The sequence below is a fragment of the Humulus lupulus genome, chromosome 9, assembly GCF_963169125.1.
Source record: "Humulus lupulus chromosome 9, drHumLupu1.1, whole genome shotgun sequence".
NCBI lineage: Eukaryota > Viridiplantae > Streptophyta > Magnoliopsida > Rosales > Cannabaceae > Humulus > Humulus lupulus.
This window is the reverse complement of record NC_084801.1, coordinates 177,221,453-177,293,541: the sequence shown is the minus strand read 5'-3', so window position 1 is coordinate 177,293,541 and position 72,089 is coordinate 177,221,453. Positions and strand designations below refer to the sequence as shown.

Genomic DNA, 72,089 nt, shown 5'->3' with positions numbered 1-72,089 from the left:
TATCTCAACATAAAATATTCTCTAATGATTTCCTAATAATCAGTCGTACATTACTGTAGTGTAGAGTCCAAGAACTTTACTTAGCTAATTGTTAGTAGTATTATAGTATATTTAGTGTTATCCTTGTTACTTTGGATTTTTGGTTCAGACCGGGAGTTATTTGGACACTCATAGTAGTACTTATAGATTTTCTAAGTTTAACCTATAGTTTAAGAATATTAAGTATAACCTAAGGTTTGATTAATGTGACTGATATTAAGGATTATATTATTATATTATAAGGTTTAGACATCAACCAATAGGATTTTAAGCACATGTTTTGAATGGTAATTAAGGATTAAGTATTTTTGAGGATTAAATTAAATAAGGGTAAAGTTTGAATGTTATAGGGTCAGTCAGCAGCTTTGAGTACGTTGAGGGCTTAGTCAAAGCTGTTTACTCCATTCAAACTTAGCTAAAAATGTGTAAATTCGTGTTTAAATATTCAGCGTATGCCGATATATCGCCGCTATAGGGGGCGATATATCGCAGCACGTAGATACGGAAAACACGAATCGATGCACGGTCGCCTCGGGAACAAAGGTCCAGGCGATATATCGCCTATAGGGGGCGATATATCGCCTCCACCAGCATGTTTTCAAATACTTTTGAATTCTTTTCCTTTCAGCCATTCAAACTCCTTCAACAGTCCAGCATCTTTTGAACGAGTCTTCAGCCTCTGCTGAACGATTATTCAAATGATTTTTACCTAAAAAGCCATTATTTTTATTCAAGTAAAATCAAGATATTTTCATTCCCAAACTCTATAAATAGGACCTAGTACCCAGCCATTATTCACCATTTGCTCTAAGTTCAGAAGCTGCTAGTGTTAAGTGAGTGTGAGAGTGTAAACACCTGGTTTGGGGAAAAACTATAAGCTTAAACATCATAAGCTTATCAAACACTTTGGGAAGTGAGTTCTATAGTATTTTGGTGGAGGTTAGATTGATCTTGCAATCTTTGAGGTAAACCCAAAACTCTAGTTCCTTTCTGTATTTTATGTTATTTTCCTTTCTCAAAACCTTCTACTCAGTCCCCTAACCTTATTCTTATTTTGGTTAGGGAATCCAAGCTCTTAAGCATATAAGTCGGTAAGTATGTTTTTATGGTTTAGTCTTTCCATCTCTTTCATTTCATCTCCTTTCTTAGACTCACTCTTTCTTATGGTTTTAGGAGTGTTCCAAAAGTCCCAACTCAGTCCATAATCCCGGTAACTTTGGTAAGGAAAATAGGCTAGAATCTATATGTTTATGTTTATGCTATTTTATGTGTTATGTTTTCATATGTTATGAATATGTTATTGGTGTGTATGTTGTAGGCTTGGGCATATGCCCTATTTGACTAACAAGACCCCAAAAAGATTGTGGGCATAAGCCTATTTAGCTGGTAGGACCCCACTAATCTCATGGGCATAAGCTTGTTTAGTCTATGGGACCCCAAGTAATAATGGCCATTATAATAAGTGTATTATGTGTTATGATATGTCTTTACGTTCATTATGAAATTTATGTGTGTGACTATGTGTTAGATTTTCCTTGCTGGGCATTAGGCTCACTCCTTTCTGTTTATGTGCAGGAAAATAAGCTTTAGAGGCGGTAAGATTCGTGACGCTTGGAGGATGTGTATCGATGATGAATGGAGTCAAGGGGCCGAGCGTTAATCGATTCGAGGATGTAGTTTCGGTTTTATGTCTTTTTATATGTATTTTCCGCACTAATTATGTAATGTTTTATTATTTTAAATTATGTTTTTGTTTTAAAGACAATGGGATCCCATATCCGTTTTGGTATTTACTTTGTAAATAGCTCTTATTTTGCAAGTTATTCAATAAATTAAGGTATTTTCGTAAAAGTGTAAGTTTTATGTATACTTTCGTTAATGGTCCAAATAGTCTAGATTAGTGGGTCATTACATGTAGGGTCAATAGCAGAGTGACTATAGTGTGCATTGAGGTGAATTCATTTTCTTAACCTCCTCTCTCAAACTAAGTGTGGTTGGAACCACACCTAGTTTGTTTATTAGAAAAATAAATTGAGATTGTGACAGGCTTTTGGTAAGGCAATCTAAAATATGATCACTTGAAGGTATATATATGATCTCTAAGGCTTTGTCCAACATCTTATCCCTCGTAAAATGTATGTCTAATTCAATATGCTTAGTTCGAGTGAGATATATTGGATTCGAAGCTAGTGCACTTGCTCCCATGTTGTCACACCAGGTTATTGGTATTGATGGCAGAACAAAACTGAGTTCCTGAAGAAGAGATTGAACTCATGATATCTCAGTTGCTACTTGTGCAAGTGCTTTGTTTTCTAACTCAGTACTTGAGCGTGGAACTATTGGTTTCTTCTTGGATGACCATGACTCTAAGGTGTCACCAAGATACCTCGCAATAACCAGCTATGGATCAGCAATCATCGGGGCAACATGCCCAATCAACATCTGAAAATCATGTTGGAGCAAGCCTATCACAGTGTTTGGTATGTAGTCCATGGTGTGGTGTGCCTTTGAGATATCTCAGTACCCTTTTTTCTGCACTCCAATGTATCGTGGTTGGTGCCTTGAGGAATTGACTCAATTTGTTTACAATAAAACTTATATCAGGTCTGGTATGTGTCAAGTATTGCAGGCCCCCTATGATGCTTCTGTAGTCGGTTGGAATTGATAAGGCTTCACCATCAGCTATTAATATAATTTTCCCCATTGTCATGGGAGTTGGACATGATTTCAAGTGTAACATACCTATTTTCTTCAGTAACTCTTCAACCTATTTGGGTTGACTTAAATACATGCCAGTCTCATCTTGATGTACTTCCATACCTAGAAAATAATACAAAGGACCAAGATCTTTTAGTGCAAAAATTAGATTTAACTTGGTTGTGAATTACTTCAGTTTCTCAGTGTTGTTCCCTGTCACAATAATATCATCAACATAGATGAGCACCAAGATTATTTGTAATGCCCCGAATTCTCCGATGTATTTTAACGGTGTGAACAGTAGGCCGGGAGGGCCGTACTTGTTTAATTATGTTATTAGTTGATAAAATGCATGTATGTATTGATTATATTATGATATGATGTGAAATGCATGCATGTGAGTCCATATTTCTTTATACAGGGGTGTGATAGTAATTTGGCCCGTTGAGGGTAAATTGATTATTTATTCACATGTTGGTGATATAATTTGAGACCACATTATGATGTGGGTTTGTTCGAGCCATTTGGCATGAGACGATCAAGGAAATGTTAAATATCGGTTTGGTCATAACGGGCTTAAGCTCGGGGCTCGGGGTGAGTCTCAGGGTGTTTTTAATGATTAGAGTGTTACCGGGCATTAAGGGGTAACGGGATGTGAAATATTGGTGTTTGAGAATTTTGAGATTAGCGGGAATTGGGAAGCGTTAATTATCATTAACGGTGTAGGTGGAAAATGTCAAAATTGCCCTTGAGAGGTTTTAGAAGCTTTATTATACCTAGGGGTATAATGGTCATTTGTGTTGAGGATATATATGATGTATGGATGGCTGGGAAAACAGAGTTTTGCTTCTTCTCCTTCCCGTAGGTTCATTTCTCTCTTCTTCTTCTTTGGAATTTTGAGCTTAAGTGTGGAGCTAAGCTAGGAAATCAAGGGGCTAAGGTTGTGGTTTTGGTTCAGCCATTGGAGAGGGTTCAATACCAAGCTTGAGGTAAGCTTTGATCTTTATTTTTACTGGTTTTGCTCTGTTTTCAATCATGGTTTTCAGCTCTTGAGTTAGGTGTGGAAAATTGGAATTAAAGGGAGTTCTTGAGGTGTTTTACTTGGGTTATGATGAGGGAGAGTTTTGAGTGTTGTTTAGGGGTTTTAATGGGTGTTTGAGAGAGGTTTGGATGGTGTTTAATTTGGGTTTGAAAGGTTGGTTTCAAAGGAAAACGTAGAGGAAGAAAAACAGGGGTTTTGGCTGAAATGGGCGTTGCGCCGCGGCATGGCCAGGGTGTGCCGCGACCCTTGGGAGCTGTTGGGTTTAGCCGCCTCTGTTTGAGGGGCGGGCCGCGGCATGGCCAAGGAGGGCCGCGGCCCTTAAGGCATTTTTGGCCAAAGAGAGCTTTTTGGCTCGGGGATGCAAGCCTTAGGCCTTGGGATTGAACCTACTACCCGGTTGAGTGGTGTTTGAGGTCCCGGAGGTTAGGTTTTGGTTTGAGAACCTTTTATTATTTATTTTATTGATGGAATCCCATGATTTGGTTATGACCAGGTAACCGCTAAAGGACCAAAAGGTCGATCATTCTCAGGGTCATTCTTTTATCTGTTCTAGCTCGGACCAGAGGTAAGAAAACTGCACCCCAAGTGTGACATGCGTGGATATTCCTGAGGCATGTTGAATGTGAGAATATGGACATGGATTATATATGGAATGCTTAGCATATGTTGCTCATTTGTGCATGGCACTGACTTATTAGTCAGGTTTGACAAGAGTGCTAGTATCACTGTGAAGCTGTGACTTATTAGTCAGGTTCGGCAGTGGTATTGGGCATTGGTCACGATGAGCTGACTTATTAGTCAGGACGGCTTTGGCGTGTGTCACGCAAGTCAGTAAGATTGGATCTAATCGATTATTTGCATTGAATGACTTAAGGAGCATTAATGCCTGACCGACCCTGAGGGTCGATGAACAACCAGAGCTTGGAGGCTAGTGGCTTACTCAGCAGTCACTCTCCCGCTAAAATCATGTGATGATTCATTTGCTTGTTGAAAGCTTTATGCTCAGTGTGATTATAACGATAATCATTTGATAATGTTTATATTAAGTGTTATGTTTTCTTGCTGGGCTTTGGCTCATGGGTGCTATGTGGTGCAGGTAAAGGGAAAGAAAAGCTCACCTAGCCTTGAGTGGAGAGCTGATGTGGTGGTGTGTACATATGCAGCCGCTTGACTGCCACGGTCAGGGTGTTCTCAGAGGAACTAGGGGGTTTACCCTATTTTTGCCGCTTAGGTCGGCGGGTTTGTAAATTTAAAACTGTAATGACCATTTTGTACTGAGAACCACTTGTAAATGTTTTGTTTAGCTCTGCAGAGCAGTTTGTAATAAAATCTCCATTTCCTTTTCATTGGTTTTATGCCTTAACCCGTTAATTACACTTAGAGCACGTTTTTGACCAAAGGACTCAGGCAATGAGTCAAATTTCCGGTCCATCGTTCACCGTAACTGTTCTGGGGTAGCCAGGACGTTACATTATTTGTGTTGATGATTTATAGAAAAATAAAGATGAATATGCCTTCAAATTCTTGAAATTCCAACCAAGTAAGGATTCTTTCGGTCGTTCAAACCAGGCTCTAGGTGTCGCAATCCATAGAGTGACTTAGTGAGCTTACACACAAACTAAGATTTGCTTCTGTCCTCAAAGCCTTGAGGTTGACACATGAATACATCCTCCTCAAGATGCCCATTCAGAAAGGCATTATTTACAATAAGTTGCCTCACTTCCCACAACTTTGCCACTGCAATTGTAAGAACAATTCAAGTTGTTGAGGCCTTGATTATAAAGCTAAACGTTTCACCAAAATCGACACCTGGTCTTTGATTGAAGCCTTTAGCAACGAGTTATGCCTTACATCTTTGAAAAGTTCCATCTAAGTCCCTTTTCACTTTGAAAACCCATTTGCTTCCAACTATATTCATCTGGGGTGATTTTGGGACCAATTGCCAAGTTTTTTTTTTTTACAAGTGCCTTATATTCCTCCATCATTGCTTCTTTCCAACTACTGTGAAGTAAGGCTTCTTCTACTGAATGTGGTTCTTCACTAATTGGTTCCCAACTTGATTGTCCCATGTAAACTTTGGGCTTGAAAATTCCTGCCTTGGATCATGTGATCATAGGGTGAATAGGCTGAGATGGATCACTGCCACTTCCATCTGTACTTGTCACTTCAGTATCTATTTCAGGCTCAAGAGATAATTCTGCTTGGGCACTACGAGATGTTGATACACCATGAGACACATTAGACATTTCAAAACCAAAAACAACATGTGTATCTTCATTTACGTAACTTGTGTTGGGAATTGAAGAAGTCAAGTCTGGTGAGGCTTTAGTAGAATCCCCCTGATAAACACCATCAACTTAAGTACTTGTAGTAGATGTTAAGGAATAAGCGCATATTGGGGTTAGAAGGATGCAGAACAAAGGGAAATAGAGAAAGAAAAAAAAAGAGACTCAAGTTGATGTGTGTTTAAGAAACCAAATTTGAAGGGAAACTGATTTTCATTAAAGATAACATTTCTAGAAATGTATAGCCGAACAGTACAACTCAAACACTTTTAACCCATGTGATTATCACCGTAACCAAGATTAACACATTTGGTGGAGTGAAATTGGAATTTATGGGACTAATATGGGTGAAAACAAGGGAAGCATGCTAACCTAAAGACTTTAAGAAATTTGTAACCAGGTTGTTTGGAGTAGATAAGTGTTGGGATTAGTGCCCTTTAAAACATATGTTTTTAAAAAGGTTTTATGAAATAAATTTTTGCATATATTGTTTGTTTATTATTATAATTAGAATATAAGTACGGTTCACTAGTATTATGAATACATGCAATCTAGATCATAATTACTGATGTAGTAGGAAATCTTAGAGGAAGTACTTTGTATAAAGTGGTTATACATGAACACAAGTCTATAACGTTCATGCATCAATTAATAGGCCTCGCTCCCACAAAATATATATGTCATGCTCTCTATTCTAGCATACAGGTAAGGCACATATGTTCAATTAAACAATGAAGCCCAAAATCACGTTATTGGATGCCAAACTGTGAGTCAAGCTTATCTTTATCGGCGAGTGTAGACCGCTCTAATACCAAGTTGTAACACCCTGGTTAGCCAAGACTGTTGCACTGTGTGTTTAAAATGGGATTGAACTTGCTAAACGAGTCATTTGGACTTAAATGTGTAATTCAAAACTAAACCAAGGTTAGGTATTAAAAATCTTGGTTAATGAAGTAATCATTTTTCATTAAAAGTGTTTAGTTTATACACGGGATCCCAAAAAGTGGTTACAGACTGATAAAAGACAAATAAAATACACACTAGCCGCCCTAAGCGGCAAAATAAGGTTCAACCCTAGTTCCTCCTAAGCAATTCCGACCGTGGCGGTTGAGCAGGCTGAATATGTATATACCGGCCCAGACACTCTCCAACTCATGGTTGGTCCAGCTTACTCTTTCCCTTATCTACATCATAGAGCACCCGTGAGACGAGGCTCAACAAGAAAATAATCGTACAAAGTATAACAAAAATACAAATATTCAAAGCGGTAATCACATGATTCACAAATAACGGATGGAATCATTCCAATCATATAACTCGTAAACATATTCTAAATTAATCAATATCAAGAAATTTGCATCATCGGCACCATATGTACGGCCGATGCCTAATATAGTGTGCCTCCCGACACTAAGGTCATAATAATGGTTGCATACTCTCAACCAATCAAGATATGTAATAACCGTACATCATCTAGCTCATTTAGTTAATGCAATCATAACATACATTCATAGGTAGTTTCAAGAATAATAAGCATACCAACCAATAGCTCTATGTGCATATACCAATTTTTCTTACCTTGAGTCCCAAGCAGATAGCGTATGGCGACCCTGAGCACGATCCTTACTCCTGAGCCTAATGGTATAACTTAGTCACAATATAATAACAGATAATCATCAAGAACTAAACTAATTAAAAGCTTCATGATTAATTCCTCACTGTCAGGACCTCGAATTCTACAAAACCAGGTAGTTGAAGCCTTCCCAAGCCTTTAGGTATGAGTTCCCGTGCTTAAAAACCTCATTTGGCCAAAAAACCAAATATAAGCTGCGACGCCCCCTCATAAGCGTCACGACTCTCTACAAGTCAGGGAGCCACTTCCCTTGTTTCCCTAGACACGCGCCGTGGTGCAGCCCACCAAGCGCTGCAGCTAAGGCGATTTAGAGAACCACCCTAGCTCTTAAGTTCATGCGGCCGTGATGCTCCAAGAACAGCACCGCGACGCAACCCTGCGAACCCAGAAATTCTGTGTTTTTCCTCAAGCCAAAGCTCCCAAATTCACCCCAAAGCAAAACTAAACCCAAAATTGAGTCCCAAAACCTCAGTAATATACTTAAGATAACACAAATACAGAAAGAGCTAAGCCAAAACTCAACTCCAAATCATAACCCAATCACAAGCCTAAAAACTCAAGAAAAGCTTAACTCATCAGAAATCCAGCAAAACAGAGGAAGTAAATCTTACCTCAACTGGATAAATTCGAACCCCTAGCTGTACTCCTTTACTTCCATGTTCTACGATCATTTCCAAGCCCCCAACTTCATGAATTCTTCTCCAAAATTCAAAGAACCCAACTATGAGAGTGAGAGAGAGAAAAATAGAGAGAGAAAGAGAGACTGAGTGATGAGTTTTTCTGGTTTCTGAAGGCTTCCATTATCCTAAGTCTATCCAGGGTTAGGGAAAAGACCAAAATGCCCCTAGCCCTCACCTTAGTTCTATAATATCCTCAAGAGAAAAATCGTCCTTTGCCATCATTTCCCACCAAACCTCAAATTACACTACAAATTCCTAATTAACCTCGACATACCCAAACAATCACCAAATAAATTCCCAATCCCCGACAAACCCTGGTAATGTACTAAATTACTAAAATACCCCTAGGCTCACCCCAAGCCGAGTTTTAGACCCCGTTGTGACTTTTCCACTAAATTTCTCACTAGGATCGCCTCGAACCACACATCTCAAATATATCCACATATTAATGTGATCTCCCTCATAAAGCATGCATAATACAAATATACCCTCAATAGTCAAAAATTACTAAAATGCCATTTTTAACAGAATCGGGCCTGCAAGCACATTTAATACACTTAAACATGCATAAGGAGTCATATCATAATATAATACATATAATTCACATAATCACACATGTATAATCACAATTAGAACATAAAAATCCAATTATGCCCTCCTGGCACAGTAATCAAAGCATTAAGCCTTATTAGCGAATTTGGGACGTTACAAGACATTTTCTGGGCCACCTACTTGCGGCGACCGCGACCATTAGTCTCTGACTCCCAGGTCGCGACCAGTGATTCCTGGTGGTCATGACCACAACCCAAAATCAAGTTCAGGGACTTCTAAAACACTTCTAACTCGTCCCAAACTTCATTTTCTCGAGTCCTATCATTGCACATAAATTTCTAACCACAAAAATACATCAAATTCATCAATAATACCTTATAAACTATTTTATGGCTTAAAAATCAAAGACTCGTAAAACAAAGCTAAGAACACCTAAAAATACTTGAAATTAACATTATCTAAATGCGAAAGGATAACAAATATAATATCCAAAATTCTCTTATCAACTATCTGCATACCAGGCATTGTTGGGAATATATGTCTTTACTCTTTGCAAATAAACAACGAATAATGATAATAATTCAATATTCCAAACCCTAGATGTTCAAGATTCAAATTTAAAGTATGAGTGTAATTCTTGATAATCAAAGAAACATGTTCATGATATGAATGTTAATCTTGATTATAAGAAACTAAATGCTTAAATGATGATAAGATGAACTTAGATACATTTAATCATCTATTCCAACAATGAAAAACATTATAGAATGACAAAATACAAGATTAGGGTTAGAGATATACAACCTTGTATTGAGCAACTTGAATCTTAAAACTTAGAGAACTTCTAAGACATATACACAATATGAATATTGTTGTCCAAAATCTCTATTCCAAGTCTTCCCAATAGCTTGAAGCTTCAACTGAGTAGAATGAGATTTGGGATTGAACAAACCTTGAAACTCATGCAAGTCAAGCAAGTTTAATGAACTTCTTGGAGAAAACTTTGATCTTAGAAAGCTAGAGAGAGAATTGGAAAGTGTGATCAATGCTTTTCAACTCTAATAACCCATATATATAGTGTAGGCATCATCATTAGTCTAACCAATAGGATTAGAGCATTTAAAATACATTATTTGGAGCATTTTATGTAAACTGTACGACCCTAAAAGATCGCCCAGGCGATGCATCACTTGCATTCCGTGATGTATTGCCTGACAAGCAATACATCACCTACAAGCAGGTGATGCATCGCCTACTAGGGTTTTTGAAGCCCTTCGCATTTTAGCGATGCTACGCAACTTAGGGGGCGATGTATCGCCACCCTCTCTGACTTTGGACCCCTCCAATGGTCCTAAAATTGCTCCAAATGCTACCAAACTTGTTGGGAATGTTTGGATACCTTATTGTATCACTTTAGACCCATAAAAGTCACTTTTAGATTCCTTCTACACAATCTCACGTTTTCACTTCTCTTTAAGTGAAAGTCGTTAAGTGTTTTGCACCTCAACCTGTAAACATCTTAACCATTATATTTAACCAATCTCAACATTCCCCCACTTGGTTTAGTATAATTCTATCTTCTTAGCTTAACAGTTTTGGTGCATAAAATAAAGTATTTTTCGATTTGAACTTTATCTTAGTGAAAGTATTACAAAGCCTTATCGAAGTCATTGGTGTCTTAAAGATTGAACCAAGTACTCCTTAATGATAAAATAGGTAACACCTCACACACCTCCTTTTGACTATTAATTTTCCCACTTTTCTCACTTAGCACTCAAATGGCCATGTGCATATCCATTTCATAAACTTTCCGGGGAGAAAATCCAATTCCCATGAGAGGCGGCACCACCTCTAAGTTCACATAGGTGAAGTTCTTACAACATCTTTGCTACCTTTAGAGATGTTTGTTGCACACAGCTGAACTTCATTAAAAGTCTTAGGCTTAACCCTCACTCAGTAGCAACCAACACTAACCATCCTTAGATGGAACTCGTGACTTTGTTAGTATTGAAACTATTCACCCAATAACTTTTTCTTACCCATTGAACTCTTGCCCTTGATGTTCACAAGTTTGGAGTTGGGTTGCCATCATTGATGAATATATTATTATAGGAGTTTTACTCTCATCCCTTTTGAAGTAGAACTTAATAACCTCTTCGCAAGGGGTTTTGTAAATGAATCCACTAAGTTCTCACCTGTCTCTATATATGAGATCGATATGCTTCCTCCTCGAATCATTTGTCTCACATACTTATGTCTTAGACTTATATGTCTACACTTCTCATGCCATTATAAGCTCTAGCTAATGCGGCTTGTTTATCACCATTGGGATATTCCTCATGAAATCCCTAAGCCACTTGGCCTCTTTGTCATTTGTCGCTAGAGTTATAAACTCATTCTCCATGGTTGAGTGAAATATATGTTTGTTTCTTTAGGCCCCAAGAAACCACTCATCTTTTGAGCATAAACACCCACCCACTTGTGGATAGATTATCTCCTACACTTGATATCCAACTCGCATTGGAATTTCCTTCAAGTATCTTTGGGAACTTTGAATATAAGAGGCCTAGCTGCTTGGTCCTTTTAAGGTACCCTAGAACTCTCTCAATCGTTTTCAATGTTCCATACTTTAATTGTTTGTAAAACTACTTAGTTTACTAACCGCATATGCAATATCTTCCCTTGTACAATGAGCGGCATACATTAGACTCCCTAATGCAATTGAATACTCAAGTTGAGCCACTGCTACACCATTATTCTTTTCAAGCTTTATGCTTGAATCAAATGGTGTATTCACCTCTTCGATTTCGAGATTACTAAACTTGTCAAGCAGTTTCTCAACAAAGTGAGCTTGACTTAAGGCATAACTCCCACTATTTATTCTCACTTTTATACCAAAGAAGGTATCGACCTCTCAAAGGTCCTTCATTTAGAAAGTAGACCTTGGTAGGGAAATTAATGTTTTGCCTACCAATATTTATTGGTAGTTAATATTAGTAGGTAATGGCTCGCCCATTATATTATATTTCAGAACATAGCTTTACCTACCAATAATATCAGTAGGTAATGGTCTTTACCTATGTATATTATGGAGCAAATTTTTTTAACCATTCTCGCTCAATTTTCCCCCTGTTTTTTATTTTCATTATATTATTTTATTATTATAAATGCTTATTTGGAAGCTTATGTGAAGTAAATAGTATGATGTGTACACATTGTATAACATGTGGCATGCCACGAATGTACATAGTTGGAAAAAATATAAATAAAATATATTTATAATACATTTTAATTATATTATATATAAAAAAACATTTTTATTAAAATTTTATCAGCCGCCCCCTAAATTTTCTTCCCTTTGTCATTCTCTCCAATCCATCCCTTCCCACCATTGTCGTCCTTTCTCCCTCCCTTTGCTTTGCTTTTACCTTGAGTGGCTGCCTAATTCTCTTTCATGATGAGTCATTGCCTTCTTCGCTTGCACTGTGAGCCATCATCTGGTCCACTTTCACCTTGATTTGCCGCCTGGTTCACTTTCACCTTAAGCCGCTGCCTGGTTCACTTTCACCTTGAGCTGTCGCTTGGTTCCCTTTCACCTTGAGCCACCACCTGGTTCACTTTCACCATGAGTCACTGTCTGGTTTTCTTTCATCGTGAGTCTCTGCCTTGTTTGCTTTCACGGTGAGTCGCTGCCTTGTTCGCTTTCACCATAGTCGCCGCCTTGTTCACTTTCACTGTGAGTCTCTGCCTTGTTTTCTATCCCTCATCCGATTGTTCCATGGGTATTTTCTTTTCTATTTATTGGAAAATACTGTAGTTTGTGCTATTGTGAATGTTGATATTAATTTCTATATTGTTTTGTAGGTTTGATTTGTTTGGATGGTTATTTGGTTTCAGATTTTGCTTGGTGGCTTTCAGATTGATAAGCACTTGGCTTGGTGGCTCTCAGAATGTTGAATTATTGGCCTGGTGGCTTTGAGGTATATTTTCAGCATCTTGGTTGATGAAAATCCCTAATTCTGAAGGATTGATGATGAATTTTAATTGTTGAGGCATATTTTGTTTGAATATATTTTGGAGATTTGATTTATGATGCTATTTTGTGATTGTGTTTTGAGTATGATTTGAATTTGATTAGTTATTTTATTGTTTCTAATTATTTTTTGGACCTGATATTTGATCCTATTATATGATTTTTTTTGTGCAAGTGTTTGAGCTAATGTAACAATTAGTTTGAGTGGTTCTGTTTGAATCTTGCTATGCTGTTGGTTTTGGGCATTTTGCTTCTGACAGTGGCATGCTTTGCAGCTTGGTTCTTTTTTCTAGTGAAGCAATACTTCTTTCTCCTTAAATGTCTACTAGCTCGATTTTGTATATATGTGTGTCTATTAGCAATGCTTTGCTGCTTGTGTCTTAGTATATTTCAGATCTGGTCTTTGATCTCTTTATGAGATTAAATTTTCAGTGTTTGAGTATTTTTGGATATGATCTATCTTTTCTTGTGTGTGTTCCTGATTTTTAAATTTATATGGGTTTTTTCAAGAACATATTACCTTAATGTCTCATGTTTTTAAGAACATATTACCAATGAAGTCTAAGCAATATAATTAAAAGGGAACAACAAAAATTGAAACTAAGGAACATGTTTAAGTGATTTTCGTGGCCTAACATACCATCTTTTTTGTTTGTTTGTATTCTTTTGAATCATTGTTTCCTAATTTAAAAGTGACCTAATCTATGCTTTTATTAAGTGCTATAGACTTTTCTAAATTTATTTATGATTACACACACTAACTGCAATGGATTGTGTAGTTTCAAGAGCCATACTAATATAGAGTTTGTTTTGGACTTAATAATATGCATACTGAGCATGTTTTAATTTCTTTTATTAAAGTACATTTTTTATTTGGACAAATGCTTGCATTCCATTTTCTGATTCTATTTGACATTTAATTTGGGGATTTATATGGTATTGTTCTTATATATTAGTTTCTGATTATGAGATTTATGTATTTGATTTTGGGATTTATATTTGTGTTAGTGTAAGATTTTGGTATTTTTGTGATGTTTGTTTCTGATTGATTGATTTTAGGATGTATTTGTTGGTTAGGTTTTTAAGGTTTTTGTTTTATGTAGGCACTAATAAGTTGGTGATTGATTTACTAAGTTTGTTAAAATGATTGTCTATTGATGGTGTTTGAACTTTTAGTTTCTGCATTATCTGTATAACATACCATAAAGTCCTTCACTTGCTCAAAATTTTTTATACATGACTTATAGAACTGAGCCCTTAGATATTTTCTTACTATGCTACTTTGATTTTTTTTTTTGCCTGTGATGTTGATAAATGATTTTATTTTATGTTGGTGATTATGGGACTTGATGTGCTCAAATATTTGTTTTTTAATATATGCTGGTATATCAAGTGTCATAAATGCACATAATAATAAGTCATATTTTCTGAGATCCTTATGATGATTAAATTGAGGATAATTATTATGTTGAGATTAATTATATTTTCCCATTGTTGCCAACCCGAACCCCACCTCCAACCATCGTCGGTGTCCACCTCACCAAGCCATCATCGACATTCACAAGTTCGAGAAAAAAGATGCTCTCTAGTAATAATCTCAAAGTGAAGAATAGACTTGTAATGGACTTGTTGATATTTTTTTATGAAATGTAATTAGTTTAACACTCATCTTTAATAAGCAATGAATATTTTATAATATATGTTTGTTTATTTTATTATTAATGTTAAATAATTTATTTGAGTTCGGTTCGGAAGTCACAAGATGATTCTTAGTTTATAGAACATTTACCAAAATATAGAACATTTTATTATTAATTTTATTATTGTATGGTTTTTTTCTAGTTTATTTCTAATATAGAACATTTATAAATAACTGTTATTATCTTTTACCTACAAATAACCATTAAATTTGACCAAAATATAAATTGTGTAACAGACCAATAAAATCATAAAATCATGCTATGTGGGCTAATAAAATGACCCCACGTGGTCCAAAAATATTGTGCCATGTAGACCGATAAAATGCTGCCACGTGGAGTAATAAAATAATGACACGTGGTCTATATCAAATGATGACATATGTACTAATTATCAACCGACACGTGGACAAATTATTGTTTGACACGTGGAGCAACCACAAGATGCCAAGTGGCGATATTGATGTATGCCACATGTATGCTACTATGGAAACCATGTCAGCAAACACGTAGGATGACAAGTCATCAAACACGTCATCTGATGACTCTTCAATTGATTTATAACTTATTGGGGTCCACTGATTCTTTTACCTACTAGTATTAATAAGTGTAGGTAAAGACTCTTTCCCCACTAACCTTTACCTACCAGTCTCTACCAATTCAATATTGGTAGGTAAATCATATTACCCACCATTAGGCTAGTTTTACCTACACTTACAATTGGTAGGTAAAGACCCCATTTTCTTGTAGTGCAACAATAATTAATATGACATAGCCATCACAAGTCATAGAGTATAAGCACTTGTCCATTATTGTGTCTACACTCATCCGAAACAATAGCTTTATCAAACTTCTCATGTCATTGTTTCAATGCTTGTTTTAAACCATATAGTGATTTAACAAGCCTACACATTTTATTTTCATTTCTCCTCAGAACAAAACTCTTCGGTTTTTCCATATAAATCTCCTCATCGAGATCTCCACTTAGGAATGTCGTTTTGACATCCATTTGATGAACATAAATGTTATATATTGATGATAAGGAAAATAAAACTCTTTTTGTGGTTGTCCTAGCAATCGGTGCATACATGTCAAAGTAATCAATTATTCCTTTTGTTTAACCCTTTAGCTCCTCATCTAGCTTTGAAGGATTGTATGTGCCATCGATGTGATATTTCCTCCGAAATACCCACTTGCACCCAATTGGTTTTGAACCTTGTGAAAGGTCTACCAATTCCCATGTGTGGTTTTACATAATTAAATTCATCTCATCATTTATTTCCTCCTTCCAAAAAACAAAGTCTCACGAAGACATTGCTTCTTGGTAGGTTTTGGGATCATCCTCAACTTGAAGAATCATAGGAAATTTCCATGTGACTTCTTCAAGTCTACTGTAAAGTATCTCTACTTGAGAATATTTCTCAATTGATCCCAACTCTTTAAGCCTTTGGATTCTCCGAGGCAATATAGGTAGTTCATCAACCTTTGGATCTTTCTCTTTAAGAGATTCTCCAACACTTGTGGGTTCTTGACAATTGCTATCACAATATAACATATTCTCAAAGAACTCCACTTTTCTTGATTCAATTATCACATTAGACTCCAAGTCTAATAGCTTATAGGCCTTGCTATTTGAGGCATAGCCAACAAATGTACACTTTACGACCCTTAGACCCAACTTGGTCCTTTTAGGCTCCGTGCTCTTGCAATAAGCAAGAGAACCCTACACTTTAAGATAGTCTAGGTTACACTTCTTTCCTCTCCATAACTCATATGGAGACACATTGTTCTTTTTCATAGGAATTCGATTCAATATATGAAACGCAGCAAGCAAGGTTTCACCTCCCAAATTATAACACAATTTAGCATGTAAAAGCATAGAGTTAATCATCTCAAGATAAGTCATATTCTTTCTTTCAGCTATTCCATTTTGTTGTGGAGTGTATGGTGCAATGCATTCATGTATAATGTCATGTTGTTCACAAAACACATTGAAATCATTTGAAAAATATTCACCACCTCTATCACTTCTAAGAGTCTTTATTTTCCTTTCCAAATGATTTTCTACTTCAACTTTATAGATTTTAAATGCATTAATTACCTCATCCTTACTCTTAAGTATATACACATAAGTATACCTAGAGCAATCATCTCTAAAATCCATGAAGTATCTATTTCCTCCTCTAGTCAACATGCCATTCAATTCACATAAATCACTATGTATTAAATCTAGCAAGTTTGAACATCTATCACCACTTGAAAAAAAAAATTACCATTTTAGATTTAACATATAATTCACATTTATCATGCTCTTTCACATCACAATTAATCAATCCACATTTAACAACTCTTTTAATTGTGCTATAACCTATATTAGCAAGTCTATTATGCCACAAAGTAATAGAATTAGAATTAATCACATTGCAAGATTTAGATGCCATATCATTATTGTCACTATCAAGAACACAAAGTTTGATCATTCCATCACATGTATAACCCTTTCCCACAAAAGTGCCTAATTTAGTCAAAGTGAGTTTACGAAATTCAAACTCTATTTTGATACTAGATTCACTCAATAGACTTCCATTCATAATGTTTCTAGTCATATCAGGAACATAGAAAACATTAATTAGGGCCACTTTCTTTCTATTAGTGAAGAACACATCAATCCAGCCCCTTCCAAGTACCTTGGATCTCTTTTCATTTTTCATTTGGACTTCAAGTCCCACCTTTGCACTTTCAAAGGTTTTGAAAAGATTTTTATTATAGGTTGCATGAATGGTGGCACAAGTATCATACCACCATCCTAGCACCTTTCCTTGGGTTGCATTAACTTCACTCAAGGATGCAATTATCTCAACTTCAAATGCATTGACCTTAGTATCTTCACTTTCTTTTGCAATGATCGCATCATCAATTGCATTGACATGTTCACCTTCTCTTAAGGTTGCATTAGTCTCATCACTACATGCATGAACATTGTCAATTCTCTTTAGGGTTATCATACATTCCTCATCGAATGCATTAAAATCGATTAAGGTCACAAAGATCTCATCATCAACTGTATTGACCCCAATCTCATTATGGTTAATTTTACAATTACCATATCTCACATGATGATCAATAACCTTACAAACAAAACAAGTACAACAATAACCCTTGAATTTTTTATTAACATTCACCATTGTACTCTTAATATAAACAATGATCTCAAACTCATAAAAATATGGTAGCAAACACATTTCATTCAAATTTTTGAAATCTACACATTTAGAAATAAGGAATTTGATGATACCAATCTCCTTAAGCATGTAATCCCATTGAGTTATCTCATCCTTTGTTGATGAAGACGTTGTATCCATATCCACTTTCATGTAGAGCATTTACAAATAGAACTTTATTTGATCTTTCATGGTTATGTGTCCAACACAAACCAAATCTTGAAACAAGGATTTGAAGGTTGTAGAAGATGAACCAATTTCCCTCATCGTTGATTATGCAAAACACAAAATGAAAGTAATTAGGGATAGATATTTTGATTGTTGGGAATATATGACTTTACTCTTTGCAAATCAACAATGAATAATGATAATAATGCAATATTCTGAACCCTAGATGTTGATCAAGATTCAAATTTAAAGTATAAGTGCAATTCATGATAATCAAATAAACATGTTCATGATATGAATGTTAATCTTGATTATAAGAGACTAAATGGTTAAATAATGATAAGATGAACTTAAATACATTTAATCATCTATTCCAACAATGAAAAACATAATAGAATGGCAAAATACAAGATTAGGATTAGAGAGATACAACCTTTGTATTGAACAACTTGAATCTTCAAACTTGGAGAACTTCTAAGGCTTATACCCAATATGAATATTGTTGTCCAAAATCTTTATTCCAAGCCTTCCTAATTGCTTGAAGCTTCAACTAAGTAGAATAAAATTTGGGATTGAACAAGCCTTGAAACTAATGCAAGTCAAGCAAGCTTGATGAGTTTCTTGGAGAAAACTTTGATCCTAGAAAGCTAGAGAGAGAATGAGTTTTAGAAAGAGAGTTGGAAAGTTTGATCAAGGCTTTTCAACTCTAATAACCCACATATATAGTGTAGGCATCATCATTAGTCTAACCAATAGGATTAGAGCATTTAAAACACATCATTTGGAGCATTATATGTAAACTGTACGACCCTAAAAGACCGCCTAGGCGATGCAGCCTGCATTTAGGCGATGTATCGCCTGACGGCAAGGGATGCATACCCTGCTAGAGTTTTTGAGCCCTTCACATTTTTCCGATGCTACGCCACTTAGGGGGCGATGTATCACCACCCTTTCTGACTTTGGACCCCTCCAATGGTCCAAAAATTGCTCCAAATGCTACCAAACTTTCTGGGAATGTTTGGATTCCTCATTGCATCACTTTAGACACATAAAAATCACTTTTAGAAGCATTCTACACAATCTGATGTTTTCACTTCTCTTTAAGTGAAAATCATTAAGTGTTTTGTACCTCAAATTGTAAACATCTTAACCATTATATTTAACCAATCTCAATATGCATCATGGTCCAGTATATCTGGTGAGGCAATAGAGGTTGAGACTCCTGAAGAACCTATATTTTGACTGGTATTTTCTCCTGGTGTTGTTCCCATATAGGTCTCATTAAACCCGTTATAGCAGTAATCTGCAAAGTGCCCATACTTTCCACAAACTTGGCAAGTCAGTTTTGGCCCATTGCTGCAACCTCCTCATCCACGAGAGCTATTCCCATTACCACGATTATTTCTCTGACCACCTCTGTTATTACCTAAACCTCGCCCACTGCTAGGAGTATTGCCTTTGTTAGCAAAATTAGCTGAGGGATTGATTGGGGTACTGAGAAGTTTGCTGGAACCCGAAATAGCACTAAGCCTCTCCATTTTACTGTCATAACTTAGGAGTGTATTCTGAAGCTCATGGAAAGAGGTGGACCGCCTAGCCTCAATGAGAACAACAATAGCGAGGTAATCGAGATCTTGACCAGATAATACATTATCTACAAGTTGAGATTCAGGGTATGTGACACCTACAAAGGCAAGGACATCCGCCCATTGACATTTCTGTCAAATATAATCTGCCATGGTGAAAGCACCCTTTCGTGACGTCTTAATCTTGGTCTGAAATTCATCCATTTTGGATTTGGAATGAGAAACGTAAAAGGCTTCAAGAGCACGCCAGAGAGATGTGGAAGATTCACGCCAGAGGTGGCTGCAATCCCCTCTGTCATCAAGCCATATAGCCATCCGAGAAGGAGTTGATCGTTATCGATCCATTGTTTGAACTCTGGGTAACTTTCCTTGTTGATTTCACACCTCCATCTTGTTCAATCGAAGCAGACAATAATTCTTGTGGCCTAGCGAGTGTACCTCAGAGATACCTGTTGAGCCGATGCCCACGGACGATTGATGATACCTTGGTTTTCCATAGTGTAAAGTTGTTCTGATCCATCTTTAGTGCAAAAGGCTAGTTGAGTGTGCTTCCAAAATGAGGAACAACAACATTCGGTGCACTGATGACTGTGTTTTGGGTTGACGACTAGTGGTTAGCGTTGTTGCCTTCTATTGCAGTGGAACTCCCATTTGCTGATGTCTCTGGTGTTTTGTCTCCAGTGCTAGCCATTGATTTTGGCACACGCCAGTGGCTCTGGTACCAACTTGAAATACACAAAATATAGCAAAAAGAATGAAAGCTCAACACATTAGTGGTTGCGATATATTGTTGTGTATATATGGAAGTCAGTAATACAAGAATATTCTAGACTGTGTATAGTTGTCATTGACAACCAATCAATCGTACATAATTACACAGAAAAGTAAAGAATATCCCAACAGAAAATATTCTTTAATGATTTCCTAATAATCATTTGTACACTACTGTAGGGTCAATAGCAGAGTGACTATTGTGTGCACTGAGGTGAATTCATTTTCTTAACAAGTGGTCAAACATTATGACAATGTAAGTGTCGAGATGCTTGGGCTCTGAGATGAGCTGCATCTTATTCGTATGCCATTTGGATGGTTGAGGTTTGTCTCTTTATTAATAGATTTTTTCTTTTATTAAAAAAAAAGAACTTATGCACTTGAGTGGCAGTTGGTTGGTAGGGGATGGGAATTAATTTCGATTTATAATAACACTTAAATTTCTTGTAGGAGAATAGTTGTTTACTTATCTTCTAGATCCCTTGACCCTGATGCGAAAGTGGATGGTCTTAAGGATATTAATGGTGATTGGAACTGTAACGTCCTAAATTTGCTAATAAGGCTTAGTGCCTTGATTACTATGTCACGAGGGAATAATTAGGTGTTTATGTGTTAGTATGATTTAAATGTGATTATATACGTGAAATTTATGAGTTATATTATGATATGACTACTTGTGCATGTTTAGGTGTATTAAATATGCTTATAGGCCCATTTATGTTAAAAACGACATTTTTCGTAATTTTCATCTATTGATGGTATATCTGTAATTATATGTTTTTTGTGAGTGGGACCACATTATTATGTATATATATTTGAGATGTGTGGAATGAGGCAATCTTAGTGAGAAATTTGGCGGAAAAGTCACGTCAAGGATTTATACCCGGTTCGGGGTGAGCCTAGGGGTATTTTAGTAATTTGGTGAATTACCGGGGGTATTGGAGTATGAGTTATAACTGAGGGAAAATATTGGTGTTTGAAAGATTAGTGGGATTAATTTGGAATCTTAACTAAAATTTGAGGTTTAGTAGGAAAATGGTGTCAAATGACCATTTTGCCCTTGAGGGCATTAAATAATTTTGGTAAAGGCTATAGGTATTTTAGTCTTTTCCCTAGCCTTGTAATAGTTTAGTCACTTAGAAAGTTTCATAAGGGAATTAGATAAACACACGTTCTCTCCCTCTTGCTCTATTTCTCTCACCCTACTTTGCTCCACGAAGAAGACTCTTGAAGAATTGATCCTTGAGGCAACCATTAGTGGAATTGAAGATAGTTCTTGAGGATTAGAAGCTTCCAAGCTTTGGGAATCCAGTGGGGGAGTTCAAATTCTAGGAGGTAATCTTAGTTTTTCAAAGCTTTTAGTTTTGTTTTTGGTGTTTTGATGAAATCCTTTGGGTTTGAGTTTTGTTGTGTTTTAAAGGGTTTTGATGGTTGTAGTTTGCGTTTCTATGTTGCTGGTGTTATTCTGATGGTCGAAATTGGGTTAAGAGTGGGTTTGATTGGATTTTGGGTCTGTTTGTGATTTCTATAATCCCAGAATTTCTGGGTTTGCGAGGTCGCGCCACGACCCTGTTCTTGGAGCGTCGCAGCCTACATGAACTCAGAGGTGTTGGAGGGTGCCTTCTAACTGCCTGGTAGGCAATGTTGTGCTGTGTGTTCTGTGCCCTTGTGGTTTGGGCTCTCTGACTAGAGGCGCACCGCGACCCTTCAGGGGTGGGCTGCAGCGCTAATTAGGGAAGGTTTTGAGTTGCGGGGACTCAAACCCAAGGGCTTGGGAAGGATTCTACTACCTGGTTTAGTAGAATTCAAGGTCCCGGAGGCTAGGAATCAATCTTGAAGCTCTTAATTGGTTTAGTTCTTGATGTTTATCCATTAATATGTTGTGACTAGGGGTACCGCACGGATCGAGAAGGAAAGGATCTTGCTCGTTGTCGCTTCATCCTATCGCCGAGGACTTGAGGTATGAAAACCGACACTTGCACCGAGTGTAGGGTGTGCGCCCCAATTGTAGGGCATGAGAATGGTCGTGTCATGAATCCTTTTATAGTGGAAAGTCTGCTTTGTTTGAATCTATGTTGTTATACTTGTTTGTACTGATTGCTCGGTCGGGAGGCCGTTATCGGCATTACATGCGTAAGGTATGCCATAGTGGCAGGGCCATAACGCAGATGCGATATTCACCATAGTGGCGGGGCCATTGTGAAGATGTGGCATCCATCTACTCGGCATGATTCATATATTGTTTGGAAAGTATATTTTTTGGAAAATCTATGTGAACCAGATGTGGTTATTGAGTATGCAATACATGTTAATGTTTATCTAAATATCTGTATGATCTACTTGGGGTTTTCTTGTTGGGCCTTGGCTCACGGGTGCATCGTGCTGCAGGTAAGGGCAAAAGGAAGCTAGACCAGCCATGAGTTGGAGAGTTGTAGGGGCGTTGTGTACATACTCAGTCTGTTCGGCCACCACAGTCGAGATATTTTGAGGAGCAGGAGTCATTAGTTGAAATTTTTTTGCTTAGGTTGGCTAAGTCTGTAATTTTGATAAACTTGTATTTTATTAGAAACTTTTGGGACCCCTTGTAACTATTTATCATTTTTAATGAAAGTTCAACTTTTGACTAAAACTTTTAATACCTAAACCGTCGTTTAACCCTAATTACACTTTTAAGTACAAAAAACTCGCTTAACGAGTTAAGTACTATTTTTAATACACGTGTAACAGTCTTGACTATTCAGGGCGTTACATGAACGTTGAAAGGTTAGAGAACATTCTTTTGAGGAGACTCTTTCCATTCTCTTTATTCCTTGCTCGTTACTCCCAAGGCATGACTGTCTGGTTTGACACTGGGATAAATTTGGGTTATATTCTATTCAAAGTGGATACTAATCGATTTTGTGAGACACAAAGATTTGGGTGAAGCATCTTCTTCTTCAAGACCTTCTTAGTGGTGGAAAATGCTTTGGTCTTTTAATTTACCACCAAACATCAAACTTTTCTTATGGATGAACTTGCTAGACTAGCTGCCTACTGTTATTATGTTTCATCATGAAATACAGTATGTAAAAGTTTACCCTCTTTGCAAAGTTGAAGTGGACTCAACTTATCATGCTCTTTGGGGTTGCTCAATGTTTAATAGTATATATTAAAGCTAATTTCTCCATCTATTTATCTTCTAAGTTCCACCCTTCTATGGCTTTCTATATGAGTTTCTTCTTGATATTATGGAAGTTCTTTCTAAAGAAGAGGAAGAACAGACTGTAACTCTTTGTTAGAAAATTTGGCAAATGAGAAACAAGTTTGTCAATGAGAGGATTACTACGAGTGATCATTATGTGATTAATGGCTCCATGGACCTCCTCTTGGATCGTTACCAGCAGCCAACACAATATAAAATGGGACCAGTACATCTCAAACTTTGAATTTTTTTCCTAATGAAGCTTATGTTAGATGGGAACCTCCTCTTTTGGTACAGTTAAAGTTGATGTTAGCGCTGGTTTGGATTAAGCTAAACCCAGAGTACTTAGGGTTGGGAGCGTGTTCCGTGATAGTTCATGTTTTTATGCTGCAAGGACTCCTCTTAATTATATAAGCGCTTGGGATATAGCTTAGTCATTTTGAAGACAGATTGTCTTAGGATATGTGATGTGATCAACAAGAAAGGGTGGAGAACTATTAAGATGAATGGAATTGATATGGTATCATCAATTAACAAAGAAAATGACGACATGGCTATACAGCTGAGGTCACAGATGTCATAATAGAATTCTTGTATGCCATTATTGGATTCCCAAGGATTGTGGAAAACTTGGAATTTTTGTAATCTTTTGTCCTTTTTGTACTAGTCAATCAGGTGTATTTTTATGTAGTAAAATTGGCTATATATACTCAATTCCTTCTCTGTATTCACTGAACTGTTTTTGAGCAAATAATACTCAGTAAATATTCACTCCATATTTCTCTGCTTTGTAGTTTTCTCTCTAGTTTAAACTTGGTATCAGGAGCCCAGTGACTCACGTCAACCATGGCCACATCCCCAGACCGATCCCTCCAAGATTCTTCTCGTTATGACCAGTCTGCCACCATTCACCCCACCACAACTCCGACAACAACCTTCATCCCGATTCCCCCTTACCACCACTATCTCTACTCCCACTCTTACCATAGCTCATCTGACAGTCTCCCTATCTCCTCAGTCTACTCTGATTCCAACTCTTTCTCTTTTTCAAAGTCCTACACCCCTCACCCTTAAACTCAACCGAACCAACAACTCTTTCTGGCAGTCTCAAGTCCTCCCAGCCTTACGTTATCACGATCTCCTCAGTTTGTAGATCACACCACTAGCGGTCTCATTCCCGGAGAGTCTCGACAACTAAATCTAGGGTTCAGCCTTTGGGTGCGCACTGACCAAGCCATTATGAGCTGGCTACTCAAATCCATCTTTGAAACTATGCTTGGTCATGTTGTTCGATGTGCTACCTCCCACCAAGTTTGGCACACTCTTGAAACCTTGTTCACCACCAGCTCCAAAGCACGCACACTCCAACTATGATTTCAGCTCCAATCTCTCAAGAAAGGCAACCTCTCAATTCATGACTATATGTTGAAGATGCAATCACTTGCTGAAAGTCTCACCTCCGCTGGACAACTAATATCTGATGAGGAGCTCCTTCTTTACATCCTTGGTGGCCTTGGGCGTGATTATGATTCCATCGTTGTTAATCTCACTTCCCATCCCGACTGACTCACCATTCCTGAGGTTTAATACATGCTTCAAAGTCAGGAAATGCGTCTTGAGCACCTCAACATTCCTGTTGCTGCTGATCTTTCCTCTCCGAGTGCCCAACTTGCTATGTAGTTGCACCGTGGTCTCCATCTCCAAAATCCACACACCGCTCTAATGCCTTTTAATGGCCGTTGTTATACTCGTGGGCGTGGCCAAGGAAGATGGGGCCGAGGAAATCGACCTTTGTGTCAACTCTATGGTCGAGTAGGCCATTTTGCTGTCAAATGTTATCATCATTTTGACATAAACTTTCAAGGGCCTTCCAACAACAACTCCAACACTGGACAACATCCATATCCTCCTTTCTCAGGCCAACAACTTAATAATCAGTAGGCTTACTTCATCTCAGCACAAAACAGTCCGCTTGATGGTGCCTGGTACTTGGACAGCAGAGCCACAAATCACATAACTTATGATGCTTCCAACATCACTCACAAGTAAGAATACAATGGTAATACAACATTGCTCATAGGTAATGAGAAATATCTTCACATATCTCATATAGGAAAAAGCTTGCTGCATAATCCTCTCACTCATTCCAAATTAGTTTTAAACAACATCCTTTGTGTTCCTCACATTACCAAAAATTTGCTTTCCATTACCCAACTAACAAAAGACAATACTGTGTTTGTTGGGTTTCATCATGATTGTTGTCTTTTGAATGGCCTAATTTTGAAGAAGGAGCTACTTTGGGGGGTGCCAAGTGATGGTCTCTATCAACTTCAGCTGAAACAAGTTCACATCACCAATCCACATGCATCCCAGTCATCTTCCTCAACCTTGTCCACCAGCTTACAGCAACCTTTTTCTTTTCAATCTTTGTTTGCAAAAAAAAAAAAATGCTTCTGTTTCCAAAGTTGACCTATGGCACATGAGGCTAGGTCATCCTAATCTATCTGTAATGAAGCATGTGTTAAGAAATGAGAATGTCTCTTTTAAAAACAATCAATCTTTTTGTGATGCCTGTCATATAGGGAAATCCAAGTACACAACATACAATCCCTCACTTAACTCCACTACCAAACCACTAGAATTGATTCACTCTGACATATATAGGGACCTTCTCCCACTCTCTCTAAAGATGGTTTTCGCTATAATGTTCACTTTGTGGACAATTTCAGTAACTTTACTTGGATTTTCCCTCTAAAAATCAAGTCTGATGTCAAAGAAATTTTTCTAAGTTTTCAAAAACTAGTTGAGCGAAAGTTTGAAACAAAAATAAAATAATGTAGTCTGATTGGGGAGGGGAATATTGCAACCTTGCACCAATTCTAAACTCATTAGGCATCCTTGCCCTCACACTCACTCCCAAAATGGTAAATCCGAAAGAAAACACAGACATATCATTGAAATAGGTCTAGCCTTACTACACCAAGCCTCTATGTCTCTTCAATATTGGTGGGAGGCCTTCAACACCTCAGCCTTTCTCATTAACCATCTCTCAACACCAACTTTAGGCCATAAATCTCCCATTGAAGTCTTGCTCCAAAAGAAACCGAAACTTGAATTTCTGAAAGTTTTTGGAAGTGCTTGTTATCCACACCTGAGAGCCTATAATCAACACAAGCTAGATTTTCGATCCACAAAATGTGTTTTCATAGGATATAGTCCTAATCATAAATGTTACAAATGCCTTCATCCACCCGGTAGAGTTTTTCCTGCTCAAAGTGTAAAGTTCAATGAAGAGGGCCCTTCCTCCACTCATGGAAATTCTCCAAACTCTCATCATTCACATAAGTTTTCGAACCATACTGTCTTCCCTGTTGGAGCTGACACCACCTCACCATCCATTCTCCACCCACCCAGCCACCCTACACATCTACCCTCACCATCATCAATCCAAAAAGCTATAGGCCTACATCCACCACCACCCAAACCCACCATTTCTACCCATCCTATGATCACTAGATCCAAACTAGGAATCTTCAAACCAAAAACGTATATGGCCTCCACCCTCAAAAACCCCACAACTTATGTCTACACCACTTCCCTACCTGAGAGTGTTTCCCAAGCTCTTTCCTCTCCCGAGTGGAATCAATCCATGACTAAAGAGTATCAAGCTTTACTTATGAATGACACTTGGGATCTTGTTCCTCGTGAGTCTCACATGAACACAGTAGCTAACAAATGGATATTTCGCATCAAGTATAATGCCGACAGGTCCATTAAACGGCACAAGGCACGCCTTGTTGCCAAAGGTTTTCAACAGCAGCCCGGCATCGATTTATTTGAGACTTTCAGCCCCTTTATCAAGCCAACTACCATCCATATCATTCTCACTCTTGCTGTCACTTAATCTTGGGATGTTCAACAAATTGATATAAATAATGCCTTCCTCAATGACACTCTTGATGAACAGGTTTTTATGGAACAACTTGATGGTTTCATCAGTGAGCAACATCCCCATGCTGTTTGCAAACTCAACCGTTCTCAAGCAAGGCCCGCGTGCTTGGTTTGACAGATTACGCACCTTTCTTGTCTCTCTCGATTTTCACAACTCTGTCTCCAACACCTCACTTTTTTATTATAACAGTGGTGACGCTATACTCTTTGCTCTTGTGTATGTGGATGATATCTTAATTACAGGGAATCATTCTACTCAAGTCCGAGACATCATTCACAAGCTCGATAAAAAATTTGCTCTCAAAAAGCTTGGCTCGGTCACTTACTTTCTTGGCTGTGAGACAACTAGGGGCAAAATGAGATTCACTTGTCACAAGCCAAGTACACAATAGATGTATTAAAAAGGACCAATATGCTGAATGCTAATCCAAGTCCCACTCCAATGAATCAAAACAACAAACTTCATCTTCACGACAACAAACCATTTGAAAATGTCACCCTGTACAGAAGCATAATTGGAGCATTACAATATCTTACACTCAGTAGGCCCAATATTGCTTTCTCAATGAATAAACTTAGTCAATTTCTTCAATCTCCAACTCAAAATCATTGGCTGACATGCAAAAGAATATTAAGATATCTAGCTAGTTCAATTGGTGAAGGAATAAAGTTCAAATCTGCTGCAAAATTACAAGTTGAATGTTACTGTGATTCAGATTGAGCAAGTTCGTTGGACGAGGAAATCTACATCCGATTACTGTGTGTATCTTGGTGGAAATTTAATTAGTTGGGACTCTAGAAAGCAAAACTCAGTGGCAAGATCTAGTGCAGGGGCCGAGTATAGAGCTCTTTCACAAGCCTGGACTGAAATTTTTTGGTTAAAGTCACTGCTCACCGAAATTGGCTTCCACAACAAAGAACCAGCCATCATTTGGTGTGATAACTCAGGAGCAAGACAACTTGCAACAAACCCAATTTTTCAGTCAAGAACAAAGCATATTGAAATTGATATCCACTACATAAGAGACAAGGTAGCAAGCAAAGAGATTGAGGTCAGATACATCCCATCTGAGGAGCAAACAACAAACATTCTTACAAGGCCATTAACAATCACTCAATTCCATATACTCAAGAGCAAGGTGATACTGTTATTCACTCATCACAGCACAACTTAAGGTGGCATGTTAAGATTAATAGAATTTATATAGTATCATCAATTGACAAAGAAAATGACGACATGGCTATACAGCTGAGGTCACAGCTGTCATAATAAAATTCTGGTATGCCATCATTGGATTCTCAAGAATTGTGAAATACCTGGAATTTTTGTAATCTTTTGTCATTTTTGTACTAGCCAATCAGATGTATTTTTATGTATCGTAATTGGCTTTATATACTCAATTCCTTCTCAACATTCACTGAACCGTTTTTGAGCAAATAATACTCAGTAACTATTCGGTCCATATTTCTCTGCATTGTCATTTTCTCTTAAGTTTAAACTAGCACTCTTCCTTTGGAGTAGTTTTGGAAAGCTTTCTCTAAGCAAAGATTTCGTAGATTTATCTTTTATCCATTGTAATAGGAAACCTAACTCTCCTGGCCTACTCGTTCTTTAGCTAAACTTGCTTTCTCACTCTCTAGAGAATGATAAAGTGTGGTGGCCTGGCCTTCCACCTCTAAAAATGTTTGGCCGTAGATCATCTTGCTACTCTGCTTTTTTGACTTTTTAGCATTCTATAAAATCTTCATTTCAATAAAAAAAAACAAAAAAAAGTACAACCATATATATCCAAATTAAAGAGTCAAAAAGTTCATGGACAAGTTTAATTATAATAATAATAATAATAATTTGGGGAACCTACACTAAACATTGATCGCCCAATAACCCTAATCAGTTGTTTTAGATTTACTAATATTATAAGTTTCATAAAAAGCACAATTTTCATGTAATAACGTACGTAACGTAACGTGCATCATTATTTAATTTCTTTAATAACATTGCCTAACTTTGTACGTTTTCATTAGAAAATAAACGTTGCATTTTCGTCATTAATTATTAGGACTTCTCTCTCAATAGCATTATATTAATTTTCTACAAAAGCAGTTACTGCTAGTTAGGGATATGATATTAATTAGTGGAGAAATATATATTGACATATATGGAAAGAGTTGAAAGAAGAAAAAAAAAACTTTTTTGGTAACATTGCTTTAATGTATCATTGGTCCTCATTATTATGGCCTTATCCATATTGAATAATTCAATGCCGTTATGTAATTGTGCTCTTTTCTCACTTCTCTCACTCATAATCTATTTGGTGTTATGTGTTACAATATGATCCACACACAATGGTAATTTCATTATATATATATATATATTATGTATTTATAGGGATATAGTAGTGCACATGGGTTTAGCTTTGACTTTAGAAATCAAATCTTTCATATATATATATATAGATATACACATACTTTGAATATCAAATTTATATATATCATATAAACGATAATGACGTGGTTATTATTACTTGATATTGTATTGATACGTAACTATATTATTAACCATGAACTTCAATGTGAATGTATGTATTTTTTTTTTTTTAAATTTTTATTAAATCAAAGAATATAATTATTAAAGGAAAGAGGAAAATTCATGAAAGAGACAAAATTAAATAAAGAAGGTGTTCCCAAATGGACTCTCTCACTCATAGGATTCTCTAACGTGAGAAATTAACTTTTTGACTAGCGAATGGCTAATTTTACGTAGAAAAAATAGGGACTATTTGTGAATTAATTTGTCCAAACAAAAAACATATTGATATTTGTAAAATCAATTTTTTTTTTTCCAAAAAATCACTAAATTATTATTTGTTGAGCTTGAGTTAATAATAAAAGTTTTTTTTTATTTTTTCTTTTACCAAAAAAATAAAAATGAAGGCCATAACCTATAATATATCGTCTTCTTATTCATTTTTTTTTTTTTGGAGACAAAAATGAAAGTAAAAGGTAGGAGAAAACATTAAAAGCACAAGTGGAGATTCCTTATTATATTGAACTTTCATCATTACCATTTAAGAATGTGTTATGACCTATTATCATCATTCATATCATTGATAGATTATTGACCTTTTTCCAAACCAAAAAAAAAAAACCAGTATGGATTATTATTATTATTATTATTAATGAAAATTGTTATTATTAAAAAAATCAATGAAAGTTGTGTTCCACCATTTAATAAATTCATTATGTGTGTTTAATATTTATGAATGTCTAATTTTAAATAATAATTAATTATAGTCATATCCATCCTATTTAAATTCATTTATGTATTCTCTATGTGTGATATTCTCAACCCGACCCACACCCACTCTTACATAATTATTTATATATAGGCTAAAACACATTTTTATTTAAATCCTAAGTACAACACATTTTTACACAATCAGACACTAAACAGATAATACTATTTTGTACAACTCTTTATTTTAAAACATATTTATTTAAATTATGTGTTTTATAAATTGGTTAAAAATAATTTCTTAAATCTAATTTTGATCAAAATATTTTTAAATATGACTTTGTATAAATTATCGAAGATTTACGAATTTCCCAAATAAATAACACTATAATAAAATTTAAAGGCCAGCATATATTTTTGACCTAAATCGAGTACAACAAATTATTTTTAACTAATTTAAAGAATGCAGTCTCTAAAATTAATTTTCAAAACAAATAGTCTAAATGGGTATTTAAAAAAAAACAAAACGTCCAAAATTATATTATCCCTAAAAGTAATAATAAATAAATAAATCAATATCATTTTCATCTTATATTCTTTTAGTTTTATTTTATTTTTTCCATATAATTTCCAGTCGGGTTTTACAACCCAAATATAAACAAATATTAAAAATTTATTACAAAACATATTTGTTAAGTAGGTGTGAAAAATACCAAAAATACGTACAAACAAAAAATGATCAAATTGTCAACTAGTTGGATGTGTAAAAGGTTTTCGGTGTCGAATCCAAATACATTTAATCTAATTCACATTCAATATTATACCTTATATATTTAGAATTCTTTGATTTTATTTCACTTGGATTCAACTTTTTTTTTTTTTTTTGAAAGGGATTCAACTTTTTTTTTTTTTTTTGAAAGGGATTCAACATATCTCTAAAGTCGTTTTTCTTTGCAAATTTAAAAAAGATATAGTCTAAATAAAGTAGCCAAGATTCAATATCACCTTTATCATGTCATGTGTTTGGTAAATAAGAAATTGAGAATAAAATAAAAGGCATTAATCTTTAAAGGGTTCCAAAGAAAGATAAGGAGCATTGATTTTCTCTTTTATCTTTTTCAACAGAACGTTGTTCTTATCTTCTTCCCACATATATAAATTGAAAATAACACAACGGCGGAGTAAATAAAATAGAAGAATTAATAATACAATCTTCATTGAATGGGGACAAAAAAATATATATTTATATATATGAAATAAAAATATAGAGTGTATAGTACTTCACTACTACAAAGTTAAGAATTATATATTGCCTTTTTTTCTTTCTTTTCTTTTAAAAAAAAGTTTGAGAGTGGTTTATTTTAGATTATACTATAATATATTTCAATCATTATTATTAAGAAAAATATTATGGAAAAAGATTGAGGGCAAATCCCCAAGCCACCATGTGTGGTTCCATTACTACCACGTTGATATCAAATTTGATTCACTAGAGTATCAGTTTGGAACCTAGATTTTATGATATAAAAAAATCAAAATCTTCATTTTTTTGGTTTAAATTCAAACAAAAAAATGAATAGGAAAGAATTCATAATATTTATAGATATATTCAAAAAGAGAAAATATTCTATATAAAAAATCTATTATGAAATCTGAGTTCCAAAGAAGCCAATTTTGTCAAATTTCTAAAGCAACTAATATGGTTAAATTTTAAATACTAATTTATTGACCTTATTGGTCAATTGACAATTGACAACTTATCTATATTTTTTATTTAAAAGTTTTAGTATATGAGAATAGATCAAATCAAGAATTATAAGTTTAAGAATCTAAAACATAAGCAATACAAATTGTCGATATATAAGAGTTCATTGCTAGCCAAACTAATTGATTGTAGAAAAGAAATTAAGAATATTGTTACTAACAATATAATGTATAGAACATCATATATTCTTATGAACTTTAAATCATACATATCAAAACATAAGAAAGAAATACAATATATGCATATTTTAATGGAATATTATACAAATTTGATGGTATTCTATTTCTCAATACTTTTTTTTCTAAAAAAAAATCTAGTTAAGAAAGGGTAATGTGTGACCTAAATTTACAAGGACTGACTACAAGACCAAATTAAGCAATCGCACAACTTGAGAAATTATACAAAGCCAAACTACAAACAAAAATTAAAACGCAATCATATCAATTTTTATAAGTTTGAGTCACCTGTTTTTAGATAATCATTCCTTATAGGAGATTTTACCATCCCTACCACATTTTTTGAGATTATACTTAATTAGTGGGAGATATGAAACCCCAATTAATGTGGGGCTCATGATTAGTGTTGAACTATATAGAGTTTGTGTGTTTTCATACTGTTAGAGTATTCTCAAACCAAAACTTTATATTTTTAATTTTACATCAAATATTTCCATTACACCATATGTGGGATATGCTCAGAACTTTGAAGATAGCTTATAATCTCCTGTGGAGCGTGACAGCTGGAAGTTAGATAAGGATAGGGATATTCAAAGCAAGATTAAACATTGAAGTGACATTTTGGGAGTTTGGGGTAAGAATATTACAGGCAATTTCCCAAGGGAATTCGTCACTGTAATCTCATGCTGCATAGATGGAAGGGTCGTAGAGGAGAGGAGGCTATTCCAAGGTATAAGGAGGCTGAGAATAAGTTGTTTGAGGTTATGAATTAGAAGGAGGTTTATTGGAGGCAACGATCCAAGCAGTTGTGGCTGAAAGAATGTGATCAAAATAGTAAATATTTTCATGCTTCAGCTAGTGCTAGAAGAAAGAGTAATCAGATTAAGAAACTGTGAAGGAACGATGGCAATTATTTCAAAGATATGGGATTGGCTGATCTCATGGTGAATTATTTCAATAATTTGTTTATAGTTGCTTAAACAGATTGGAGTGAGGTGACTGAGTGTATCCATCCAACTATTTCTGAAGAAGATAACCTTGAATTGATTAAGCCGATAGAAGATGTTAAAGTCAAAGATGCTCTTTTTCAAATGCATCCAGATAAATTGCCAGAGCCTGATGGTATGACCCCTGGTTTCTATCAGAATTATTGGAGTATAGTTGGGGATGATGTTTTAACTTTAACCATGAATTTCTTTGCTCATGGTGTGCTTCCTCAGGGGTTAAGCTGTGACGCCCCACGTCACTATGACTGCTTTCTGGAATGACGACTGGCCCTACAAACCAACACAAGTCTTTTCAGCGTGCTTTGTCCTCACTCACATGCTTCCTAGGAAAACTTCCCAGGAGGTCACCCATCCCTAGATTACCCCAGGTCAAGCACGCTTAACTTTGGAGTTCTCAAGTGATGGGCTACCGAAAAGAAGATGCATCTTGTTGATATAGGTAGTACCCATCAATCCATTTAAGCCATCTTCAACTGTGTAGTCCCATTCCTACACAGTTTTAGAATCATCACACTTGACCTTCCCCAGGCGGTGTGGGATTGCACAGCTTACCCGGTCTTTCCCCTTACGGATCACGGGATTCTGACTGTCACATAAGCGATACTAATGTAGTTTTGATTCCAAAAAGGAGGAACCCGGAAACAATGGGGGATGTAAGACCCATTTCTCTTTGCAATGTTCTTAACAAGATCATCTAAAAAATGATTGAAAATAGAATGAAGCCGATGCTTTCACATATTATCTCGGATGCTCAGAGTGTGTTCATTCCTGGAAGACTCGTTATAGACAATATTATGGTCTTGTTTGAGATCATGCATTATCTAAAGTGTAAGAGGCAAGGAAAGGAATGTTACTTAACTGCGAAGCTGGACATGAGTAAGGCCTATGACCATCTGGAATGGCCGTATCTAAGGGTTGTCTTACACAGGATGGGCTTTTCAGAAAAATGGGTGCAACTTATTGACACTTGCATGAATTCAGTGACTTGCAGGCTTGTGAGTGGGGGGCAGGAGTTGGGTCCCATTATACCATCGAGAGGAATTTTTCAAGGGGATCCTTTATCTCCCTATCTGTTCATTATCTATGCTGAAGGGTTGTCTATATTAATCAGGAAATTTGAGTCTAGAGGTTGGCTTCATGGCTGTAGGGTGGCTAGGGGAGCACCAGTAGTATCTCATATGTTATTTGTTGACGATAATTATCTTTATTCCAAGGTGAATGAGAAGGAAGCGAGGAATGTTATGAGGTTGCTTAGGCTAGAAATGAGCTTGTGTGGCAACAACAAACTTCTTCGGTGGAGAGAGTAGTCTTATCAGCTAGAACGATTCTTGATCATTGGATTAGTGCTCAAAAGGAATCTTTATTGCCTTCTCTAGATGTTTTATCCCCTAATGAAGGAAGTGAGCATTGAACCAAACCAACTATTAATATGATTAAGATTAATGTTGATGGTGCTATTTTTAAAAACGAAGCAAGGTATGGGGTCAGTTTTGTTGCTAGAGGTCATGATGGTCATATTATAGAGGCCAAAATGAAGAGCAATGCAGGGTGTTTGACTCCGGCGGTGGTAGAGGCAATAGGAATCAAGGAGGCCCTTAGTTGGATAACATATCACAATTGACAACAAGTTGTGCTTGAGACAGATAGTTTGGTTGTGGTGCAATCAATTAGGAATCCTTATACAATGGCCTCCCATTTTGGGCTTTTGATTGATGATTGTAGATTTCTTTTATTCAATTTAAATAATGTATCTTTGGTTTTTGTTAGACTGTCAGCCAACAGGGTGGCTCATTTCCTAGCTAGAGCTTCTTATTCTTATCCTGACTATAGTTTTCAGGAGACAAATATTTCTCTTGAGTTGTAAACTATGCTATAAAGTGATCTTTTTGAGTAATGAAGTTTGATTATTTAAAAAAAAAAAAAACTTCTCTATTTCTTCTCTATATTTTCTCATCATTTAATTATTAATTTTTTAAAATACTAAAAAAGGTGAGAAAAATAATAAAGAAAAAAATATAATTAAAACGGAAAGAAAAAAAAAGAAAAGAGAATAAAATATTTATAACTCAATGAATAATTGTCTCTAGATGTGGAGCAGTATTATTCATTGAGATGAAACAAATATAAAATAACTCAAGTTTAGCTCAGTTATTGAAAGCTAATTTTTACTATTTTTTTTCTCTATGTTGTAAAGAATAAATTATTGGAAAAATCTCGGGTGAACCATTTCTCTAGTTTTTGGCTCGTGAAGCATTTTCGGTATAATTTTTTTATGGGTGTGTATATTGTAGTTATTTAGAGCATCCTGCAAATTTTCAAGAAATTTTGAATAATTTACAATGTCGAAAAATAAGGTTCAAATTGTTGCACGTGTGACTATTTTTTTTATGCACAATTTATTTAAATATTTTTTTCGGCACTATAAATTATTCATAATTTTTAAAAATTTTATAAAATACTTTAAATAATTACAAAAAATAATACTAAATATATTTCTCGACCAAAAAACTAGAGAGAAAGTACAGTGCTGTCTCTCCTTGTGGTAGACAAGATAACTACTCCAAATTATTTTACCTTATCCACTGTGCTAGTGCTTTTGTTTGTTGATTTTGTTTTGTGTGTAATGATTAATTAGTCAAATCCAATGAAATCTATAATGATTAATGAGTCAAATCCAATGAAATATATAATCCAATGAGATGTGGCCAAATCACACCACGCGGCGACCCTCAGTGGTGCAAACCAACGCCTACGAACCTCACTCACTCACTCACTCTTTCTTTCTTTGTGGACCTCTCATTTTCTCCTTTTCTTTCAATCAAATTATACTTCCTATTTTCTTACATTTTTCACCTAAAACCAAAAATCCTACCCCACTTTTTTATTTTATTTTTAATATTTTTGTTAATTATTTATTTATTAATATAATCTGATTGATGTGTGGTGATCTTTGATAATAAAAAAAGGCATATTTAGAGACGTGAACTTTAGGTAAACTACTGATTAACATTTATTTTGTAATTTTTTTGTTGTTTAAACATGTAAAATTTGTTACTTAATAATTATCGGCACATAATTTTTCTTTATTTTTATTTAATAAACAAAAACAAGTAAAATAATTTTGATTTTATATTAAAAGCATATATATGAGTTTGAATTTTTTTAGTTTCCTACTCTGTTAGTGTATCATTGACCAAAATAAGTGATAAAAATGCAAGGTGTACTCCTAAAACTCCTCCTTTATAATATATTAAAGAGAATAAAAGGGAATTTGGTTTGAAATGTGGGATTTTATCAAATTTCATTTTATATATTTTTCTTTAGCTTATGTGGAACATAATTCACTTCAAATTTATTTAAAACATTATGCGTCAAAATATATCATAAAATAGTGTTAGAACAAAATATAGTATTTTTTTCAACAAAGATAATGTCTTAACATTTATTTATATATAAAAAAAATTATTATCACTTCACTCTATTATTAGTCCTATATGACAATCATTTTGCCAAAACTTATTAAATTTAAATTTCATATAAAAAATAATTTTTTTTTGTGTCCTTAAACTTTACTAATTGTCATAAAATATTTAAAAAAATACTACTAGACAATATATTTTAAAAGTTTAAGGTTGAAGCAAAAAAAAAAAAATTCAGTTTACCCCTTCACATTTGCATGTAATGTAATGTAATTTTTGTTCTCCCATTTTTTAATTTATCTTCAAATGTCCTATAAATACCAATTTAATCCTCTTTTACCCAATATTTAGTTCTCTATATATGAATTTTTTCCTAAATTTTGTATCAGTAATCAAATATTACATGAATGATAAAGTTGTTTATAAGTTTTTCTTTGATTTTTTTTATTTAACTATTAAAATGCCCTAAAGCATATGTTATTAGAAAAATAATAGAAATTAATCACGCAAACATGTGTTGACTTATATTAGTGGTTGAGTAAAATGAATTCAAAACATGAAAAATTCTACACTGATAATAAGTTTATTGAAACTCATCAATATAAATAATATACCTTAGAAGTTTTATGAGTTTGCTAATATATATATATATATATATTGATATAAAAAAATTGATAATTATAAAATAATAAAGTTAGGTGGTAATCTACCACTTCTTATTTTTTCTTGTCTAGTATAAAGTACATTATAAACTTATAGTTTTTTTAAAAAAAATTACATGAATGAATAGCCAAATAAAAAATATAATAACATTGTAAATTCTTTAAGTTTTTCCAATTTGTAAAAATGTAGTTGAGAGAGATGAGGATAGTAATTGTAGAAAGTATAAGCATAGGAGTGAAATGTTTAAGTAATATGAGATTCGATGATGAGTAAAGTAACTCATACTCTTATATATTATTGAATATGCTCACACATTTTTCATGTGGGACACACTAACACACACTACTACAAAAAAGGCTATTTGCGTCAAATTTTATCTGCCACAATTGAGTTTTTGCGTCAATTTTATATGTGACGCAAAATCTTATGACACAAATCAGGCTGACATTTGCGTCAGTGGGAAACTGTCACAAATCTGGCATTTGTGACAGTTCTCCACTGACGCAAATGTTATACTAAAAAAATAAAAATAAAAATGTTATGAACCCCGACCAGTGTACCTAGCCCCCAACCACCCCATGCGACCCCAGCCCCCTTGTACCCAGTCCCTAACCAGCCACCTCTCAACCCCCGCGACCCTAGCCACCCCCCACGACCTAGCCACATACATGACCCCTGCGAACTCATTCAAAGAAAAAATCAAGAGGAAGGTTTGTGAATTTTGGTTTTTCAAACAATATAATCTTCAAAATCAGAAATTTATACAAAAAATTAAAAAAAAAAAAACTACTTATAAGGTTCATAAACATATTATATTCATCAATTTAACCTTAAAATAAAAAACAATAAAAAAACTCACCAAAATGGGTCTAGGAAGTCGGAGGCGTCGCTGGTTCTTGGGAGAAAACCTAAGTTTTGAATTTGGGAGAATGAGGGGCTCGGGGTCGATGGCTGAGATTTAATACTGGGCACACCGTTTGCGTCAGTTGTCCACTGACGCAAACAGTGCGTTAACGGCGTCAGTTGGCCACTGACGCAAACTTTGCCAATTAACAACGTCAGTGTTATCATTGACGCAAATGCCCCTGCATTTGTGGTAGTGCTCAACTGTCACAAATGCTAATTCTCAGTCAACGGCGTCAATCAACTGCGTTGACTGATGCGTTTGACGGACACAAAATGAGTATTTTGATGTAGTGACAATTCTTAATACTTTTCCAATTGTTATCTTTTTTAATATCCAATAGGTACATTATTAAAAGAGGTTTATTTTTAATTAATTTATCTTCCTTACTGTTTAATTGATTATATAATCAAACAATAAATTACATAATCAACTTTATTAAGTATGTAATTAATGGTGAATAACTTTATTTTTTTTTCTTTCAATTAATGTAAACAATTGAGTAAAAACAAAATCAAGTTTGTGGTCAAATTCATAATAAAAGAAAAGTTTCAAGGTAAAATTGAAGTAATTTTATCATTTATGTAAACATTTGATGATATAGATAAAAAGTTTAAGGATAATTAAGAAAAAAAACTAGTTAGAAGTAAAAGAAAAATAATTTTATCATTTAGAAATAATTTGAAGATAAATTCAAAATAAGATCAAGACAAAATATACTACATACAAACAAGTTAACTAATCGTTCTAAATTTAACAATGGATAAACTTTTTATATGAGTGTGTTTTTCCAGTCCTATTCGTTTTGATTGTGAATCAATTCAAAAATTAATGAACTAAATAAAGAAAGATAAGTTTGGATATGTGTTAATCAATTACTCTTTAGTTAATAGAACTTATTTTAATAATCAAAGCTACAATTATCCACACCACATATGATTAGGATATCATTATTATTTTCATTGACTCAATTGTTAAAAAATTAATTAATTAGCTTTGGTCTCATAATGGTGCCAACCTTTAATAAATCTCTTCTTATCCAAAGCAATGGATCAACTCAATCTTGGCTCGTGGGGCTCCCACCAAGAAATTTGGATCACATTTTTTTTTTTTTTTTTTGGTATAAATGTAAGATAAACCACTAGTATATATCTTAAGATTTCTTGTTAAACGAACTTGGTCATATGCTTTGGTAGATAGACTATACTAGATGATTCGCATTTTCTTAATTTTTAAATACTAAATCTTTTGATATAAGTTAAATTTAGCAAAATATAAATAAATATGCTCTTGTCCATCCTAATATAGCAGAATTATTAGTGAATGGATTATACAATTATAAAAAGATAGAAGGATTTTTTTTAGAAAATTTTGCCTGTTCTTACAAAAATACTATGAGGCTATATTTTTATCTTTTTTACCATTCTTAATTAACGTATACACCTTTATATAAGTTTAAATATTACATAAATATTATTTGTACACTCCCCACTATCTTTACTTAGGTCATCATCATTATTAAATTTTTTTATTTATTTCTTATTTCTAACACTTATTTTCCTACCCACATTTCATAATTTTTTTTCTTTGGCGATGAATGACCCTTTTTTTTATTCTTATATCTCAAACAAAAGACAAATGCAAATAACTAAAATATGTTTATATCATTTTATCTAACATCTTAATATATATATTAAAAAAATCAGTTGCAATAAATATTTATTATGACACAAACATAAAATAGCCACACAATTTAATGAAAGTAAAAGATGACAAAACATGCAATAACTGACAAGTGATAAGCTTTTGACACCCTACCCACTTGATCTTCTTACACATTTAATTTTTTTTTGTCTTTTTCTTTTTCGGCATGTTAACCAATACACAATACCCATTTTACCTTTTATTCATCTTCACCATATCACTTTCTATTCATTTTCTCCATTTTTTTTTTTTTTTCCAGAGATCAATAAATTTTTTTGATCTTATATACTGCATAATGGTTACTGCTTGGTCAAGATTTGGTTCTACCTCTCCATTTTGCAAATAAAGCTCTGACTCTCGTGTTGTTGCTTTTAAGTTTATGTTATGTGTTTGTTAGTTTTCTTAATGTTATTTTTATGAAGATTACCTTGTGTTTTTTACTATTTTTTTGTTTACTTTTTGATGTTGTTTAATTGTTGTTTTCATTTGAGCGTATCAATATCATTTTTTATATTCTAAAAATATATTTCTTTTCATATGTATTCATATTATTGTTTAGTTGCATTAAACCTTTAAGTTTTTTTAAGGTTGAAAATGATAAAAAAAAAGGTGATCCTACTTTTAAGAAACATTTTATTCATTTTTAGATGGGATAAGCTAAGATGTTGATGATCCACTGCTCTTTTTTTTTTTTTTTTTTGTTATTGGTGCCCAACACCTCACTCTCAATCTCTTTCTTTCATTCCTTCTTCTTCTTTAAATTTTTACGAAAACGTTGTCTTGTGGTTGATTTTGTGTTGATCTTGTGTAACCTATACATTTTTTGTATTAGGCCATAGTTGTTATGGTGTTTATTCGAGATCGGTCTTGTGGGTTGCTTTTCATATTTATGAATTTTCATTTTATGTGTCATGTTCTTGTGTCACTGTTGACTTTCTAAATGTGAAAAAATGGATGGTTGATTGTGTTTCCTTATTTAAGGGATACCTTGTGTAAATTGGTTCTTTCAATTTTAGTTGCATGTGAAAAAGGATACTATCGTCATCTACTATTTTCAGTATTATTTCACTTGATACTATATCTGAATGGTCGTTGTTTCTGAGTTTCATTTTCGTTGTTGATACAATTTCTCAATAAGGCTTTCATATTTGCAATCCTTCGGTATAAATACTTCACTTGCTTCGAAATCAACGTAATTCTTTTTTATCATCCTGTGTTCATTGCTTTGTACCATAATTCGTATTAGATTTCATTCTCTAAAAGGTACATAATCTCAGTTAAAAAAAAACATTACAGTATTTTCGGTGGCAATTATACACTTTATATCTCAGGTTCAGTAACATATACACAAAAACAACCCGACAACAACACAAAATAAACGTTTTGATAAATATAAATTACAAAATAATCTCTCTATTTTCACTATATTTTCTATCTCATCTAATTTATTAGAAGTTTTTTATTTTTTTTTCCATCTTTGCTTCCAAATCTTACTGAAAAGTAGTTTTTTATTTTTTTTTCGGGTTGAATTTTCATTGATAGCTTGATGGTGATCGAATATGGTGATTTTCCAATTGTTGACCACCAGTGTTTTTTTTTAACTTTAATGGTTGATTTCACGTTGTTGCTAATCGTCGTTTATTGCAATTTGAGGAACACGTTGTCGTTTGAGAATTTGCTTACCCTTGTTGCATCGAAATCTTCTTGTAGATTTTATTATTGTTTTTTTTCTAAAGCTTGATCGTTGGCGTTCATGGAGATCTTCTGTTGATCTTCTCTTGCTGACGTTCATGGAGATCCTCCCTCGCTGGTTGCTGCCATGACTGATTACCAACGCAAAGCATCTAACATGTGTGCATGAGTTTGTAGCATTTTAACATACTTTTGTAAAATAAATGAGTGTTTTCATATAAATGTTTAAATTGTCCTGTGGTAGTATAAATGTTAATATTCTGAAGAATTTGTCTATTCTAGAAAAAAATCCCCTTTATTTTAAGGGGAAAGTTAGATTGAAGGATTTAAATGGGCTATTTTTCTTGATAAAAAAAAATCAAATAATTAAAATAAAATAAATTAAATTAAATTAACAATTGAGGCTTAAGCCATGTAGCTACGTGCCTTGCTTGTATAAATCTAAATCTATGCTTTTAAAATCACTGGAAAACTTTCTAATAAAACACAATGTTTTTTTTTTAAATTAATGATTTTAAAAACAAAATAATTAATGAATATAGAGTTTTATTGATGTTACACCCCAAATCTCAAGATATAAAAGCAGCCTCAAAACGTAGGCTCGCAAATGCGGAGATCAAATATATATGGGGTGTTCGACATCATGATTAATTATGCAAATAGTTAATCATCGAGACATTTGGTTGTCTTATCTCAATAGTGTGAGACCGAGACATTTGGCTTCTCGTGGGTTGGGTACCTCTATGCCCCCTAGAGGTCTCCCCATTCCCATGTTTTCGCATTGCTCGCCTTTCCCTATCACCCTGAGTCAGTTGCGTGTTTCTCCGAGTTGGTGAGGGATATCTTATCGGCGACGATGGGTGTCTTATAGGTGATGGTGGCTGCCATCCATTACGGGGCCTAGAAGGTCACGAGTTTTTCTGTGCTGGTTCAAGAACATTCTGCGTGTTACCAGAATTTAGGGTCCTAGCCTCCGTGGGGGCACGGTTATTCCCAATCTCGGCCGGTACCTCAGCAGTGGAGTTGGCAGGAGCTCCAGCCCGGGTACTTCTCCAGGGCCTTGGGGGAGCAGGTTGTTCTGCAAGTAGTGGAGGTTGCTCCGTTCTTCGTATGGCAGTGTTTTTGCGAGGTCGCCCACGAGGCCTGCGTGGTGGAACATGAACATCTCACAGAGGTGGAGCTTGGGCCTCGGGTGGAGGCGGGGGCTGAGCCGCTTGCGCCTCAGCAACCAATCTGGCCATCTCCTCGTTATGTTTCTTGGCCTCCGCCAATTGCTTTCGCAGCTGACTGTTTTTAAGCTCCACAATTGGGACATATCGTTCAGGGTTGTAGTACATGTCCTCGTCGTCCCTGGGGGCCGGTGGTGCTGGTGGTCCTCGAGAGTTAGAGGAACTACTCCTCTCATCAGGATCTGAATTCATCATAGGCTGCTTCCCAGGGCGTCGGGGGTAGTCTGCTTCTTCTAAGATTTCCTCCTCAGGAATATTAGGATCATTCGCGGCCATAGTTGATTCAGGGAGGCTTCTTCGACTGAATAGACTCACGTACATACTGCTTAATGCTCTCAATGAAAGCACCAAATTGTTGACGCTGTTTTTCGTCAACTTAAATCGTTCAGAAATTAAACAACGTTTACTATGAAGCGAATGACTAATGCAGAAAGACAATAGGGTTTTTACGTGGTTCAGCAGTTAACTCTGCCTAGTCTACGAGTCTATGTTATTAAGGCTTAAAGATTTCTGGAAACTCTTCAGAGATGAATTACCCAGAAATTATTCTCCAGCCCAAAAGAAATCGATCATTTACAAGTGGTCATTCCTCCTCTATTTATAGGGGAGGTTACAGAGTTCATTCCCACGTATTTTGGGAATATATTCTGTATATCAATTTAAATAATGACATTAAATACAATATCTCCTACATATATGGAAACGTCCCATAGGAATCGGGAACGGATAACAGACTATATAATATCCCTTAAATGTTGGGATTATACAACAATAAATATGTTCACACGTAACGGGCTATCCCAGATGACTCATCGGTTCTTCGAGATCAGCGATCGACCCTGTGGCTGTTGAGACTTATGGTATTGCTACGAGCTTGCCATCCTACTTCAGGACATGCTCGGAGTAGATTGACACTATCAAAGCCATCATACTCAAGCTTGCACTTCCCAAGCTCGGACTGTTTAATCCGAAGGCAATCGATAACGGATATATCCCAATGTCATGTCATTTCGAACTCAGATAGCATCCCGAGGTTACACATCTTCGAGGTCGTTATTTTACTTCGGAGATCTTACAGCTGGACCATACAACGTTTTCATACATTTCGAGCTCACACTTGATGAGTCCAGTTTTCGAGGTCATAACCTCTGGTCTCGAAATCTGGGTGTAACAGTTTGCCCCCTCAAAAGTATTAGTTCGAATCCTATGAAAATGAAACTTTTGAACTACTCCTCTTGGAAAATGTACCATAAAAAACACTTGAGTGTGGACACGCGTCAACCGGGTATTGATCAATCGAAGTACTTGAGTACCTTGGAAACCTGCCCACGTCTATCCACCTGCCACTCTTTATGGTACTATCAACTCACAGGTCCCTGGTCATTAGATCTGATACAGAATCTGGCCAATGGCCTAGATAAATTCGACTTTTTACACTCCCATGGGTTTACAAATGTCTCCACTCGTCATCCCCATTTTATTTTTACGTTCAAGCCTTTGCAGAGAGAAAAGAAGAAAAAACCAGAGAATATTGCCTAGTTCTTGCATGTTCTCCAAGCCACGAAAATAGAACAACGTTCACCTCTTCGACTCTGTGAGATTGTTTTTTGCAACCACTTATTCAATCATCAATCTCTCTGTTTCCACCGATCGCATTGTGTAAGTTTTCTGTTCATAGCTTCGTATGCTCGTATATTTTTCATGCATGTTTATATTGTTGCACTGTCTGTTCCCTTGCTAGTTTTGCACATTAGAATGTTTCAGTACATACTAGTCTTAAGTTCTGATATTCTGGGTTCCAAGCCTAGTCCATGCGTAGAAGACCCAGATATGGCTCTTTTACTGGATTTTTTGAATTTTGAATGGCATATCTTGTACACCAAGATATCGAGTATAAAATTAGGGTTTTATAAAATGCATGTTTCCCAAAAATTCCACTCTTTGGGTAACTGCCAACTTTTTCCCTGAAATATTGGGATCTTCAATAATAAATCCACCTTCCTTTCCTTCAGTAGAATACACGCTCCAAGAGACTGGCCTCGTCCTTTGGATCGAGTTTACCTTGTAGCCTCGATCATTCGAGCTTAGGTTTTCATTATTTCTTGTTCGCTTGGCCCTCACCCTTTTACTCTCTTGCTAGATGCCTCAAAACTAGGGAAAGTGGTGGAGGTCAAAGCTCGCGATTCCTTATTCACTAGTAACTCCGAGCCCGGAGTCCCCTTTTACTCGGAACCAGTGTTTGATTCGGGAGCACAAACTGAGGTGTGAGCAAGAAGACATCCGAGATCACTTTCGACGTCAGATAGACGAGGTCGAAGAAGGAAAAAGGAAAAAAATAAGGGTTGCCATCTACCCGGATCAGGATCCCGAGCCTAGACCGATTCCCCTATACTCTATGCTCAAAGTGATAGTTGCCTTTAGGCCAGGTGATCTCCAATTCTTACTGAAGGGGAACCTTCGACCTCACAACCAACCTCCGTCCCCACCTTGAAGAGGGAATTTTTCAAGGCCGAGCATTATTGGAGCTCGATCTCTTCACTAGGGTAGATCTCTGACATTCTGGCCCTCCACAATATCAGATTTTCAGGCTCGCTGAGGTGTCGAGCTCTGGCCTCCCACGAGCAAAGTTGCCACGCGCCGAGAGATGGGAATCCTGACAGCAAGCTAAGATACGCAGCTTGGAGCCAGGAACATATGAAGGCAGGGGTTGTACTGCCCTTGAAGTCCTTTTTCAAGGACTTCTTGGATTTCGTCGGGCTGGCTCCCTTCCAGCTCAACACCAATTCTTACAGGGTTTTGTCCACCCCGAGATCGCTATATCACAAGCTAGGGTGGGAAGTACCTTCTCCAAAGGAGATCTTGTATCTCTTTTGCTTAAAAAGTAATCCCTCTCGAGCTCAAGGTGGGGATGGCTTCTACTACCTCTCGAGCTATCCCAAGGAGAAGAAGGTCTTTGAGGATCTCCCCAACCATCCCCCAGATTTCAAGAAGGCTTTCTTCTTGAAAGATGGCCTAGGTCCTTCTAGATACTATTCGTTCAGACGAATTCGTAAGTAATCAAAAAAAAATTCTTCTTTTTGTGCTCAAGTTTTGTTTGAGCTTGCGCTTAGTAATAATATGTTCATTTTTCTAGCCAACTACCGTCGTCCCACCCACACCAAAGAGATGAGAGAGCACAAGGAGGCTCTGCTCCAACTTCCCTATGGCGGGAGGTCCCTCTCCTATCTCCTTCACGAAGACAAGCTTCGAGCCTGCGGCCTCCTGGAGAAGGATCAGTCCACATTTGACTGGTCCAACAAAATATATACCGAGTGGGAGCTTGTGCCTCTCCCAACTGCCAGCCTTCCTCCGAGGCGAAATGCTAAGCTGCCATCCCCAGCTCGACGTCGCAGGAGCCCGCAGTCGGGGAACGAGGCCAACGATGAAGCCTCGAGCTCGAGTGACAGAGGTACGGTCATCCTTAGCTCAGATTTGTGGTCTCCCTCACTACTTAAGCATAAGCCCGACAGATTAGTGTTGTGTAAGGATGACACGGACCATTTTTATGTATGGTATTGGGTAGATGAGAGGGTTCATAGGTTTAATAGTTGGCTTGGGAAGTATGACACCATGTATAGTTTGAATGAGGTATGGAACGGAATAGTCGTTCAATACGGGACAAACGACTATAGAGACCTTTTGAGGTTGACTTCAACTTATAGGGATGGTACTCCCCCCACTTCCTCTGAAGATGGGGGAATTACATGGTCACTGAGCACGAGCCCGGGGGAGAGTTCCAGTTAGGTTTCTCTCTACTTGTCTTTTTATTCTTTGCCTGTTTGCAGCATGCTAACTTGTTTTGTCTTGGAATATCTCATAATGTGGTGCAACTGTGCAGGTGACATGGATTCCGACCTCAACACTGTGCTTGCTAGAGGCGAAGGAGCCCAGAGGAGTAAGCGCCCGAGGGGGTCGCAGAAGTCTGACTAACCCGCCAAGGTCCTCAAGAGGACTGAGAAGACACCTCCTCCACCAGCTTCAGCTGCTGCGAGCCCAGCTGTGGATCCAACTCCTCAGGTCGAGGCGTCCACTACGGTCGTTCCTCCTGTGGTTCCTCCGACCCTGGTCCACTCCACTCTTGGTCCACCTCCGAAAAAGCCTTCGGCTTCCACAACACGCATGTTGTTGGTTTCCACTTACGTCGATGAGTACGTAATCGACAATGTTGCCGGATCCCATGGGGCTACACTCGACTCGAACATTCTATCTCAAGTGGGATAAAGCTTTAGTGGCTTTGACGCTCCTCATTGGCAGTTTTTGAACAGTGCTCGAGACTGCAACACACTTTATGAGAAGAGTATCGAGCTCACTGCTGCGGCAACTCCCCTTATCTCATTATTAGTTGTACTTGTACTTAGTTCATGTTCTAATTTGATTTCTTGGTGTGTCAGACTCTTGTTGTCTCTGCTCAACTTAATTATAAGTTGAATAATGAGATCCATTCGAGCAAGTCTTATGCCCAGGAGGCAAAGGATCTCCAACTCAGGCTTAGTGACGAGCTCAAGGCCACAAAGGCAAAGATGGAGGCTAAAGTAAAGGCCAAGACAGCCAAGCTCGAGAAGGTGAATGCCCGGCTCGCGGAGCTTGAGAAGATTAGTGCCAAGCTTGAGGAGGAGAAGGCGGCCACTTTCAATATTATGGAGGGCGAAAAGGCTCGTCTCCTTGCAGAGTTTAAGGAGAAAAAGGATATGGGCCAGTAATGCCGACCTCGATACCAGCTTCTTAGGCTTTTTCGAGGAAGAACTAGTGGCCAAGTGGCAAGCTCGGCTCGATGAGGAGGAGGCTGCTCGGGAGGAGGCAAAGAGAGCCAAGGAGGAAGCTGAGAAGGCTAAGGAGGATGCTCCTCCCTCCCAAATCTTTATCTGGGGCTGCATCCCTTCAAATTTTTTGTAATAGTGTTTTTTTTATCATCTGCTTTTTATGCCTTTGGGGCTAAGAAAATTTATAGCTCGTGAAAGAGCTATTTTCTTATAATATTTGACTTTACTTTAATATTTTTGCTTTACATTTCTTAGGTCGCAATTTATATTAAAGTGTCCTTATGTTTTTTTATTCATACAAACACGCGGGTGGATTTTTAAGCTCGAGCTTCAATGCATTCATGCATAGTTTGCACGATATATCCGTATCCGATCTCCTTATTTGTCAAGGTCGAAAGTTACTTTTACCATGCACCCAAAAGTACTTCTATGACGTGTAACGTAGGTGGTTTAGTTATATCTTGCTTTTTTAGTTACTTTTCCTCGTCCTTGGGTAGCTCCCCAAGGTTATGAGGTCCAAACCATTTTTTTGCAGGATATTGCAGCCTCGATCTCGACTTAGTTTGAAGTAGGTTGTGCTCCAACTTATTGTTGATTAGTTTTAGTTGATTCGTTCCAAACCTATTCAGGTCATGTTTGGTTTGTAATCCACACACTTATATTCTTGATCTAGTTATAACTAGATCGCGTATTTGGTTACATCCAAACACTTTTATTTTTCCATAATTTGGTTATATCCAAAACAACTTAGCTCACGTATTTGGTTATATCCAAACCCTTTATTTTTAATAATTTGGCTATTTCCAAATTATCTTAGCTCGTGTATTTGGTTATATCCAAACACTTTTATTTTTAATAATTTTGTTATCTCTAAACTGTCTTAGCTCGCGTATTTGGTCATATCCAAACACTTTATTTTTAATAAAATATGCTATTTCATTCTTTTCAAGCTGATGGTATATGTACCACTAATGCCCCCTTAATATCCTATAAGTGTGACCATAGGTTATTAAATTAAGAGAGTTTGCAAAAAATACAGCATATTGAAACGAAATCGAACTTTATTTGAATAATTTATTAATAGGAACATAGCATAGATAAATAAGTATTCTTACAGGTGACATCATTCCTACACTATTGATCGTAAGGTCATAGATGTTCGCCATTCCATGCTCGTGGTACCAAACTCCCGTTCAATCTTGCCAACTTGTAGACGCCGGGTCGGATAACTGATTCGATCTGATAAGGTCCTTCCCAATTAGGCCCGAGCACGCCAGCAGCTAGATCCTGTGTTGCCAAGAACACACGCCTAAGCACCAAATCTTCCACGCTGAATTTTCTATCTCGAACACTTTTATTGAAATACTAGGTAGCTCGCTGTTGGTATGCAACATTTTTTTAGCTGAACCTCGTCCCTTCTTTCTTCAATCAGGTCCAGACTTACTTCGAGCTAGAATTGGTTCGAGGCTTGGTCATAAGCGTGGGCACGAATTGTGGGTATTTCGACCTCGATTGGCAATATAGCCTCGCATCCATATGCCAGGGAAAAGAGGGTGTGTCCCGTTGAAGTACGAGTTGTGGTTTGATATGCCCACAAAACCTGGGGCAATTCTTCGGGCCATTTCCCCTTTGCTTCTTCCAAATTTTTCTTCAGAGAAATTTTTAGGGTTTTGTTTACAGCTTTGACCTGGGCATTCGCTTGGGGATGGGCCACAGAGGAGAAGCTTTTTATTATCCCATTTTTCTTGCAAAAGTTGGTAAACAAATCGCTATCGAATTAAGTACCGTTATCGGACACAATCTTCCTTGGCATTCCGTATCAGCATATAATGTTCTTTACCACGAAGTCCAAGAATTTTTTCGAGGTAATTGTCGCTAGAGGCTCAGCCTCGGTCCACTTCGTAAAGTAATCTATTGCGACTACTGCGTATTTGACTCCGCCTTTTCCAGTTGGCAGTGAGCCTATAAGGTCGATTCCCCAGACTGCAAATGACCATGGGGAGGTCATCATAATTAGCTCGGAAGGTGGAGCTCGAGGTTGTGGCGAATCGTTGACACTTGTTGCATTTCTTGACAAAATTAAACGAATCTGCTTTGATGGTAGGCCAGAAGTATCCTTGGCGTATGATTTTCTTGGATAGGTTATGTCCCCCAGTGTGGTCTCCGCAGAATCTATCATGAATTTCTTCCATGATTTTCTTAGCCACGGGTGGAGTCACACATCGGAGTAATGGCATAGAGTATCCTCTTCTATATAGCCTTCCATCCATGATGGTGTACCTAGGGATCTGATACATCAATTTTCGAGCCTTGGTCCGTTCTTCTAGGAGAATGTCGGTCTCAAGGTACCTAATTATCGGGGTCATCCAAGTCGCCTCGGAGTTTATCATACATACATCTTCCTGTTCAGCCTCGCTTATACTGGGTGTCAATAGATGTTCGATTGGCACGACATTCCGTTCATCAACCTCGGTGGACATGGCGAGCCTGGCTAAGGCGTCTGCATTCGAATTTTTCTATCAGGGAACCTGTTCTATTGTGTAAAATTCGAATTGCTCGAGGGCTGCCTTCACTTTTTCTAAATATGCAGCTATTCTCATCCCGCGAGCCTGGTATTCCCCTAAGATTTGGTTGACCACCAACTGGGAGTTGCTGTAGCAATGTACAGCCTTAGCCTTGAGTTTCTTGACTATTCGAAGTCCTGCTAGTAGAGCTTCGTATTCCGCCTCGTTATTTGACGCTTCGAAGTCAAATCTCAAAGCAGAGTGAAATCGACTTCCTACTGGGGTGATCAGTATTATTCCTGCCCCGGACCCATTTTCGTTGGAAGACCCATCAATATAAAGTTTCAACAGTTCACAGACTGGGGTTATAACTTCATCGTTGGTCACTCCAGTGCATTCCATTATGAAGTCTGCCAGGACCTGTCCTCTTATGGTTGTCCTCGGATGATAGGTGATCTCGAATTATCCGAGTTCAATGACCCATTGCAGTAATCGGCCCGAGGCTTCTGGCTTGGACAAGACTTATCTTAGTGGTTGATCGGTCAGCACATGAATGGGATGCACCTGGAAATAGGGTCGGAGCTTTCGAGATGAGTGAATTAGGCTGAGAGTCAGCTTCTCCATTAAGGGGTATCTTGATTCTGCCCCTAGTAACCTTTTGCTGACATAGTATACAAGCTTCTGCACCTTCTGTTCTTCTCGGATGAGCACGACGCTAATGGCGTGCTCGGTCGTAGCAAGATATAGGTACAAAAATTCCCCCGTGATGGGTTTCGACAAGATGGGAGGCTCTGCGAGGTGCTTCTTGAGCTCCTGAAAAGCTAACTCGCATTCTTCTGTCCACTCAAATTTTTTGCCTCCCCTCAAAAGGTTGGAAAATGGAAGACAACGGCCTGTAGATTTTGAGATAAACCTACTTAGTGCTGCCATCCGCCCAATCAAACTTTGGACATCCTTATGCTTTCAAGGTGAGGGCATATCAATTAAAGCTTGGATCTTGTCCGGATTAGCTTCTATTCCTCGTGCGTTTACAATGAAGCCTAGGAACTTTCCTGACGATACTCTGAAAGAGCACTTCTGGGGGTTGAGTTTCATGTCATACTTCCGTAACACGACAAAGCACTCGTCAAGGTCGTCCACATGGTTACTGTTATGTTTAGATTTAGCCAACATAAACTTCCATGTTATTACCTATCTGCTCGGAGAACATCATGTTTACGAGCCGTTGGTAAGTGGCTCCAGCATTCTTTAGTCCGAACGGCATGACATTGTAGCAATACAGTCCTTTGTCTGTCACAAAACTCGTATGCTCTTGGTCTGGGGCATGCATGGCGATCTGGTTATATCTAGAATAAGTGTCCATGAATGACATAAGTCCATGCCCAGCTGTGGCATCTACGATGTTGTCGATTCGAGGTAGGGGAAGCAGTCCTTTGGACAGACCTTATTGAGGTATGAGTACTCAATACAGGTCTGTCATGTCCCGTTAGGCTTCGGGACGAGCACCGGGTTGGCGACCCAATCGGGGTAGAAAGAATCTCGAATGAATCGGTTTGCCTTCAACTTGTCGACCTCTTCTTTTAGGGCCTTCTTCCTGTCGTCATCTAGGAGTCTTCACTTTTGCTGCTTCGGGGGAAAGCTTTTGTCAATATTTAGAGTGTGGCTTACCACATTCTGATTTATCCCTACCATATCCGAATGTGACCATGCAAAAACATCCTAGTTCTTTTCCAAAAAGCAAATTAATTGCTACTTTGTTTCTTCTGGAAGGTATTTCCTTACCTTCATTGTTCTCGGGGGGTCTACTACTTCGAGCCTGACCTCTTCGAGCTCTTCTAATGGCTCGAGGTCAGCTCTTTCCTCTATTCTCGGATCAACTTCTTCGTCTATCTTGAAGGCTGTTCCATCCTTATTATGAATTATGACAAGTTTCTGTGGTCTTGTCTGTTTCTTTCCTCTAATGGAAATGCTATAGCATTCCCTTCCTGCGAGCTGGTCTCCTTTCAGTGTCCCGATGCCACTAGAAGTCGAGAACTTGATGGCCAAATGCCTTACAGACGAAACTGCCCCCAGCCCTACTAGGGTGGGTCTCTCGAGTAGTACATTGTAGGCCGATGGCAGATCTGCTACAACGAATTCCATCATCTTGGTTGCCGAGACCGGGTAGTCTCCCAAGGTTACAGGGAGTTCAATAGATCCCATGTAGGCAATCCCTTCTCCTGAAAATTCGTACAATGTCATTGCACAGGCCTTTAGGTCACGGAGCGTGAATCCCATCTTTTCTAAGGTGGCCTTATAGAGGATATTCATTGAGCTCTCATTATCAACCAGGACTCGGTGAACCCTCTTGTTCGCAAGCTGAAGGGTGATGACCAGCGGGTCATTGTGAGGAAACTGCACATGAGATGCGTCGTCCTCAGTAAAAGTTATAGGTTGAGATTCAACCCTCTGGTGTTTCAGAGCCTTGGGTTCGGGTTCGTAAAGGGACCCGTCACTGGGTTTTAGCTCATTCACGTATCTTTTTTGGGCGTTCTTGTCCGATCCTGCGAGATGAGGTCCCCCCGAGATGGTTACAACATATTCTCCATCAATCGGAGGGGGTCTCTTGTCTTCCCTTGCTCGGGAGTTATTATTTTGCGCAGGCGGTGGTGCAGCTACCCTCTGACTGGTAGAAGCCTGATTGGGATTTTGGTTTCTTACATACTGCCTAAAATATCCTCTCGAGATCAGGCCTTTAATCTCGTCTTTTAGGCCTGCATTCATCGGTTGTATGTCTGATATCTCTATGGAATCTGCAGTATTTACTAGAATCTCTCTTTGCTTTTTGGTTCCTCATGGGGTCCGGACACCTGAAAGGGACCTGGTTCTCATTAGCCAGGTAGATATTCTCCCGAGACTCATTCAACTCGATATACACTTTGTACATGGAGAAATATCTTTCCCTTTTCTTCTTCTTTCCCCCTTCCGCCTCGGGATTATTCCCTTCATTCTTCTTTCTTTTAGAAGGGTTATCCACAGGGGGTTTCGAGGTTGTAGGGTTTGCCGAGGTCGAGGCAGAGTTTACGTTTGTTGTCGTAGTTACGGGCTGAGAGGCCATATTCAACGCTGACCTCGCCTATTCTACATTAACAAACCTCTGAGCTCGTCGATTGAACTCGGTTAAGGACCTCACGGGTTTCCTCTGCATATCTTCCCAAAGAGGGCTTCCAGGCATTACCCCAGCTCGGACAGCCATTAGATGACTGCTGTCATCTACGTCATGAGCTCGGGCGACTTCCAAATTGAACCTTGTAAGGTAACTTTTCAATGTTTCATTCGGCTGTTGCCAGACATTGGTCAAGGCAGATGCCCCGGGCCTTATTCCAATCATGGCTCTGAATTGCTTCTTGAAATCTCTATATAATTGATCCCAAGAAGCAATTGAATGCCTCTTATATTTTTCGAACCAGTTTTTTGCTGGTCCTGTGAGCGAGGCTAGAAACAGCATGCATCTGAGCTCGTAGCCCACATTACTCGCTCTCATAATGGTATTGAACGTACTTAAGTGACTGTATGGATCGGAATTCCCATCAAACGGTGGGACATGAGAAATTCGGAATCCTTGAGGAAACGGGGTGCTGGAAATATGGAGGCGAAGGGTTCGAGTTCCTCGTCGAACTCTTCGTCCCAATCCCGACCTCGTTCATTTTGTAAGATCCTGAATGCACTTTCTAGTTCTTCGATCCTTTCCTGGACTGGATCCACGAGAGATCTGACTTTAAACTGGTTATCGTTGATCACAATTCCAGCTTCGCGCCTCCGTACAGGATTCTTGTGTCCATTTAGGTGATCCCTCAAGTCTGGGTTCGAGGGGTTACCATCACCCCGATTCTGGTTCAGGTGTTCCCGTAAATCTGGGTGATCCCTTCGATTCCCAGTAATTCTGCATCCCTGGTCATACATACTGACCGATCTAGTATCTCCTGAGCCTTCACTGATATGGCTCATCGCGCATTTATTTCGAGACGGGTTCCTTTCTGGTTGTCTTGTCTCAATAGTGTGAGACCAAGACATTTGGCTTCTCATGGGTTGGGTACCTCTATGCCCCCTAGCGATCTCCCCATTCCCATGTTTTCGCCTCGCTCGCCTTTCCCTACCACCCTGAGTCGGTTGCGTGTTTCTCCGAGTTGGTGAGGGATATCTTATCGGCGATGGTGGGTGTCTTATAGGTGATGGTGGCTGCCATCCATTACGGGGTCTAGAAGGTCCCGAGTTTTCCTGTGCTGGGTCAGGAACATTCTATGTGTTACCAGGATTTTGGGTCCGAGCCTCCGTAGGGGCACGGTTATTCCCAATCTCGGTCGGTACCTCAGCAGTGGAGTTGGCAGGAGCTCCTGCCCGAGTACTTCTCCGGGGCCTTGGGGGAGCAGGCTGTTCTGCAGGTAGCGGAGGTTCCTCCGTTCTTCGTGCGGCAGCATTTTTGCGAGGTCGTCCACGAGGCCTGCGTGGTAGAACATGAACATCTCGCAGAGATGGAGCTTGGGCCTCAGGCGGAGACGGGGGCTGAGCCGCCTGCGCCTCAGCAGCCAATCTGGCCAACTCCTCGTTACGTTTCTTGGCCTCCGCCAATTGCTTTCGCAGTTGACGGTTTTAAATCTCCACAATAGGGACATATCGTTCAGGGTTGTAGTACATGTCCTCGTCGTCCCTGGGGGCCAGTGGTGCTGGTGGTCCTCGAGAGTTAGAGGAACTACTCTTCTCATCAGGATCCGAATTCATCATAGGCTGCTTCCCAGGGCGCCGGGGGTAGTCCGCTTCTTCTAAGATTTCCTCCTCAGGATTATTAGGATCATTCGCAGCCATAGTTGATTCAGGGAGGCTTCTTCGACTGAATAAACTCACGTACGTACTGCTTAATGCTCTCAATGAAAGCACCAAATTGTTGACGCTGTTTTTTGTCAACTTAAATTGTAGAGAAATTAAACAACGTTTACTACGAAGCGAATGAATAATGAAGAAAGACAAGAGGGTTTTTACGTGGTTCAACAATTAACTCTGCCTAGTCCACGAGTCTATGTTATTAAGGCTTAAAAATTTCTGGAAACTCTTCAGAGATGAATTACCCAGAAATTATTCTCCAGCCCAAAAGAAATCGATTCTTTATTTATAAGGGAGATTACAGAGTTCATTCCCACATATATCGGAAAGATATTCTGTATATCAATTTAAATAATGACATTAAATACAATATCTCCTACATATATGGAAACGTCCCATAGGAATCGGGAACGGATAACAGACTAAATAATATCCCTTAAATGTTGGGATTATACAACAATAAATATGTTCATACGTAATGGGCTATCCCAGATGACTCATCGTGTCTTCGAGATCAGCGATCGACCCTGTGGCTGTTGAGACTTATGGTATTGCTACGAGCTTGCCATCCTACTTCAGGACATGCTCGGAGTAGATTGACACTATCGAAGCCATCATACTCGAGCTTGCACTTCCCAAGCTCGGACTGTTCAATCCGAAGGCAATCGATAACGGATATATCCTAATGTCATGTCATTTCAAACTCAGATAGCATCCCGAGGTTACACATCTTCGAGGTCGTTATTTTACTTCAGAGATCTTACAGCTGGACCATACAACGTTTTCATACATTTCGAGCTCACACTTGACGAATTCAGTTTTCGAGGTCATAACCTCTGGTCTCTGGGTGTAACAATTATATATGTAGTTTTATATTAAATATTATTATAATAATGATATTTTATAATATTTAAATTTATATTAATATAATTAATAAATATATATTTTTAATTAATTTTAAAGGTATATTCTGTTAAATATTTAGAATATTCCATTAAAGTTCACAAAATAAACAGCTAAAACCAATCATTTTCGTTATCTACACACTTTTTATATAGAAGATATATAAATGTATATGAGTTCTCTCATAACAAATACAAAATACAAAATAAATAATAACTATCACTATTCCCCAATGTGCTTGTTCTAATACTAGGTAGAAGTAACGTGCAATGCGCGTTTGCTTAGTTTTAAAATTATAAGCATTGTCTATAATTTTAATAAAAATTGCTTCACTATTTTAAATATATATATATATATAATAGAATGAATTATAGTTCTATATTACTAACATATATAAATATTTATATCAATAATCTCTACATAGATGACATCTAAACACAATATTGACATAGATATATATTTACATGGTTACATGATATTTATATATAAAATGCAATAATATTTAAAAAATAATTAATAATATAAATAAAATAAGAATATAAAAAGTCATAGTGTAGATAGTATTATATATGCATCAACTATTTTTAGTTTCTAATATATCTCGCAATGTCTTTTGATGAATTTTATGAAGAAAAAAAGCTACAATCACTTATAAAAAATAAACTATCATACAAATTTATAAGATAAAAAAATGATATGTATACAATTATTATTTTTAAATAAATATGATTTTATTATTTAAATTATCATAAAATATCTTTAAAATATCATATTTTAATTTATTTATTTTTTCTTAAGTTTATATTTGTTCTAGTTTTTGAATTTGGCATTAACAACAAAATATTATATATTATATGTTTAATATAATATTAAGTTTGATTAAATTTATTGAAGTTATAAAATGTATAGTTTTATTATTTTTAAATAATTATCATCGCAAAATATCTCAAAAATATCTTATTTTAATTTGTTTGATTATTTATTTATTTAATGTTTACAATCTACTATAAAATATAAGAATATTCCGTTAAAGTTACCGGGAAAAAAAATAAAAAACTGTTAAAACCAAAAAATTGCGTTATGTACGCATTTTTTATATGGAAGAGATATTAACTAATAATTTAAGCCAAACTAATTAAATAACAAAATACAATTCATTTCAATATAATTTGAGTAAGGATAAAAATATCACATTTAAAATTTACTTTTAGAGATATATATTTTTACTAAATACAAACAACGTGCATATGCACGTTTGCTTAGTCTTATTTATAGAATTTATTAATTATTTTTATTAAATTTATATTAATGTAATATATATTTTGAAATAAATATTCTATTTTAATTAAATAATTTATTTATTTTTGTTTAAGTTTATCTTTGCTCAAATTTTTGAATTTGGGAGTGACAAAAAAAGATTATATATTATATATTTAATGTAATATTAAATATTATACGTGGATTTTAAATTTAAGTTTCTTGTTAGTTTTTTTTTTTAAATGTTGCTAATCCATAGTAGATTATATTATATGTTTAATATGATATTATTCTAATAAGTGAGTTTAAGTTTAATTAAATTGTATTTAAGTTATAAAATGTATGATTTTATTATTTTTAAATAATTATCATTGTAAAATATCTCAAAAATATTATATTTTAATTTGTTTAATTATTTAAAAATAACTATCATTGTAATATATTTTAAAAATATCATATTTTAATTTATTTAATTATTTATTATTTTTAAATAATTATCATTGTAAAATATTTCAAAAATATCATATTTTAATTATCATTGTAAAATATATCAAAATTTATCCTATTTTAATTTCTTAGTTATTTATTTTATTTAAGTCACAAATTACGGTTAAATATATAATATTCTATTAAATATAAGAATATTCCGTTAAAGTTAACATTAAAAAAATAAAAAACTGTTAAAACCAAAAATTTCTGTTATCTACACATTTATTATATAGAATAGATGTAAATTATTGGTGTATTTTTTTTTGACAAAAAAATTATTGGTGTTTTAATCATGAGTATCTTTGTATAATTGTTATACGAAACTTTCCATTTTATTAAAATTTGACAAAAATTTATGTACTTTTATAAGATATTATAAAAAATCTTATAATTGTTTTTGTTATTAATAAAATTATATATGACTTTAGGAAACAAAATATGAAAGACAGACACAATAATATTTTTAAGTAAAATAGATATTAGATTTATAACTTTCATAAAAACTTTTCATTTTTTTGACAATGTTTTCAAAAAAATTCAAAATTACTTATTACTGTTAGAAAAAATAGGAATGTCACCATGAGAAATAAGGTGGAATCCGTTTCATTAACATATGTACTATTTTTTTAAATATATATAATTTATAATTTTAAAAGCATTCTATATTTGTTAATAATCAAAATCAAATAAAAATTTTTTTGTTGTAATTAATTTATTTTTATTCAATATAATCATTTAATTAAGGAAATATTACTTATCAATATCTATAATAAAAACTAAATAAGAAAAAAGTTGAATATTAAGTCTCGTTTCAATTTGATTAACTATATAAAGAATGTTCCTGAAATTTATCTCAGATATATAGGACACCAACTACCAAAAAAATCGTGATTTTTGTAGTGACTTTTTATATTTTATCTTTAATATTTCTTTTAAAAAAGTTTCATACATTAAAAAAGATCAAAATAATGTTAAAAAAAACATTGTGTGATTAAAAAAAAAATTGAACGTATTGTGTGAGATAAAAGAGCTGAAAATTATGTATTTAAAAAAAATTAATAAATTTTAACTTTTTATTAAATTGTAATACGTGGAATTAAAAGGTTGGGCCATGTTTGAGGGCCCCACATTTGACTCCATAATCTTCCACGTGTCCTGTTCTGTCGTTGTTGTTGTTATTATTTTTTTTTACTCAGTCGACATGTTCAAAGGAAGAAAAACAGAAAAAACTGGTTTTTTATTTTGATATTTATTAAATTTTCAAAAAAAAAAAAAAAAGAAAGAAAAGAAAAGGAGAACGGTAGTCGGCAAAAAGAGAGAGAGAGAGAACGAGAAAATAAAGGAAAATTTTGATATGGGTTGCCATCTTTTCGGCTTATAAATTTGGGTTTCAGTGACGGTTTCGTTCTGTGTGCTTTTCATTCACGTGTCTCTCTTTCTCCATTCTTTTTCAATATTTTGGTCTTTGTCTTTGTGTATATATACACCTACATATACATAACTTTCTTCCTCTCCCGTGCTTTCTTCTGTTTGTTTCTCAGTAGAAAGAAAAGTAAATCTTATCGCCGTTTCTTTCTTTTCAAGTCTTCTTTGACGGTGGGTTTTTGATTTTTTGGTCATTCGCATCTCATACGTGTGTGTGTATATATAGTTGTATGGTTTTCATTCTGTGCTTAAGGAGTTAAAAGGGTCTTGATAAGAGTGATAAAGAGGTTTGATTAAGTATCTATAGAGAGAAAATGGATGGGAAGAAGCAAGTGGGTTCATCTTCTACCTTCACTTCTGAGCTGTTTGGGTCCAAAGAATCTTCATCTTCTTCTGGGATTTTCGGTTCTATCTTTGCACCATCGTCAAAGGTAATATCTTTATACATATATTTATATACGTATATATATATGTATAAATTGAATCAATAAAGCTTTAACTTTTTAAGTTCTTTTCTTTCTGTTATATTAAATCAATTACCATTTCTATGGCTTCTTTTGAACTTTTGATTATATAATACTGGCTCTGTTTTGGCTTTGGGGCAATTGAGTTTCAAATGAAAGTCGGTTCATTTTTTGGTTTGAATGATTGGGTTGACATTTATGTGTTCTTTTGATTAGTGTTCTGTTCATTATCTCAATCGAGAAGTTTCAGAAGATGAAAACTTTCTTTTGGGTATATATGGATGAAGTTAAAGATTCCTCAGTGAGATTACATAAAGAGTTATTATATGTGCTCTTTCTTTGCTCATTGGTCATATACCTTTATCATTATATATTTGATTGTTTAGCAAGGTCTGAGATTAATCTTGGTGTTGGATTTAGGTTTTAGGGAGAGAATCTCTGCGTTCTGAAGTACCAGGGAGAAAGCATAGCTCCTTCGCTGAATCATACAACACCAAACATGAAACTTCAGGTTTCTTTTACTTTTTATTTTTATTTTTTGGTGCTGTTTAGTATCTGCATTGTTATTCTGATTGCGTTTTATTTTTATTTATTGAGATATTTTGTGGAAATTCAGTAATTGAAGTGGTATAAAAAACATAAGATTTACTTATGCACATTTATACAAACCCAAAATAAATTGTAAAATGAAATTTGCCAAGGATGTTTTTCTTGTCTCCCTTGAAAATGAAAATCAGAACAATATTCACTTTCTTTTTCAATGTTTTTGAAACAAAGAGCCTGAAACTTTGAACTTTCACTGACAAAATCTTTCCAAGCCAATTTGACAAATATTTATTATTTTGTAAGTTAGCTCCTATAACTAATTGAAATAAGCTTAACGAGTTATTTTTTGTTCACAACTTTATTTTTTAAGTAATCTGTCTTGCTTGCTCCCTGTATGTGTTAAAAATTGTCAACTTTACTCTAGCACACTGTATTTGCAGATGATGCATCCATTAACAAAGGAACTGAGAACCAAAGCCTACAAAGCACAGACACCGGTTCCATTTATCAGGAACAAAGAATGCAACCATGTCACCTAAGCTCATCAATCTATTATGGTGGTCAAGACGTCTATTGTCAACCCCAGACCACACCAAGCTCGACGGTGAGCATTTTCTAGCAATTCTTGAATTGTTTTATGTGATGAAGTTTGTTTAAGAGACCTTTACACTTTACAGGTATAAGGAATATAAATTGGAATTTATGAACTAGTGTTGAGTATTCCCGCTTAGATGATGAAAGGGCGTGTGACATTGATTCCTCACTCATTGTTCTGGTGGGACAATACAAGATCACAACGCAGTATAACTAATATTCTATGATAAAGAACATTGATATTTTATTTTTAAAATTCAGGAATTTGACAAGTTGTTGCTTTGTTATGTTATCTGCAGTACAAGCAAGATGGGGCTGAAGATGATTCAGGTAGCGCGTCACGGGGCAACTGGTGGCAAGGTGTGAGACTTTGCTTGTAAATTTTTTTCCAAGGTGGTTGTGAAACAATTCTTATTGTATTCTAATTCATGGTTTCTTGTGATTTTATCTGCAGGGAGTCTTTACTATTAGAAGGCCAGGAGCTCTGTTGTCCGAGCTACATTTACCAAGGTACTTACTTCACTATTCGAAAACTTTTTTCACAATTGGTGAAGCTAGACCAAAAAAAAAGTTTGCTTTCAGTCCTCGTAAAGTACACAATTGGCTACTAGAACTACAATTAAAGCTTCGGTATTTCTGTTGATGTTCATTGATCTAAATATATGATCTCATCAAATGTATGAGCAATATCTCTTAGACTATTTTGCTAGACACTGTATTTATGGTGTCTATCTTACTGAGTTTATGCTGGTTTATTTTCAACTCATAAAAGGTTATGCTTATGCAGGCAAAGTAGGAAAATATTATAGCAGAGAAGGTTATATGAAGATAGATGATAATAGTCGGATCGGTGGTGCGAGCTGGTTGTTTGTCTCCCCTCCAAACAGCATGACCTTAATAAGAATCAATAATCAATAAATGTTTCTGTTTCTTCTCTTTTTTTATTTCCTTTCTGTAAAGGGATGTTGAACCTGTTCTTTTCCTGTATAGTTTTATGGTTAAGAAGACTTATTTTCTCTTTCATTGCTATAAATGTTGAAACTCTGAATTGGTTTTCTATATGGTGTGGCTCAACTTTTTCTGTACATATTTGGTTTGTGTGCTTTTCAAGTTTCTGTTGTTATTCCCTATCTACATAAATCCACCCCCTTCATAACAGTGTCTTCTATTAATAACATGTACATACGAGAATGTTCTACGATTATACTTTTGATCGCTTTTCTTTTGTATTATATTCTGAATAATACTTCCAAGTCACACCTTATTTAATTCCCTAGTTGTGCTGTACATATTTAGATGCTGATGGTTGAGTCTGAAATCAAACAATTAGATATTATTCCTCCAAGCAAAGTGTCAAAGCTCAGACCCTTTCCTTGGTTTGAGACGTTGATTGCATTAGCTCTCTTGTATTTGCCCCAGAAACTAACTTTTTTTTTACTAGATTCTGTGTGCTGTGTGCCACGCACACTAACTGTTAAAATTTGTTTTCAAAAGGGTATGGCCCACTTAACCAAAATTATGTTCTGATGTGTCCTAGTCTTTGTTCCAAACTGTCTTTTCCTTTGCTTATCCGAGCTTTAAAAGATTTTTAGTCAGAGGTCATTCTCTCTCTCCCTCTCTATTTATTTTATATTCATGGGACCCCACAACCTTAGAACCTGTCCTTATCCCATGTGTGGTCAGGCAGGACTTTCTCACGGTGGTTAAGAATGAAGTTTCTGGTAGTTAAAGAGAGAAAATACTTTAGATACAGACAGAGACTCTGCAACCACATCTTCAACATAAAAAAATGGACTGATATGACTCTAGTTCCTGCTTATTTTGGTAGTTTTTTTGGCTTTAGCAAAGTTATTTTTATGAGAAACTATTGAAGTTTATATATAATGAAAACAGCATAATAACAGTAATAATCTGTTTTATTATCCAATAAAGATACAAACCAGCACAAGCTGCTAGCTTTTATTTTCTATGAGAGTGACACATAGTCGTACTTAAAACAACATTAAAATAGCTAACAGTTTTTGTATACTGTATGCTCCACAACATCATCACATCATATCATATCCCATCATGGCAATGTGTAAGCTGCAATTTCCAACCATTTTATTGTTAGTAAGAAACTCTATATTGAAAGTTATAATAATAACATTTTAACTATATATACTCACGTCCACATTTGTACCCCACTGGTCGATTTGCAAAGTTGCAGCGTTTGGGGATAGTAATAGCTATCTCAGGTTTGATGCCAGAGCTCTTGGCAGTATTGGAAAGAAGAACAGCACAGAGACAGGTGGGGTTCTGGCCAATGTTCTTCACTTGAAGGCAGCAGCTGTTAGAGACAGCTGCTTTCTCATCTTGAGCAGCCACAGCACAAGGAGCCAACTTCATTGCCTCATTGTCAGGACTGGACTTTCCACAAGCATTTGTTGCTCCATAAACGCTTTTCTCAATCCCAAAAGCACTTACAACCACAACAACCAGCCCCACATAGTAGATGAACTTCATTGTTGCTTTCCCCGTCTGTAATACTGTAGAAAAAAATATATATCTTCAAACAAAAGTTGTGAATTGTGATGACATAGAGATGGGATTTTTATAGGCTTTCAAAAGGAGTTTTTTTTTCTGCTTTTTCTTTTCTAGAATCAACCATTGAAGTGGAGCTAGCACTACAACACCGTGCGTGCTTATGTGTCAGTTTTGTTCAATTGGGGTTGGTTTGTTTTTGGTCATTGTTTTCCAGATGTGGCCATTAGTGACAGTAGTAGTTAGTAATGGAGGTGAAGAAGCTGAAAGAGCTTTCACTTTGGTTCTTTGTAACTCCATTACCGACCAAAACTAGAAGAGCCCAACTACCAAATCCCATAAAACTGGCAAAACCCTCCTTTCTTACTTCTTATTGGTGTATTGGGCTGCAGATGCTTAGTAGTGCTTCAGGGATCACTCTGCACTAAGCAGAAAAAAAAAAAAAATTCGCCGTTGCCGGGGATCGAACCCGGGTCACCCGCGTGACAGGCGGGAATACTTACCACTATACTACAACGACCCTATTTGTTATCTTACCTCCTAATATGCTATTTAATTTATTTGTCTTACTTGGACTAGATTTGATGTTTTTGTTTGTTTCCATTTTGGTTTAAGTGAAAAATAGTATTTATATTCATACCCAATTTTTACTATCCACAATTTTTTCCTTCTATTTTCTAAACATTTGTAACATTATGTTAAAGTTGATGAAAAAAAAAGTAATCATCTTCATCTATTAGCTTATGACTTCCAGTTATTTAAAATAATAGAATAGGAGGAATTCTATTTATGGAGACCAAATCAATTAACAAAAAAATTTTCATTTTTTATTTTTATAGATTTTATAAATTTTATATTATATATAGATAATAATATAGAATATTAAGTTAAGGAAGTATTAAACTTATGTTAGATACATACTTTATATATATATATATATATAAAAAAAGATATACTACATTTTCAAATATTAAATAGTGGTATAAAAATAAAATCAATGTATCAATTCTTAAATATATTAAAGTATTACAACACAATCAATTTTATAACCAAATTACACCGTTATCACAATTAAATTAGAATTAAAATTATATATGTTCTTAAAATATTTTGTAAAATTGTTCACGATTAAGTAAAAAAAACATAAATAATTTGAATAAACATTTATTATTATTATTATATTTATAATTTAATTAATCAATTATCATAATTAAATATTTAATCAAATTTAAATTCAAATTATATATTTATTAAAACTACATATTTTGTAAAAATTGTTAAGGTTTAAATAAAAAGCATAAATAATTTGACTAAACATTTATTACATGTAGAAGAAAAATAAATAAATAAAATAGATTGCAGAAAATCACCTTCTTAGAGCAAGTCCAATGCTTGTTGCCAAATTGAGTGCTTGTTGACTTTCTCTAATAGGCAACTCAATGCATTAACCAATCAGAAAAAAGAAAAAAAAAATTGAAGGCAACATTGCCACTGCTGGGCAACGTTGCTCATTTTCTTTTAAAATAACCTCTCCACCTCAGCTTCCAATCCCCCCATCTCTGACATATCTAACAAGTATTTAGGCAAAGCAACTCCCATTGGAGTTGGCCTTAGAGCAACTCCAATAGAAATGATTGTCAGATGTGGGGTTGGTAAATGAGGTGGAGGAGATTGTTTTAAAAGAAAATTGGCAACGTTGCCTTCATTTTTTTTTTTTTTTTTGATTGGTTAAGTTTATTAAAAAAATTATGATTTGACAACTTAAACTATCTCCCATTGTATATTTATAGATTATTAAAAATTATGCTCTTAGACCTACCTATATTTATAGATTATTACTTTCAAAGTCTGTGGAAGAAAAAAAAAAAAAGTTAGCACACATTTTCATATTTTTCAAATTATCCGATTTTAAACAAAGACCAAAATTGATTAATAGGTTCTCTATCATTATCATTAAATATTACATTTAAACAAGGAAGGTTTTATGGGGAACTTCAAGGAGAAAACATAAGGTCACGAGTCATTTTGAGCACATCAGAAGCTTGAAATATGAATATGAGCATTCATCTATTTATGAACATAGTCAACATTCTTGTTTTTCCTTTTTTTTTTCTTTACAAACACATGTTGATCTGAGTCAGCCGGGAACAAAAACAATACTAGAAAAGTGAGAATGTTCATGAAGATGAGTCATCAGCTCATCTTTCACAAACATCTCCTTGGAACAACAATGTAAAAAAAAAAAAAAAAGAGGCTAATATACCTAATATAGTAACTACTATGCCTATTTGATCACATAAAAGAGCTAGCTTGAGTTCACTTCATTCTCACATATCATCCTTCTGAAACCGGTCCCTTATCGATGGGATCGGTGTTTTTCTGCAGTCAATAGACTCTGCACCCATTTGAGATGCAGAAACTTCATGTAATGTGCTTGATATTGACTTTGCTTTTTCATTTGGACTTCCATAAGTGTTTCCTTTCGTCTCAATGCTGAGATAATCTGTCAAGACCTTTTTCACGCCTAATCCGCGCTGGGAAAGCTTGCCACTGGTGACAAATGGAGATCTATCACCTCTTGCAGGGCTAACTAGATGTGCAGGAGAGAAACTTGGAGTGGCGAAAGCTGTTTTGTATGGAGTGCTTGGAACAGGAACTGTGTATGATACTGGAGCACCATTTTGAGATAGCAAACCAACTTTTGAGATTGATGGGAACTGATCAGAATGCTTGGTCAAGTCATCCACATAGAGTAAATCGTCAATACGTGCCACTATGTTAAATGCAAGGCTCTCTAAAACTCTTGAATAGCTCTCCAAAATGGATTTCCCAACATCCTGAAATAGAATTAAATTTTATTATTTGTATCAGATTAGAAGACATTACTAGAACAAACCATCTAAGTTCACAAACGTACAAACCTTATTGTACTGAATTTTGCTCATATCTAATGCTGTCTGAGGAAGACCAGGGAACCTTTGTTTCAAGCAAAGCAGGAGACTTTCGGCTCTATCTGCAAGTAGTTCCCTTTTCTCAGCATCAACCATCAGATCTTTGACCATTTCCCATGATGACCTTGAACTGGATCTGGACGTGTTACTGGCAGGTTTGGAGTTTACTTTTCTGCGAAACACATATATTGAGGCTTCTGCTCGATTGGCAATCTCTATCGCTTGATGTTCGGAAGACAGGTCGATGCAATCAAGTAGACATTCAGGATAAAATTGCTCTGATGATATGTACCGGTATATAAGATCTCCCAAGCAGGCTTTTCCATTCTGAAGTCAAAGAGAGACTTTAATCACATCTCATAAAACACAACATCTGCAAGGCTTTGAGGGTAAACTTAAACAACTCCCACAATTTCTTACCTTTGGAAGAGATTCTAGATACGACTCAGGGATTCCCATATCAGCTAAGGTAGTACTGTTGATAGCCATGACAGCTTTTAATATTTGATTTGTGCAATCACGCTTGTGCTGCAATTGTTTTCTTGTATCTTCATGGAGGCCGCCGGGAGGGACTCGGGGCACAGGCAGCCACCACTTTTCTTCTTGACGCTGAATTGTTCTTCGGAAAGAAGATGATCCATCATCATCTTGGGTCAAGATCCCTTGGTCAACATACCAGAACTCCGTATCCTCAAAACCATCCAATATTTCCTGAAACAGTCAGCTAACATTTTGTAAGTAAAGTGGCCTTTTAGATATGGATTCATTTTATTTACAATTTGAAAAAGTAAGAGTCTCTTACAAGTAGCATGTTATCCAATTTACGAAGTGCTGGAAGATTAACATACAAATCTGAGCGTGGTCTGCAAGTCATGATCTGAAGAACAGAATAAAAGAATTAACATTGAAAGAAGCTTAAATTATAAGTCAATTCAACTGAATTAAAACCTTACTTGGAAGTATAATAAGGTCATTATAATTAATAACCACCTTAACTACCCTAAGCTGAGTAAGTTGGTTTCCCTTAGTGTTTTTAGAAATTATGCTTCATCTCTAATTTCTGATAACATTGCTCAATTTAGTATCTGAAAGTAACGAATTTAACATCTATGTCGCAGCCGAGATGAAGCCTTGAGAAGTTTACTGCTCTATGTCATAGTTATCCAATTTAAACAAACTTTTAAGTCCTAAGTTCTGTTAGAGCCTCTAAAGAGAGATGGAAACCCTGAAGTTCATGAATAGCATTCGAGCATTTGATTGAATAAACGAAGAAACATGAACTATGATGGCTCACCACATTTTGGTATCTAATAAACACTTAACATAACAGTATATCTTGCAGAAAGGCTAACTGAAAGCATGACAGATTGATATAGCTACAACAAATGAAGATGAATTCGGATTATACCTCGAGTTTGCTTCCATCTGGAAATGTCTGCCAAGAAGGTATCAACTCCACAATGTGATCACTCACACAAAGAAGCCATTCCATCTCCCTTCGCCACATCATTTTCTTCTCAGACGGTAGAGGTTCTAATCTCCATAGTTGCCCAAATAGGGTAGCTACAAAGAAAAAGGGTAATAACATATGATTATCAGAAGACTAGTGGAGAGGCAGTAATTACATACAAACTAATAAACTTTCGTTTAAGAACAAATCAGTCATGAACAGATAAGATTGAAAAGAAGTAATAATGATTGTAGAGCACATTACCACATAGATTAGTAATGGCGTTAGATATAGCCAATGCTGTAGAAACCCCATTTCCACAACCCGACATATCCTCTCCAAGCAGCAATTTTGAGAACCGTTCCTTCATCATTTCAACCTCTACACGTCCACAGCCAGATCAATTAAACAAACAAATTGCAATCCTTACATACATACACGTTTTCTAAAAGAGAAATTGTGAAGAAAAAAAAGATGCAAACACAAGCAATGTCATACCTGATACTGACGATCCTTGTTTCTCAAGTTTTCTATCATCCAAACAAGCTTTCTCCTTCGTTTTTTTGCCACTACTATGACTGGTGCAATCTGGTGCCTCAGATTTCTCGACAGACCAACCCAATGTGGCCGGAGAAGATGACTCCTCAGAGCTACTATGACTATGTTCTTCATGCCCCGTCGTCTCAGAAGTCAGAAAATCAGAACTTGAACTGCTCTCACGACCCTTTTCCGAAATTATTAAATCCCCAAATGTCTCTATTCCACCAACATTCTCATCAAACACTTCACTTGCTTTCTCTTCAACCCTTTCTTTCTTCACATCCAAACGCTCCATACCAGCTCTCCCTTCTTGAAAATAACCAGGCGAAGCCAAGAAAACAGAGTTGTTCACCACCGTACCATTAAACCGAAACCTTCTCGAACAACAGCCACAGCCACAACCACCACCACTACCACCATTATCCAAAAACCGAACTTTACAGTACAAGTTCCGAATATTCCTCGAGACCCAGAACCCCAAAACAGAAAATGGGGTTGGACTTACACAGCTTCTGAGCTTCAACCTTGGATTTCCCAGATGGGTTTTCTCTATTCTTCCCTCCTGCTGGGCGAAAGCTCTTTCCATATGGATTCAACCATGTTTGACATTGAAGGGTATTCACAGAGAAATACTCAGAGAATGTGGTAGAGGAGCGTTCCTTATTAATGTGAATAGTTGCAATGATGACCAAAGCTTGCTTAAACACATGAAGAGGAGCTTCCTTCTCTTGCTACCACCATTTCCATTTTCATTGATTTAAAGCTCACTCTTTTATTTATATATATTTATATTTACTATTATTAATTTTGTTATTTATTGCTTTAGCTTTGGTTAAACTATGGTCCTAAAATGATAAGTACATATTTACAAATCGAACTTTGGTTTGAAAATATAATAAACAAAGTTCATGGTAGTCGTGTAAACCACGGATCCCTCAATGATGTCTCCTACCATTTTTTTTTTGCCTTTTAATTTCATTACATATTTTGTTTTGTTTAATACTCAAAGCCAAAAATAGTGCTGCAAAAAAAAAAAAGGGCAAAAATAGGGCTTTGTACTACTTTACAAAATTACCCTTCATGGGAAATTACTAACCCACCCCATGCTTGTAAAATCTTTATTCATCTAAACCAATTTGTGACAACATTTTGAGTGAGAAACTATGCTAGATATGGTTAACAATACTCTTTAGTTTAAAAGATATGCATATTTTAGTGTTTTTAGAAAAATATAATGATATTATTTAGATGATGGTTTCTAGCAATCTGAGGGTTTTTTTTTATTACGAAAGAACCTTTAAGATAAGCATATTTTTCAAATTTGGAATATTATTAGACATATTAAAAAGCATTTTTATTAGTGAATAACACACCAAAGTCTTAACTTTAAGTGAAATTTGATTGTTTGAGTTTGAGAAGAAACACCTTTATCACTTGCGCTCCACACTGTCTCTTACACTAATGATGTTTTAAGTCATTTTTGTTGGTAATGTAAAGTGAAACAAACAAGATTCTTTTAACCCCACCACAAGAGTAGAAGAAGCTACAAAATGTCAAATGGCTTAAATAATGGGGTCTAATATGTTCCAAAGTGGGAGCAAAAAAACAGAAGGTAAAACAACTTAACACACACAAAAAAGAGAACGTTTGTTAAGGTATTGGATGTCTTTGGACCAGACAAGTCCATAACAATGTAAGTTTTCATGAGGGTATTTATGTAAATTCACAAATCATTCACCTTCCCCAAAAGAAAACATCATTCTGTACTTGGTATTCTTATTGAGATTGAGAGATAGGACCCAGATCTAATAACACCCAGAAGATGATAAGCAAAGAATAACGATGTAGAAGAATCGAAAGGCATTCTAGGCATGTTGGTTGGTTCTCAGTAGCCAGAGATTGATAATGCTAAGATGAACAGAAAAAGATGTTTTTGTCTTGAGAAGAATCCAAGGGATTAGGGTATTTTGGTAAATTCAGTGTGCATTTAATCATCCCATAGGTTAAATTACTATTTTTATAGATCTAAAGAAGTAAAGAGAATTAAAGATTGTTGTATTATTTATGCATACTGCTTATTAGTTATAGTAGGTGCCTACTCTATAAGCCATTTTGGAAGGTACATTGATTATTTTTATGAGAAGTATTTCTTCTTCTTCTCTTATATTTAATCTTGACCCTATTATTGTGATAGGTATTATTACATTGCTAGGCACAAAAACCAGGATTTCACATAACAACTAATGTTTTTAGTATCAATGATGCCATTAGCTTCACCACCCATGTGTTACTGATTACAATTTTAAGTTGTTATTATCACATTATAATGTAAACTATATTGGAATGTGTCCCATGGATCTTTAAGCCATATTGAATCCTAATTACAAACCCATCTCCCAAAGATAGATTTGTAGATAGATGGATATTTATATATATATAGAGGGAAAGAGAGGGAGAAATGTGGGGTAATGTGTATATGATTAAAGATGACAAGAAAATTGTGGAATTGCCAAGAGAGTTTGGTGCCTTTGTGTTCAATTTCCACATTAAGTAAGCATATATTTGTTGTTTTTTCACACAAATTCAAATGACATTGGCCTTTTCTTTATCTCTTTCTATATATATATATATATTAAGATGCTCCCATTATACGTTTTGCTTATATAAGTCTACCTTTTAATCAAAACTCATACATTTATTAAAACTTCTCCTTTTTTGAATGAATTTATTATGTGCATACTTAAATTGTAGTAGCAACAACAGTTGGCCCCATAAAATAAAACTTATTAATTGACTTTCTAAAAGGGTCATCACTTAATTAGAAACTGATAAAGCAAACAATATGAGGAGATCCTAAGCTTCAAAGCTAGCCAGTAGTTTTAGAGAGAGCTTACTTATTTCCCAAAAAATTAAAAAGGTGGATATGAGTTGTAGTTGTAGCTGTAGTTTGTGGTTCTCATTATTAAAAATTGAATCATAAAAACTACCAATAGTAGTAGTGGTACAATAGTACTATAGATAGACTAGTTTCTAACGTCTACCACTTTTTCTAACTTACCTTATAAGGCTTTATATGTATTCAAATCCAAATCTCTATTACAATATTCCATAATTTTCATATCTATCTATGGTCCCAGGTTGTTATACTAACTGAAAAAAAAAAAAAAAAAAAAAAAAAAAAAAAGAAAGAAAGAAAGGCTCTTCTCAACGGCTATAGCAATTTGATTTTTGATGTTGACTGGCCATTTGAAAAAATGGTAGAGGGAGATCATGAAATTTAATGTCTTTATTTTCAAGTTTGTGAATTGTTGTGATTCTAATTAAAGCTATTGAAGCTACACTTTTTGATTTATCATGTAGTGTACAAACTCTTTGCTTTTGTAAAGGATTAATACTTGTATAATAATACCAACCCAACAAAAGTTAGATCAACATAAATAAAAAATTAGTTATAAAT

At 35.8% G+C, this 72,089-nt stretch overlaps 3 protein-coding genes and 1 non-coding gene across 5 annotated transcripts; 1 reads left to right on the top strand and 3 right to left on the bottom strand.

The window, feature by feature from the left end:
- The first annotated feature begins 59,416 nt into the window (after positions 1-59,416).
- LOC133801293 (uncharacterized) lies at positions 59,417-62,255 on the top strand. The gene is made up of 6 exons (XM_062239463.1): positions 59,417-59,995; positions 60,449-60,539; positions 61,015-61,178; positions 61,468-61,528; positions 61,623-61,678; positions 61,956-62,255. The coding sequence occupies exons 1-5, from the start codon at positions 59,879-59,881 to the stop codon at positions 61,637-61,639; spliced, it is 450 nt and encodes a 149-aa protein (XP_062095447.1). The 5' UTR covers positions 59,417-59,878; the 3' UTR covers positions 61,640-61,678; positions 61,956-62,255.
- An 811-nt stretch (positions 62,256-63,066) lies between these two features.
- LOC133801294 (putative lipid-transfer protein DIR1) lies at positions 63,067-63,913 on the bottom strand. The gene is made up of 2 exons (XM_062239464.1): positions 63,337-63,913; positions 63,067-63,253 (listed from the first exon to the last, which is right to left on the bottom strand). Exons 1-2 carry the CDS (start codon positions 63,671-63,673, stop codon positions 63,237-63,239), a joined length of 354 nt encoding a protein of 117 aa, XP_062095448.1. The 5' UTR covers positions 63,674-63,913; the 3' UTR covers positions 63,067-63,236.
- A 226-nt stretch (positions 63,914-64,139) lies between these two features.
- On the bottom strand, positions 64,140-64,211 carry TRNAD-GUC (transfer RNA aspartic acid (anticodon GUC)). The gene has a single exon. It is a non-coding gene; the product is annotated as a tRNA-Asp (tRNA).
- A 1,405-nt stretch (positions 64,212-65,616) lies between these two features.
- On the bottom strand, positions 65,617-69,519 carry LOC133801292 (rop guanine nucleotide exchange factor 7-like). Of its 2 annotated transcripts, XM_062239461.1 has the most exons (7): positions 68,591-69,519; positions 68,357-68,473; positions 68,051-68,205; positions 67,445-67,519; positions 67,063-67,353; positions 66,613-66,969; positions 65,617-66,528 (listed from the first exon to the last, which is right to left on the bottom strand). In XM_062239461.1, exons 1-7 carry the CDS (start codon positions 69,216-69,218, stop codon positions 66,019-66,021), a joined length of 2,133 nt encoding a protein of 710 aa, XP_062095445.1. In that variant the 5' UTR covers positions 69,219-69,519; the 3' UTR covers positions 65,617-66,018. The 2 variants fall into 2 exon arrangements, with proteins under 2 accessions (XP_062095445.1, XP_062095446.1); XM_062239462.1 differs by lacking the exons at positions 68,357-68,473; positions 68,591-69,519 and having other exon boundaries at positions 68,051-68,245.
- Between the last annotated feature and the right edge of the window lie 2,570 nt (positions 69,520-72,089).

Bases quoted from the DNA above. Each gene is read 5' to 3' on its own strand.
- LOC133801292 (XM_062239461.1), bottom strand. From the start codon at position 69,218: ATGGAAAGAGCTTTCGCCCAGCAGGAGGGAAGAATAGAGAAAACCCAT. The intron at 68,474-68,590 runs GTATGACATTGC...GTGGACGTGTAG, and splicing joins ACAAGGATCGTCAGTATCAG to AGGTTGAAATGATGAAGGAA. The intron at 66,529-66,612 runs GTTTGTACGTTT...ATTCTATTTCAG, and splicing joins GCAAAATTCAGTACAATAAG to GATGTTGGGAAATCCATTTT.
- LOC133801293 (XM_062239463.1), top strand. From the start codon at position 59,879: ATGGATGGGAAGAAGCAAGTGGGTTCATCTTCTACCTTCACTTCTGAG. The intron at 59,996-60,448 runs GTAATATCTTTA...TGTTGGATTTAG, and splicing joins TCTTTGCACCATCGTCAAAG to GTTTTAGGGAGAGAATCTCT. The intron at 61,179-61,467 runs GTGAGCATTTTC...TGTTATCTGCAG, and splicing joins AGACCACACCAAGCTCGACG to TACAAGCAAGATGGGGCTGA.
- LOC133801294 (XM_062239464.1), bottom strand. From the start codon at position 63,673: ATGAAGTTCATCTACTATGTGGGGCTGGTTGTTGTGGTTGTAAGTGCT.